Genomic DNA, 60,948 nt, shown 5'->3' on the forward strand with positions numbered 1-60,948 from the left:
ATTTTCGCCCATCTCCAGGAGCTTACAGGATTATTTACTGATTTTGTTTTGTATCAAATGAAGATATTAAAATTTGACCATAATCGATTACCATAATCCCAGGCCTGTTTGTTCGAGATTTGCTGCATGAATTGCTAAACCTGTAACAAATATTCCTCTATGAGTAAACAGCCTGTGACGTTTCTTTCGAAATATTATGTACATCTATGTGTACCAAACGGGGTATGAAATAATTGGTTGCTAGCGGGATAAACTCACAGCATTGGCTTCGCTAGAGCTATGGTTTTCTAAAATCTTTAAGAAATTCTCCCGATATGACCTGACTTACTCGTAAGCTGGGTAATTAATACATCACGATTTCAGGTTTAGGACATGCAAACAACTGAGTCTAACTGTTTCCCGAACTGTCAATGCAAGGCTAACCTCCTAGGATTTCTAAGCAATCAGAGAGCCATCACTGATAGATAGGCAATTTAGACTGTCCGGATGTCTGCAACCAATGAGCACATTTGGTCGCACCTGCTAACCCAGAGTCATTTCTAGTTTATTGACGGGAAGATTTGTTCAAATTGTTTACCTAGCGCTTTGAAAAGACTGGTGCCTTTCCTCAGCGATTTTGTGTGAGAGCTCTTCACGTCTATACTCCGGGCAATCCATCAAGCCTCTCGACGTGTGCTCGCTATGCCATACAGGGCAATAACAGTTTGCATATCACCGACGCTTCTCTATTATTCTTCCATGCGTTAACTTTACTAAATCGACAGCTGTCAAAGCAGTTGGGCCAAAAATCAACTCCCTAAATAATATTTATGCCAGCGATTCTTTATTACAGAGTAACATGCCAAGTGAATGAATGCTCGTACTTTGCCGTCTTAGCAAAGAAATGTTTGTAGCAGGTGTTACGTTTACGGGCTAACTTTCACCATTTCTCCCAGCTTCACACGCCCCAGGCCCATTTGCACCGAGCGGTTTTGCAGGACAAGCGCATACAGTGTAACGTTACGCTAATCGGTTTACACAACCATCTAAGGCGTGCTTTACCCGCTTGTGTCTAGTCATGTGTCCACACAAGGGGTAAGCAGATATCTTGTGTATTAACCGCATCCTCGGAAGCAATAGCATCCAACTAAATGGCTTCTTACTCTGATGTACTATTGCTAGTTGTCCGGGAAGCCAGGCACGAGTCATATATCAGCAACGGCTAATATCAGCAAGGTTACACAGACCACACTAACTTAGTATTTTGGTTATAGCAATCTCGGTGGAGGCGGTATTGACTGTATAAATGGCGGTCAGCATCACTGTTATAATATCACTTCACACAGAGCAGAGAAAAACCTTGATTGGGTGATTAACGGGCAGCAGTGCGTCTCCGGAGAGGCGTCCCTGCCTGAAAGTCGCCGTGCCAGAACGACCGTAAGACTGGCGGTAGATGGGGCAATCTTAATGCGTATCACGAGTAATGAACGCCACTCCGCCGAGACATACAGAGCGATTAGAATTCGGAGGCTCTTACAGGCTGAATAGATGAAGGCAGGCCGAACCTGCCGCCTTAAAAGCTCCGAATTGCATCTGCCAGAACAACCGGCATGAGACGCCATGTGACTTTGGATGTACGTGCTCACTACATGGTAGCCGGAGGTGGGCGGACTAGAAGCCAGAGCTAATGCAGTTAACGTTGCATAAAATCAACGGCGCTGCATGAGTGAAAAGCATAACGTAAAACCTTATGTCATCCTTTGACTCCGAAGGAGAAACACTCCGGCCGACTGTAGTCCTCTTGGGAAAACATCGCGCATGTGCTTACCGAGAAGGTGGCATACGGCAGCCGGACTAGAGCGCTTCTGGAGGATATAGAGGGGACGGTGAGAAGCCGAGACTGGACAATGTATGTGAACACTGGAGATTATCACACGTGTCATCACCTCAACTCGCTGTTACAAACCCTGCTGGCAAGGATGCTGCTGCCATAGTAATGGGAGAGTACACACACACCAGGCGGCCTGCTGCTTTTTCATTGTCCTCACCCGCGCAAAATGTTGACACTCAAGTTTCTCCTGGCTACGATAGTCGTCGCCGTCTTACCAATGAAGGCGAGTCAAGACACAGTCCCAGTCGGTAAGTCCTCTCCACCTTAGCTCTTTAAACCATTGCTACACTGTCTATCTCCATACATAATTTGATAGAAGGCCAAGGGATTTTCAGGCGCGGATGCGGGATATAATATTGTCCCTCTCCGCACGTTTTATCAACAAGACTACAGAGGTCAGATTCGCTTTCGAGGATGTCTACAATCTAAATAACGACTTTCGTGCCCTCCCATACTTGAGCTGCTCAAACGATTACTTGGTAATTATATTTTCTGTTTCATTAGACGAAATGAACAGAGTTACTTCTATATTCCAGCTACTTGTGTGAACTCCATCAGGTCGTCAAGAGTTTTGTCCTCAAATAGGACTACTCTATGTACATTAGATTTGTGTTGCTGGTTGGCAATTACCAGCCTTTTTTCCCAACATTAACGGTTGAGTAGTCTACTCTATCGGACGCCAGTTGTTTCAATCAGTTGATTTATTATTATACCTTTTGGTTTAAGGTAACTTGGCTGAAAGTGCAAGATATTTACTTGTAGGCTATTCCGTAGCAAGGGCATTTGTAAATACGTTCTGTCAAATCAATATCTACATTCTTGTGTGTCCTATTATTCATATTCGGGTATGCCTCGCTCTAGGGTGGTCATCCCAGACTCCATAATGCTCTGTTAGAGCACTACCTCATAATATATTCCCAAATAGACAATAACACGCCTGTGGCATAAAAATGAATGCAGAGAGCTCCGGTATAAAGACAAAAAAAGATAAATTAATATTCAAGAGTTTTGGGTTGTTTAGTGCCCCTTTGTTCAATCAATGCCGGAAGCGCTGCAAATTAGTCGAGCTCGTATCAAATCATTAGACTGGAGACGAAATTTCAAAGTAACTTCCTGCTAGATATACAACGCTTCGCCAAGAGTATAATGACACCCGTCGTTTGTAATGATTGATTGTCAGCATTTGGTGGCATATGAGCTTATTATCTCCAGTCCCGGGGGCACCACTTTCCACAATAAATATCCCTCGGATTTTAAAACGAGCCACCATGACGACTAGCCAGGAGTCACCACGTACAATGCCATCACATAATGGTCACTGGACAAGAAACTTCTTGGGTGTTTTTAATAGACAAGCTATAATACGGCTTGCTCGTCCCCAGGAGAAGAATCTGTGGTGTCGTATAAGGGTTTGATTGAGTTTACTGACCATGTTGTGTCCGGCAACAACGGATTATGATGAGCACCACGACCACAGTTAATTACGATACCATATATATGTATATGATGACCGTTAGAGCCACTCAGGTCTGGTCTCGAAAGGTGCCCAAACGTTCTTTGTCAGCCAGATTGGCAGCGCGATAGACAGCTGGGTTAGGCGGAGCGATGGTGTCTCTAGCACTCTTCTCTTGGACAATGACGTGGGACAATACTTCGCTACAGGAATCTGTATTATTTCGTTTCAATGGTCACCAGACGTGAATAAGCTTGGAGTAGACAGTTTGACATCTAGGTTGTGGTCATCGCGCCAACGGCATGGGAATAAGGCAAAATACAGAATGTGTTCTCGACCGATTCTGTTGTTGTTTCGGTTGTTGTTTATTGCAATCTTTTTTTTTGGACTTCTATGGCTCTTTTCCACAAGATCTCTCAACCCATATATTTTATACAATCTCGAAATATCAAAAATACAAAATTTCTTAATCTCAACTGATTCCTTTGTAGCTTCGGGCCAAAATTCGATCTTTTCTTTACCTTCTGTTAAGGCGTATAGATTCCTTCAATCCGTCCTATCAATTTTTGGCCATTTCTGTAACATTCTGTTAAATTTTAAGACCTTGTACTGCTAAGTATTAATAGTATCATTGGTGATAAGGCAGCATTAACATATATTATGTTTAATGTGGTCAAATTTCATACATAGACACAAAGAAAACGCACCTGAGATTTGAATTGATTACTCACTCTCTATAAATAACATGTATATTTTCAGATGTAAATTTTCAGATGCAATACCTAAACACATAAATATAGTATTATTGGCTAAATGAAATTAACCGGTCTGATAATTCATACTATTAACGTTGTAATCGGATAGTACCAGAACGAGTTATGTGTGGACAACTTCTGCTTTTAAGTAATTAGTTTAAGTACTGCTTATATATATTTTTTTCAAAACTGAGATTCAAATTACATTTAAATTTGAACAGGTCTGCTGGAGTTTATATTTGAAAACGTTGATAGTTCATATTCCCATTAATTTTTTTCCTAATATTAATAATTCTTGCCGTGTACGTGTCTGTCGTTCTTGAGAATTGTATGGACCAAGGCCAAAGAAACACTAATAAACTATGTCTTACTCTCAGCTTGGAAAAAGGATTGTTGTTAAGACGTATTTCCTAACTTTTTATTATGTACCGGTATCCCAAAATGTCTTGGCAGGCGGAAGACACACTTAAAACTGCGCAGGTCATCAACTGGTTGATTCCGAGGCATCCTTTGTCTTCAGAGAACCTGATGATTGATCCTTCACGTCGTTTAATGCAGTTTGCTGAACACATTTTTTTCTTCCCAGCATAAAAGCTGAGTTTGGATGAGGTGATTATCCAAAAGCCGTTAGGAACGTGCCTTAACCCTTCTCTTGTAAACTGCAGGCGTGATTCTCACTCCCAACTCATGGTTTCGTGGGCCATAGTTTGTTTGATGCCCTACAGAGAACACAGACAGAGACAGAACATCTATCATTTCAAATATCACGGTGATTACATACATGTGCAAAGTTATACTGGTTTAAAGATCTTTCGCCGCATACAACCTGATATCTATTTGTGAGATGATTTACCACTTAAACTATACAGTACAAAAAACAGAATTAAAAAAAGTTATTAAACATCAGTGCTAGAGATTTGAAAGAGAAAATCAGCAGATATAACTCATTAACCCCACATGCTAGTGCTAATACAAGCACATTGCCATAGATCTACCTTTCGACAAACAATTCTCGCAAAACACCAGAGCTTAACTGAACTAAATCGGACTTTTATGCAAATATGTGACACGACAACTACATTAGCGTTTCAACCCTCCTCACGCCAACGACTCCATGTTGAGTGGAGCTTTGAGACAATGGCTGCAAATTCCACGTGTTTTTATAATCATATTGCTATGGACTCGCCACGAATATCGCATGGCAAAATCAATGTGTGGGAAACATAATCGGGCTGCTGAAGGACGACTTTAACAATTCTGTCAAAGAGTCCACCGCAAACGTGCCACGTATTATTAGTCTCCCCACAAACGTTTATTTGCAACAGACAAATAGGAAAAGTGAACAGACATGTTTCTGCTTTTAGAAGGAAGCCAGTATAGCATTTTATTCATAATGTCACCTATCTGAAAGAGCGTTGAAAACTGCGTTTTCAGATGAAATCTGATATCAGTGGCTAGAAGCTATTTGATTCTAGTGTTAGTTCCCACTGACTGTGATTAAGTGGTTACAGAACAGTGATTAATTTGTTAGTACCCAGCGACTGTGTTGTTCAGTTGTTAGGTGGCAATTAATGTGATTAAGTTGTTAGTGGACAATAATTGCGTGATTAAGTTGTTTGTGGCCAGCCACTATGTTGTCCAGTTCTTAGTTCCCAATGAACGTGTTTAAGTTTTAGTGGCCAACAACTATGTTGTTCAGCTGTTAGTTTCTTGCAACTGTGTTGTGCAGTTGTTAGTTGCATATGAATGTGATTAAGCTGTTAGTTGTTCGTTGCCAATGGTTGTGATTAAGTGATCAGTTATTGTGTGATTCAATATTTGTAACCAATGACTGTGTTGTTCACTTGCTAGAGACCAACGATCCAGTGAATCAGTTGCTCAGTGGCCAATGAATCAAGCCGTGTTACACAACGTGATCGGAGACTATATTAACTGTAGCAGTCATAAGTACACATTTTAAAGATGTATGTTGTCATTGCAGTTAACAACAACTTTGTCTACGATCATTTTTACTGGGCACAGTTGTATAGAAAGTTGTATCATTCACATATGAGAGAAAAATGTCAAAAGCTATAATTGTTGGTCTGGCAGAAACCAAATTTGTCATTCAAAATAGTCATTTTGATTGACAGTCCATCATATTGTTTACGCGTCATTCCAGTAGACGAGGGTTTAGATGATCAGTTCCTGATCTGTCAGCTAGCAAGAAACTGTTTATCAGTTTGTCCTTCCTTCTTCCTGAATACTGGAGCCAGTTTGTTATATTATCTGTTTGTAAACCAGCTTGGAAATCAGATTGTCTATTCCCACCGTAGTGGGATATGTACATCAGTCAAGCAAAATACGAGTCATTTAGTGTCCGTTCAAAAATGGTCTATCAATCAATCAACTGACATGATATTCGTTTCAGTTATTTATTTTATTGATTTTAAACGCCATGCTCAAGATTTTGTCGTTTATATTACATCGGCCCGGCTTATAAGTGTAGGAAATCGGAAAAATTTTGATAGTAAAAAATACATTGTTACTGAGTTTGTCACACAGTGTTGCGCATGCACGCGAACTACTAGGCTTAGGACGTCCCCTGTTAAGATTGTAAGTAAGTTTGGACGGAGTGTCCGGAATGTATGGCACTGCTCCACAATTGTGTCAAATGCCGCGCTGCTACATGTATATTTATCGTGTTGAACAGTTGTGAACAGATGCAGTGAAGCTTGACCGAGATACATGTTTTGATTACCGACTAATTCTGCGCCAGCATGGTACAAGATTTGGATACTGATTTAAGTCATTCAACAAGAACATTCCTTGTGTTTTTTCCACTTGCATTATAATGCCTATTTTCGCATGAGTATGTAGTAATTTCTGGCAATTTCCTGCATACTTTCTTTATACTTCGGTGGTTTGTGTTAAACGTTGTTTAGGAATTTTGGTCTTGCGATGATTGGCTCAGTACGTAAAAATAGTTGACTGCTGGTGTACATGGAGTCACACATACTATGACCCAGTCATTCTCTCAATCATTCATTTATTTTTTTGCTCGTTGTTTAACGCCATACTCAAGATTTTTTTTACTTATATGATGGCTGTCACTTTTATGGCTAGCGGAAACCAGAGTCCCTTGTGTCTGCATCATTTATCACTATGACAACGCCGGTATCAGATTGTCTTTCATTTACCCGTACATGCACTCATACGGTTAATCAAGACAAAGATTCGCCCACACAAATTTCGTATATGACAGCTGTTCTCAGAAAAGGGATCGAACCTGTATAGCCCAGTTTTTTACGTAAATGTACGACAGGAAACCAAAAATAAACTTTGGTTTACACTATAAATAATAAATATATTACCTCAGATATGTTCACACTTACGAGTAGACCTTTACTAATTAAGTGTGTTTATGCTACAGATAAACATATTCAAATATGGTGTTCTCTGTGGTTTGACTGACATCGAAACACAAGCTGTAGGTTAGGATTCAGAAATAAGTTTCGTACTTAAATTTCTTGCTTAATAGCACAGTTGTATCTAAAAACTGTAACGTCAGCTTAAATAAACTAGGTAATACATTATTAACCATGCCTTATAGTAAAGTGGTGTTATGTACATGAATTGCAATACTGTCCAGGGAAACCTTAGAACTGGAGGAATATAGTCTATCGCTATGGCAACATTATGAGGCTTGTGGGTTTTGGGTATTCCGTGAATCATTTCTCCAAGGCTTATTTTTTTCCTAGACGAAGTGCCAGTATATTTATGACGTTTTTCTCGACTCTAGCATATATGTCATAAAAGCAGACAAATCCTTGGAACCACATCAATCAGATTAAAGGAGAAAATTATGACATTGTAATTCTCAAAGATTCTCGAATCTACTTATACATGTACATTCCATGCCATAAACAACCGATTAACCGACTTTATGTATATAGAAAGCAGAAAAGCGAAAACGTTAATTAAATGTCTTCATGCTATAATACCGGAAGAACAAATCGCGTGATGATATTTAGAGGAAGACATGGATACGTCTAGTTCCGGGTTGATCAGTGAAATCCTTGTAGTTAAATTATTCAACGGGGCCACAGCTGGATAAGTGACAGACAGGCATACTTAACATAAACTTTGGTTAGTAGAGGTGTACACTGACTGGAACAAGTTTTGTATGTAACATGTAGTTTAAAGCGCAAGTATAATATGCTCTCAATCAAAACATCGCCAGTTATATAAATGAAAGGATGGTTCTAAGAATGTAGGTAAGATGGAACGATTGAATGATTAACTGGATGATTGAATGAGTAAATGAAGTATATTTACATATATACATATTATTATAAGATAGAACCAGTCATTAGTTGGTAAAAATAATTCTCCTCAGCAAATATTGCCCGAGTTTTCAACTTCCATGCTTGTGTGTAATTGTTGCATTAGCAAAAACTTTTGACATCGATTCAGTCTTAAGCAGAGACTTATTACAGTCAAAACATGATCAATCATGCTTTTAGAAGCGTAGATAAAACTGTGAATATTACCTTGCAAATTTGATGTCACCCAACTGACGTGGTGCATAAGTATGTGGCGGAGATGACTTCCTGGTGGTCACTGAACTGTTCTTTTCTTCCTCAATATCCAAGACTCCCTGTGTGTTTCCCGTTATAAAAGCTTTTTGGAGGTAAACCAGCTGTAGGAGAGAAAATAATCCGTTAATGCCTTCTCTGAAGAATTCATTGCAGACTGAAAAAAAACACAGTGCTTTCACAGTGTTCAGAATTTCAGTCTTTTCGTACTGAAAGAATTTCACCTGAACAGAATTACATTTTCGTGGAAGCCTTTTGTGACAGAAGTCATTACATGGGTTAAAGGTTGTATTAAAATAGTCCATGGATGGTTTTGCGGGTTTACCTCAATCGCACAAACTGAGGATTTACATTTATTGCTTTCATGGCCGATAATCTCACTATATTCGTCTCTGGAAGGCATGGAGCGCGTGTATTCAGGGTGTTAATCGCTTACCATTTTAACAGCAATGAATGCCAGGGTTTTCCCATTTGACTTAATGTTCCCTTGCACGCAACAGTGAGTAGGGAACTTCCGCAAGCACTTCGTATATTTTTTTTTGCCCTAACATTTGTTTTTCTATAGTAATCTAAGGAATTTCGAGAGCAGTCTTGTGACGCCAATAAAGAACACAGCCACTGGCTCCAATCGAAACGGCGTATGATAAGGGGAAACACTGGTAAACCACAAACAGACCTGATATATGGTCCAAGCTAATAAGCAGAGTAATCATCGTCTTAGAAAAACACACCAAAATGGTTAGACCTGCAGGATACATACGCTGAACGTCGTTTTTATCAGTGAGCTTGTCAAAAGAGCACAGCATACTGTTTATAGGTAGAGTAACTTTATTTAAAGTCAAAATGTTGTTTTGTCGCTTGCAAAGCCATCTCCGATCACTCAAAATGCGTTTTCGAATATTTTGTTCAAATTTTTCTACAAAATATGTTTTCTTGGTACTGTTTTTTTTATGTTTATGCATTAGACAAGTTTTAGTGACATTTATGGGTATCGGAATATCAAACATTATTTTTCCAGGTAACAATATATGAGTGACATGTCCTTGTGCATTTTGCTTCGTGGAACTGTATTTAATACAAATACAATTGAAACTCCACATTTGTAACATTCTGTGCATCTTCGATACACCAGAAATAGCGAACTTAAAATACTTATTCTAAGGAGCCGTCGTTATTTTGGTGTAAAATAGTAACAAAAACCTTGTCTCTAGGTTCCCTGATGTGTTTTAGATGTAATCCGCGTCATAGGTTCACTATGTCTTATATTCCTCAATTGGCCCGATTCCCGAAGGGCTGTAGACGACAATATGGCCGTCTTGTCTTTCCCAATGGGGACAATTAAATCAGCTAGTGATGGCGATTGTGGCAATGCTGAGTGGGAAATGCTTACAATCTGGGCTAATTGGGGAGCCACAGGGAATGACTGGTGCCGGGCTGAATTGGGATAATTAGTCTTGCTAATCACGACACCTGCTACACATTCAGCATATAATCTGATAGTAGTGGGTTTAGGCAAGACAGAGATTTGTTATGGGTTGGTTGGATTTATTTCTCATCATATGGACAAATAAATGAATTCATTTATTTATATAACGCAGTGCTAAATCTGTTGCATTTCTTACTTCAACACTTCCATTTTTGTCAAAAGCCTGTGCTTGAAAAATATAACTATTTATAATTTCATAGTTTAGTATTTCCCAACTGCACGTTTTGGGGTAGGTGGAAGTGTTACATGTGTTTGATGAGGGGTTACATGCACATACGTGTCCGCATCTCTGTACACAACACAAAGTCCGATTCTCCATTTTTCGCCATTTTATGGCTGTAAATTTCCAGTTTGAATCACTGTGCACAACTTGCGCCTAATGCACATGTAAGTGTGGCAGAGGATGTAGTGGGGGGACGAGGGTTAGTTTAGAAACTTTTGACAAGCCTTTTGCCCATAGGATATTTAAGGCAGGAAAATGTGCTTAACTTTGACGGTATTGAGTTCACTAAGGGAACTTGATGACATCTTGTTGTCACCAAGTTCACTGAAATGCCACTGCGTTGTCCGATTTTGTGAAACGCAAGAATCCGTTGCCACCAAGGGATGGTTCAGATTGTACTTATTTTTCAGCGAAAGTCAAGAGCATTAGATTCTTGAGTTAGCTGAGACAGGGCGGCGTAAGTAATCCTTAAATGGACCAGAAAATCATAAAGTTCACGCAGCTTAACTTTGGAGCTCCTTTTTGCACAAATTGCAACAAGGAGTCTGAAGTCTTTCCTACCAAACTGATCGAAGGCAGACATTCCCTTTAACAATATCGGGGCTCCGTCTTTAAATAACACATCTATCATAGGCCACTAATAGGACTACACGTTAAGACAAATCTCTTATCGAGCTATCGACCGTTATTTACCTTGAGCATAGGCTACGGCTATGACGTTGCCGTTGGTAAACATGTTTAGTGTGGGGGATTTAGTGGGCATTGTAATGCTATTATTCTAGCTCACTCCCTTACTCGGACTATGACGTTGCTTCCAATATTAGTTTGCTCATGCCATATCTGTGTATGCTTGCAAAAAGCCTGTCCCACTACGGACATATAAATGGTGATGCCTCACTCTAACAAGTGACCTAACCCACCAGACATGACACTGTTTCCCAGCAGAATTTACTAATACCACGCCAACCAACCAGTAATTCATCTGTACTCTATATAACTTGAACGGCATTATCCAAACAGTAACAGTTCAACTCTTCTACATGGCATTACTTACGACTGGTTTGTGAATTCCACCCAGTAATTTTTGACATAAGTCAAAATTTAAAACGTCAGTTTATGGTGCCAGTAGTCCGTGTCTATGATCATAAATGTCTTGTTCAGTCTTCATAGTTTTATCTAATACGGTTAAGAAATGTGCGTTCAAATCACTTCTCAAATTTTTACTAATCAGGCGAGTCTGATACTGTTTTCCGCTTTATGAAAAGAAGCTCCATAATGTAAGATTGATTTTTCAGAAGCAGTGCCATTTCGATATCACTTAATCACGAATGTTATGTGTATTTGTGTTTACGATTCGGGTTTAAAGACGTACTTCATGATATTACACTCATATAAAAGAGGCCAAGTTTGTGGGTGAACGAACCTTCTGGTTACATGAAAAAATATCCCAAAATAAGTAATGGAAAGACCATTGCATACTACGTTCAAAACTGCGTGTATAAACCGTTTTCTGTTTTTACTTTAATTCAGCAAAATTAAGCCTAATACTATTTAATGTTGTAACAGCTCTTTTTTGTGAATTAAACTTGAAAACGTCATAAGGATTTCATTCAAAGGTAAAAGTACAACTAAGTATCGTACCATCGTAGTCCTTAAACCCATCATATGATTCAAGCATTTATTCAGTTCAAAAACCTTTGAACTGCTCTGGTTGTCTTTTTACAGATGACTACTTATTTTTTGAAATTCTTCCACTTTAAAGCCACAGCAGAATCACTGCAAGTTGGATGAGCTTTAAACAACACATTTATTGCCATTTTTTTGTCACGTTTTCGCCTTTAATTGTGAACATTTTATTTCTTAGTCAGCGTTTTGCCTACTTGTGATTCCATTTATGTATGACATACTACTGGTTTGGCTTTCAAGAGATGTAAGTTAACGCAGACGGTATGTAGAGCATTTGATGAAGTTTGGATTTTCACCGGTTTGGTGTTCATGTGATGTGAGCTTACGCGGATGGAAGGACTGTTAGTGTGTTTGTGTTTATGTGTTATCGGTTACGGTTTCGCGGATGGAAGAAATGTTACAGGTTTTGTATTTATGTCTTATTGGTGACGCGGATGTAATGATTGTTACTGGCTTTATGTTTATGTGTTGTTAGCTACGCGGATGAAATGACTATTATTGGTTTAATGTTTATGTGTTACTGGTTACGCGGATGGAAGATATGTTACTGGTTTTGTGTTTATGTGTTATTGGTGACGCGGATGAAGGAATGTTACTGGGGTTGTGTTCATGTGTTATGAATTATACAGATAAAGGAATGTTGCTGAGTTTGTATTCATGTGTTATGGGTTACGCGGATGAAGGAATGCTACTGGGTTTGCGTTTATGTGTTTTTGGTAACGCGGATGAAGGAAGGTTAGTGCGTTTGTAATAATGTGTTATGGGTTACGCGGATGAAGGAATGTTACTGTGCTTGTGTTCATGTGTTATGGGTTTTACAGATGAAGGGATGATACTGGATTTGTGTTCATGTGTCATTGGTGACGCCGATGAAGGAATGTTACTGGGTTTGTGTTTATGTGTTATTGGTGACGCGGATGAAGGAATGTTACTGGGTTTGTGTTCATGTATTATGGGTTATGGGTTATGCAGATGAAGGGATGTTACTGTGTTTGTGTTTATGTGTTTTTGGTGACACGGATGAAGGAAGGTTACTGGGTTTGTATTAATGCGTTATGGGTTACGCGGGTGAAGGAATGTTACTGGGTTTACTACAGGTTGCTAGCAGACCTTCAAACGTACGACCGAAGAAGTTATGCAGATGAAGGGATGTTTCTGGCTTTGTGTTATGGGTAACGCCGATGAAGGGATGATACTGGGTTTGTGTTCATGTGTTATGGGTAACGCCGATGAAGGGATGTTTCTGGGTTTGTGTTCATGTGTTATGGGTAACGCCGATGAAGGGATGATACTGGGTTTGTGTTCATGTGTTATGGGTAACGCCGATGAAGGGATGATACTGGGTTTGTGTTCATGTGTTATGGGTAACACCGATGAAGGGATGATACTGGCTTTGTCCATATGCTATGGATAACAAGGATGAAAGAATGGTTACTGGCTTTGTGTTCATGTTCATTTTTTTTTTGGATTGGTGTTTTACGCCGTACTCAAGAATATTTCACATATACGACGGCGGCCAGCATTATGGTGGGTGGAAACCGGGCACAGCCCGGGGGAAACCCACGACCATCCGCAGGTTGCTGGCAGACCTTCCCACTTTCGGCCGGAGAGGAAGCCAGGATGAGCTGGACTTGAACTCACAGCGACCGCATTGGTGAGAGGCTCCTGGGTCATTACGCTGCGCTAGCGCGCTAACCGACTGAGCCACGGAGGCCCCCAGATGAAGGGATGTTACTGGTTTTGCCTTGGGACAGTTTCACCTGCACGTTAGCTACCATGGCAATTTTATACCTTCAGTTCTGCTTCAAATAAAGATCCGAGTGTAGTACAACGAGACCGTCATCTGTGGTATGTAGGAGACAAAATACACGATAAATGCTCAAAAGAATTATTAACATACGTGTACATGGTGGAGCAAGTAATAGCTATAGAGCGGTCTGCTCACCATTAATAAATTATTCGATACTTGATCAATCTAGCAACAGATTGAACTACAGAGCACGCGACTAAAAAACATTTTAAAACAGCTTTCGTAAGTTTCGCCATCTACAAAACCATTTCCGTGTAACGTTACCAAAAAAAACCAATATTCGTTTACATGTAAATGGAGAGAAGTAAAAACGTCAGACAGTAATCAGTAAGTGCAGGTAGCAGGTAGCAGACGAGTAACACTTTGACGCCGTCTGTAATGGCATGTCTGTCCATTAACCGAAGGCACAACTTCTCTTAACATTTTGTCAGTTATTTATATTATTAGGTACAGCTGGTGTCGGCCTGGAAATTGCTTTGTCCGTCTTACTTGTATGACTTAAATATTTTAAGTTAAGGGGTTATGCACCAGTGAGTCAAAAGCCAAATTGTAACTGAAAAGTATTGTCAGACGTACCGGCAGTGGACGTTTTTATAGGCATCCAGACCTCGCACAGAAGCTATATTTATATGCTGGTCAGACTAAATTACATTTAGAACATGTCTGGCACATTTTGCAGCAAGAAATACCCAGCTAAGTTAAGGGCTATGCACCCCCAGTTTATCTGGGTCTTTTTCAAACGGAGGCTTAAGCATTTGCCCTTTATGTTTTATTCAAATGACATTAGCTTTTTCCCCTCTTCATTTCATACGTTTAGCGATGATCATAATTCTTCTCAGTGACAAATGAGATCAAATTGAGACCCGGCGAAAAAAGTCAGTTCTGGAATTTAAAAGCGTCAGGAACATGGGACTAGTAGGTTTTTTTGCATCCATTATTCATTGGAACACACCATAATTTATCAAAGGGGTTTAAACACATATTATAGCTCTGAGTCTGTATTATGGTTCGGACGGTTCGGCCAAATCGCCTATACTCCTAGTTACGTGACTGGATTGTCTCTGGCTTGGAGTACGCTCATGTCGGTGAACGTTCTGATATCTGGCTGCACATTACGGTGATCTCTGTGACTGATAGGGGAACATACTGTAACCGAGCTATTTACCCACTCCATATAAGAATTTACGGGGTGCGATAACTTTTGTTAACCCCGGACCTGTTTTTTTACCGTGTGAACACTGGCTGGCTTTAAATAAATAAGCCGCCATTAGCTCATATTGGATTTTTCCTGAGGCCTTCAATCTGCACCCCTTTATTGGGCTCATATATCCCAACACTTTGGTCTACATTGCTTGAGTTAAAGTTTGTTTTTATCCGTATAAAGGCATCAGTGGTAAAGGGTTGTAATATATAACGACTGATAGTGAGAACGCATCTGTCGTTGAGGGAAGCATCGGAACTCCATCTGTAAGTACAAAATCAATATGACCCTCAACAACGTGGCAGAGCACTTTCCGATTAACTCTATCTGCCCTCTGTTGATGTATATCAATGTTTTTCTGTCTGACATTGTGCTTTTAAACTGGGCTATTTTGGGGGTCTATATGTGCACCACACTTCATATAAGCACCAAGATAAAAATCACACAGCTTGCGAGCTCTATACCTTTTTCTTTCACTCGACCTGTCGTACCCTGAAAACACGACTTTTTATATATAGCATCCGTTCATAACATACATTTCCTTCCACATTTAAACCATAGTTTCCTTGGATCGAGTTCCAACTGTCCCTTCAACCAATCTTAATATTAGGGAGCCTATATGCACATATAATGATTCTCAATGCTGCAGGTACTTTTGTTCCACTCGTTTTCCTGGGTCGTCTTAGCTGTCCGCACACCTATGATAGATTATCCCCAAATCTTTAACTTAAACTTGACCTAAACATTCCTTGTCCAGGTAATCTGTCCTTCGGGGGGTTTCTATCCTCAGTCAAACAATAAAATTCTACAATAAAAACAAGCATTGTTCCCCCAAAGTCTTATCGTGGCAATTTTACCTCCACCCACCACCCCTCCACCCCTCTTTACTGCTTTACTGATCCCACAAAATGGCGAATATTTCATACCTGACGTAAGCTGTTTTAATGGGAAACATGGCCCGCCTAAAACAAGTAAGTTCAAAAGGTGTCATTTTTGTGCTTTTCAATAAGGTCACTGTTTCTGTACAGTTGTTCTCGTGACTCAAAAAGGTAGACCTAAGCATTGCAGAATTAGAGCAGAGAATGATGTGTTGTCACCTGGCTTAGAAACAAGAGGCACAAGGCGGGAAATTGGACACATATCAGATAGTGTATCCCGCAAACCGAAACTTTTTCTTTTAATGCTTGAAATCTTGCTGGATTATAATCTTTTTGATTGCATTTTGATGCACAATTTAATGGCGCTAAGCTCTACACCACACCCTTCTCACACTACACTGAAAGTGAAACATGTTGTTATGTAATCCGGAAGTGTTCATTTGAACAAATATGGCGTTTAACTCTATACCTCACCCTGGTCAAAATATACACTCCGTGATAATACAGAAAGATTATTCTATGTTCAGTCTTGACGCCTGCATTTTAACAAAACGTAGATGCCGCTAATGTGTACACCCTTGTAAGTCTTATAGTAGCCTATATACAGGAATCATTATTATAATTCCCGAGTGGCGCAAAAACCTGGCTCCTTCCTCTACTTTCCCTGCATATAGTCAGCGTTAATCTCCAGTTCTCACTATTTACATGACTCCAGAGTATTTCCTACCCTACCCAAGCTTGTCCAGAAGATCCGTGTTCCGTGTACAAACAGTTTCCACACCAGCAGCGTCCACTCAGGCGTACCTTACGTGACAATTCATTTACATATTTCATGCGAGGCTACGAACAGGTCAGTTAGGGTTGACAGGTCCAGAGGCCAGGCATTTTTCAGACGTGTTGATGGCTTCATTCACGCAATCCGAGATGGACAGAGAGGTTTAGCTGCTGAGTCGAGTTCATCACACCACTTTGGATAGAGACTTAATCCATGCAGAATTGGAAGAAGCTTATCCTTGCTTGATTCAGCCCTTGCATGCAGACCTTATCCAAATAGCTGAGATTTATAGCTACGGTTAAAGCGTTCCTCTCCGAAGACTGTGAGACGGATACGTAAACATAAAAACTAAACATTTTGGCGTAACGTATTTACATCCCATAGATTGCTCATTATTTCGAAATCTGCATTCCACAAAATGTGAAGCATTATTCGCGCTACTTGTTTAATATTGAGCTAACATCAGTTTATTCCTGATATCATACTGCGAATGCCTTATGACGCGTAGTGTAGATTTATTAGTATCGAGTTGCGCCTAATCGCGGATTTCTGGTTTTTCTTGTCATTTGGAAATTTTAAGGTACTTATTTCGACTCGTTTGAAAACGCGACATGTGGTAGTAGGTTTTTGTGATTATAATTTCACTCTGTCATGAAATTGATCGTTATTCAAAACAAAATAAATCGATACTGAGTGTACTTGTCTTGACTCAAGTCCAGTGTGAGCCGAAGGTTAAATTCTTTACCCGTTACATCATCCGCCACAAACAGTCATTTCTAAAGCAATTGAACAGAATTTATAGTTTCAGCATTTCATCTCTTTAAATTGGACACTTACACTTTTTGTAACATAATACATACAATGTACATGTATTCCTTCTGAAAACACCACTTGACAGATTCATTATAGTCTTTCTGTTTGAATGACTATAGACCTGTAAAGGACCCAGTTCCCAGTGACATTTCCTTGTCTGTGACATCTTATCGGCGTATTTCAACTGTTACCAGAAGGCCGCCATTGTTCTTAAACAGTTTATCATCAACAAGATACATGTTATACATGTATTATTCGCTCCGGCTACACTAGATTTGTTCTGTCCCTTTTCGATAATTTGTCCAAGACTGGTTATATTGCCGATTTTAACCTGTTGGACTGTCCATGAAGACTACTTGGGCACTTTTAGATTTTACCCTGTTAGTATTATCTCTTAAGCGCACTTTGTTTATATTGACCCGTTATTCTAGACATTAGCACCGCTAATGTTGACCCGTTTTATCATAGTTAATGTTAACTCATTCTTTCAGACTTCACTACAGTTAAAATTGACCCAATCTTTCAGATTTTTACCACTGTTAATGTAGACCCATTCTTTTAGACTTTACCATAGTTAACATTGATTTATTCTTCTAGACTTTACCAACTCTAATATTGACCCATTCTGTTAGACATTATCACTGTTATCAATGACCCATTCTTCTTGACTTTACCAAAGCTAATGTTGACAATTCTTCTAGACCTTATCACTGTTAACATTGACCCATTCTTTTAGCCTTTACCACCGCTAATGTTGACCAATTCTTCTAGACTTTCTCACTGTTAATGTTGATTCATTCTGCTGGACTCTTGTTAATGTTAATCCATATACATGTACCTGACCATCCTGTCCACTTTTCTGCGAGTTTGTCCTAAATGGAATCATTTCTTTAGAATGTTATGGACGCTAAGAACGAAAGACGTGCCATGGCGTATGTCATATGGCAAACCGTAAAACTTCCCAAAAAGTGATAAGACTTGCATTAAAGTTCTGGTATTTGTCACTGTATATGCTTTACGTTCTAAATTGATACGGTATATGTCCATTACCTAAAGTCACTTCAAGTGCGTCATACATATTGGTGTAGAGCACAGCAGAGCTATACACATCCATCATAGTGAAGTGTACCCGACGTTTCTCAAACGTAAACCAGAAGGTGGTCGTGTCCGGATCAATATGCTAAGTGTGGTAAGGTGACAGCTATTCATGCAAATATAGCAAGAGCTGATGTAGATTGTGTCTCGCCAGATCTCAAAAAGATAAGCCGTGAAAAGTAACCATGTTTGGCGCGTTGCCTGAGACCTTTTTATGAGCGCAAAGTAGATGAATAGCGCTCAAGATCTATCCAGAAGGCGTGAAGAGATGAAATAGCCAGACAGTTAATGTAGACACCAAGACTGGCCAACTGGTTTTCATTTCACCTGTTCGTGATTCAGTGGAAGAGTAGAATAAATGTATTGTTGTGTGAATGCAAAAGACGATGATTTCATCGACATTCTTCCTTTTTTATATTCCCCAGGTGCAATTTTTGACAGAGATTCTGTGGAGATCCATACGGCGTTTCGGTTTAAAATCCAAGATGTGAACATCAACGGGCAGTTGAGGGCGAAGCTAAACTTCACGGTAGCATTAATTGACGTGAAAGACAGCTACACCCTGAGTGAGAGAAGTAAGTCTTAGACAGTTAATCCCACACCACCCTGTCGGCCTTTCTCACCTCTTCCGGGATAGCCCAGTCCCTCAGACGCACTCCCATTAGTCTATCAATTTGTGGACGGATCACTGAGTACTAAGTCTCTTGATGATGCACAAATCGTAAATGCTTTATCCAGGTCAAATTGGCATTCTAGAAAGCAAACCATACTCTCTTATGACTGTTTTCATGGCCAACATGGGGCACTACTATAGCTAAAGCTGCAGTCAGGATGAAAAAAAAAATAGATTATTTGTGAAATTTTTCTGGGAATAGCACGCAACGACGATCAAACCCCAGGGGTGATCGGCAACAATTTGCCACTTTCATCGATTTCAGGGGCCCTGCTAATGTGACAGTGCTGTGCTAACTTAATAACGAAATAAAATTGCCATTAAAGCTATGTAAATTAGCTCTTTATTCGGCAAAAGTACCGTGAAAAAAACGAGAGTTATTTGTGATACCCGGCCGTTAATAGGCGTAATTACGATTGAACTAGGAATCTCCTGCTGTAAACCTTATTCAGTAAGAAGCGGAAAAAATAGATTACCATGAAATTTGCCTGCTGTTTCTCTTAGTTATTGATAGATTGTCTGACTGAATGATATTCAGTGCGTTGTTGCTGTCGTTAATGCAGGAACGGTTAAATAAGAAAACCCATTATTCGTTGATACAAATATGCATCTGATCACTTGCAATATTATGTCCTGTAAAATTCCTTTAGTATACACTACTTGGGCTAAGCGTCAAATGTAAAAGCCTGTATACACTCTTCACAGTTATATATTCAGACAAAGAATCTGTTTGCAAGTCTGCAGCATAGAAAAAATATTAGGTGAAGTATGCTCGTATATTGCAGATAAAGCCTGCTATTTTTTTTTTACAAAATGTCAGCAGTCTTAAAGCATTTGGTCGTGAAGCCTTCACTTAAAAGTTTCTGCAAGAACATTTTATGACCACGATTGAAATCGTACATGTTCTAACGAGATCTAGTGTAAGCGAGATATGTAAATATTACACGCAAAGATCACCGGGATATTGCTATCTATGCGTGGATAGTTGCCAATATTTTAGCTGAAGTTATCTCTCTTGTACAATCCACATGAGGGTAAGCTCTGGATGTCGTGACAGCAAAAAGCATACATCCAGATAAGATGTGCCATTTTGGAGAATCTTTGGGAACGGTTTCCCTTCAGTTCTGCTGAACTCTGCTATTTCATATACTGCCTTTCCTGTTTGGATTTTTGTTCAGAAATGTTTTGTTATTGATGCGTTGTGCTACGTAATTTCAAAACTGTAGTATCTGTCAGAAAGTTATGAAAGTTCTGTAAACCACGAAGCACCCAAAGAATTGTGAACACGTCGTAGAACTAAATCTACCCTTAAAACAGAGACAAGTATGGAGAGATTGACTCTCGAGATAATTAACCCGACGTGATCATTCTTTCGAAGCTTGGACTAAGTCTGGATTAGTAATAATAGCATTCATAAGGCTCTGAAAAAACACTGTGAATGCATCTCAAACCTCTTAAACAGTGGAACTGCTTGGATTTTTCGGTACCAGTATTCCCAAAGGCTTCACATCGGGATACAATAACTGTGTCAGATAATTGCCACTGGCTTTATTACTACCTCTTTCGATCGTGTTCCATGGTAAAGAGTTAGAAGAGTGGTGGACAACAGAAGGCTTCTGTTTAACTCGTCCAGCTAAACTTTTTACAAATAGTTTTACAGTGCAAATCATATTGTTTTGTTTTCTCAGCTGTGGCGATTAAATGTTTTTGTTTGATTTGTGTAAATACACCATACACAGCTTTTTTCTCAAGATACGCTTGAATTGGGATGAAAACATGTTTTTCTTTTAAGTGGACAATGAATTTCGATTACCAGATCTATGATGTCATCTAAACCAATGATTTTCTCTTACCACTGCTACGAAGTCATTTATGCTAATTATCATATTATTATTATCCCTTTGTAACAATTCTGAGTTAACAAAGCAGAAAAATATTCACATTAAAACTAATCAAAAATTCATGCTTTTGAAATTGAAAATCATAGTAACAAATAATAGAATCTAGAAACAGCAGGCTACTCTCTCGTGTGTGTTTAACAAGAGCTTGCTAAAGATTACTTTCGTAATATAATTCGCAGTATTGACACCGTTTCTTAACCTAAGGCCACCAAGCTCTGAAAGATATCAATGTGTAATTACTAACCGATGAATATTTATGATTGTTCCAGCAGACATCTGAAAAAATTATATTCATTTGTGAACATGAATAACGTATAGCAGTGGTTGAGTTCAAAAGTACACCAGCCACGTACACAATCACTATAAGATCTGTTTCTGACAGTCGAATGGCGGAATACGTTTATTTCTCGCATATTGCTCAACATAATGCTTTAAAATTTGGCACACATGTAGCTGAATACTTAACCTTAAAACAAATTCCCTCATATTTTTCAAATCTTTTTTTTTAATTAAAAGCATATTTAAATTTTTGAAACTTTTAGCTCATATGGTCAATTTTTAATTTAATTTGTTACCTGTAATAGCGTGGAATAATGATGACCAGAGAATACATCTTTCTTGAAATTTTATATTGAAACACTGCAATGTCTTATCTATCTCCAGGTGTGTGGCAAAAGAGATTCTTTGATTTTAGGTCGTATACATACATAGATAACAATGTATCGATGGATCTTTCACATCGAATTTACATTTTTATATATATCACACCTAGTAGCCTTTGTAAGATCATGAAAGTAATGCGAGGACGTCAGTGTAGGACACAAGCGTTTGTTACAAAAGATGTTTTGTCAATGGTTCCATCATTTTATACCTTTTGTAAATTTACAACTGGGTTATTGGTAGATGGTGCCTATAAACTTCATGCCTGTATCACCGTCTTTGTTTTCACTTTCACATGATAACTATTCAGATCGCTGGGGCCAGTGTATTAAAGTTAATCCAGGCTTAAATCTTAATACCAGTTTCATCTTAGTACAAATTAAATGGCAACATAGTCTAGACTAACGTTAATACCGGGCTTAAGTTCTAACACACTTTTGAACAACTGGACCCTGAACTTTAATTGTTGACATGTCTGATATATCTTTTTTGTATTAGCCTTAAGAAACAGTTTTAGGACATCCAGTTGGAAATTTGATACGGATATTGTGCCTAAAACATCGACAAATTTTGTCCTTGCATCATTGAAAACTGACGACTGCCACTATGTTGGCATGTCGCCAGCCATATTTCATTGGTATGTCCGCGTGTGAGTTAGCGTTTATATTGTTTGTATTGGATATGGTGGACATAACTCAAGATCATAACTTTTAAAAACAAATCAGGAAATCAGAGCGTGGTAATGTAAATATCTGGATAAACATTAATGTCCTAAACAGTTAAGTCCTGTTTTTTTACCTGCTATCACTGGTCAATTTCATAGGCCACAAATTCTCAATGGAAGTTTTTCTTTGCTTATTGGGCTCTGGGGAGCAGTAGCTGTTAGATTTAGGATGCCTCCATCATAAATGAATCAGAAGTTCAAACATATCTCTACCTTTTGTACACATTGTTTATTCATATTGCTTCGCCCGGTGGATTTGCAAGATATCGCTCTGAATCCTGAAATGGTTCAGAAAACAATAGGTTCTCAAGAGCAATTACACCATCGTGCCTTTTCTGACTTTAAGAGTATCCTGTCTGGAATATGAATAACATCATCAAATACCTCTTCTCCGGCCTTTGTCGCTTAAAGGGCTACTATTTCTGCCAATAGCTGAAAATGTCAATTTCACTCCACAAACAAAGCAATTCTGATGTGAACAGCAAAGTCAACAGCTCCATTTTCATCCTGAAATTGACTTTTCCAGATAGGGTTCCTGTAAATACAATTGAAATTGTCCATGGATATGAGACGGTCCAGGTGGGGAACAAAACCCATTAAACCGATACGGGGACCCCAGAATCACAGCTTCCCTTCGACGTGTTCTAAAGCGGATATCAAAGCTCTTCAGAAAGCAAATTTGCTCATATAATTATACCACGAATTGTAAAAAAAATGTAATAAACATTATGGTAGGCCATTGTGAAAGCTTCTCGTTCAGTGGTGGAGATTCATACAAGCTTTCATGGAAATGCATCAGTCCATTAGATAACGTTATATTTAGAATGGCGTGTGTGGACCTGAATATGTTGAAACCCAGAATACTTCAACTGATTTGATTGTCTAGTAATAAACCTACCAGCCACAAGTATGAAATTGGGACTAACGCAGCTGGGACGGGTTTCAAAATCCTCCATCTTACCTTGGTCAAAGATTAAATCCGGTTCATTGGTACCGACGCTTTACGTCATGTCTGACACTTTTTTAATTAACTGTTCGCCTAGGATCAGCTGGTTGCTTACAGCCTGAGCTTTTATCGTTATAATCACACCGTACACATCACAAAATCCAGACCATTCTGCTGGGCTTATGTAGTGCATTTCCGCAACTCGACTTAAAAGATTTCGGTTTGCCTTACTCAATAACTCTTGGATATAGCGTGAGACTTTTAGGTATAAAAAAAGCCACCTTGTAGGTTGTCAACGGCTCGATTGCTGCTGATTAAAATCCAAATGAACTGACATTTTCACAACTTGACAGGTTGATCCTCGTCAATCTCTGTCAACAAACCTTCATTTACTTCCGCGGCGGGAAATGCACAACTCATGTGTCTTTTTCCAGTACATTCAAACTGTGGCGTTAAAGCCATGGTATGTATCCCCTGCTGGGGTTGGCTGAGACTAATTTTCTCCCCAGAAATTATGGTCATCATTGCATCCTTCATCAGCCTAGAAGCACCTCAACAACTTTGTTCTGGTAGAGACGTGTATGATGGAGCAGCGTCTGGAGATACACTGTAAAAGCCAGATAAATCATTCACCTTCATCCTCCCCGTGACATATTTTAACGTTGTTGCTCAGTCTTTAATGTAACAAATGTACATCAGAGTAGCGACACATTGATTATTAACAAGACGTCGGTTATAGACCCTCCAGCCACTCTTCCATTGATGTCTTCATTTTAGCGAATCGCATGCCTTCATATTCTACCATTAACCAAGTCGAAATTACATGTAGTCTAAACTTTTCATCAAGTTAACCGCAACGTTTCCATGATGACTCACGTTGCAGTTACTGTTAATCAAACTGTTTATGGAAGGTAACATACCAGCAGCGCACGGTATAAGTTTGGTGGAAAAGTTATATTTTGTTACATTTTAGCTGCATATTCTTGCACTGCTGTGCTTTCATTTCTTTAGCCTTTGTTGTGATATGCCTTTACACATGCAGCAATTCAACCCATGACCAAAACTAGTTTTATACTAGAAATCTTTTATCCGTAGACTCATTACACCCTTGTAATTGTACCCCAGCTTATTTTGTTATCTGAATTGTCTTATATGAATCTTTTTACTTTGGAGGTCCAAACAGTAGTAGCTCCCATGAAGTGCGCATTATTACTGTCAGCCTGTAATATACGTGTGGATATTTTGCAATGTGTGTTCTCTTCACTGAAGCAATGAACAAGACTATTAAAATGTTAAACCATAAGCATGTCCTTGGACTAATATTTTTAGGTCACTTTGCACACAATGTTTGACTGCATAAAAGAATCATGACACAAAGTCAAGAAGCATTGTGGAGTTTTGAAGCTGAACATGTCAAATTGATTATGATTGTTTCGCCAATGGGTTGCCTAGTAACTAACTTGTCGGCTCTCTTGGGGGACTTGTACTTTCCTAATGGCTCCAGCCTACTTCGAGCTGTAATAGAAATTCAAGTATTGTTAATTACAGCCCTGCCGTCACTAAACATACATTTACGTGTAAAATCATTGTTAGGTTAAAAGCGCCTCAGTAGTGGGGAGTTGGTCAACATCATAGCCATTACACCGGAAGCACACCGAAGACCAAGAGAGGCACTGTAAAAACACTTATCGGAAATTGAAAGTGGACCACGGACTGCTGCCACGCCAATATTCTTATACATAATGTAACAAGCGACGGCCGCATTTGAGGTAAATATGCTTTTCACATGCACCTTGTGGGAGTCCGGAAAGCCGTAACTGCGTGCAATTTAGATGTCAAGTGTAATAAATAACCGACTTTGGCTGGCATCTTTACAAGGCTTAAGTACACATCTTCCGCTCCTCCTCTTGCCTGGCTCGTTTTGGACGCACACCTAATGTTTTCTTTATGTTAGCCATATTCCCTGGAATAGATTCGCCGTTCCTTAAATGCTAATGTAGTACAGATCGCAGCAGTAGCACCATTAGATTAGCCGGGTGGTATTTTCTCCCTAAGTGATTTCCATAGTTGGATACTTTTTTTTTCCTTAAAAGGTGATGACGGCTTAGCTGATTGTGTTAAACAAATCCCAGGCTAGCTCATCATTCCTCTGGCAACCTGATTATTCAAAATTTTGTTTTATTTGATACCCATAGTAGTGCGCACGTTTTTCATTTCAGCCCTGCGGTATACTGAGAATCAATGTTAATATCCGGCTGATATCTGGTACGGCCCTTGCCGAAAACCCATTGTCCCGGAAGCTAGACGGTGCCACATTCAACAGCAAACAACTTGGGGCCAGTCCATTGAATTACACACACGCACAGATTCCGCAGAGATACAAATGTTCTGGGTACAGGCTTAATCATTGTCCTTTTTTATGTAGCCTACGCTCTTGATAGTGAAATCGGCTTAGTTTCCTGTAACACAGACTGTATTATCCACCTTAGATAACAAAACAAAAAGTAATCCAAAACTACGACCGTCATATGGACGATACATAATGCGCCATATTGTCTGGGATTCGTATTTCACAATCTTGATACAGCTTTGTACATAGGGCAAATATACCACAATTCACTCCATGCTACATTGGTCATATTATCCACCGTAGATAACAAAACAATAAGTAATCTAATACAGTTACAATCGAGTAGGCGATACACGGAATGTGCTTTAGAATGTAGGATCACCATAGCGTTTTACCCCTGTTGCAAATATAGTACTTTTTCCTCGTGGTATCAGTAAGTCTAAAAACGTGCCTATTGGAGCACCCCACCACCCAACCACCCCATCCCCACCCACCCCCCCCCCCCCACCCCCACCCCCAACACCCACCTCTTGTGGATGTTTTACGTATCTATGCAAGGGCTGAGGCCACTGACACTTCCACAGTTTCAACAGAGCCAACACAAATGGTTTAATCAGGTTATCAAATGGCACGAGCTGATCCGGGTGTGTATTAGGTGATATATAAGTGAAGCGGACGTAGTGGTGTGGGCAGGGATGATAGTTGGGGGGGGGGGGGGGGGGGGGGTGTGTAACCGCAATATAGGGATAAGCACCAAACCAGGGCAAATTTTGTCCTTGCGGTAGCGAGCGTGTGGGGGGTTGATCGTATAATGGACGATTTGCCCATATATAAAACCGCGTATACTTAACCCTAGGATCAGCAGACAGTCTCCGCAGGGGGGACGAGTCTAAACGCGGATGGGGGACGCGCGATGTTGGCTTATTAAATCAGGACTCTCACTTTCAAGAAATAGACAGGATTCAGCATCCATTAGGTGAATGGCGCAGTGCCCCCCGTTAACGCGTAATGACAGCTGGGTGGAGGCACTAATTCCTGCCCCCGAAATCGCTTTCAGGTTTACTAATCTGTACCTCACATTTGGATCAGCTAATGGCGGGCTGTCATCCGAAGGTGTTGTATGGAGAGCAGCTACCGCCTGATTTTACCGTTAGGCCGCTCTTTGCTTTGGCAGCCGATATTGAGGGTAACTGATTCCGCTACTGATTCTGCCACTGACTTTAGGTATCCTGATGTGACAGGTGCCTTAAGAGCCATATAATATTTCAGAGTACCCCTGTTATGTTTGGTGATATAAAACCAAAGCTAAACGCTTTTCCACTACGACCAAGGTCACATCTGGAAATGATACCTCGTATCTAATCCTAGTCTAACCTTTTGAAGTAGAATATGAAAGCCCTTGTTCTTAAAGTATGAAATTAATCGTATTCATCTCTATGCTTGGCACAAAGGCATATCTTATGGCTGCGTAATCCTCTGTAATATCATTGCAGGAAACTTTGTTATCCCCAGAGTGTTGCCTAACACCGAATATCCCCTCAAAGTACCCTAACCATTAACGGAGCACGCAGTTTTAAAACCGGGTCTGATGTCAAAAGCGAAAACTAATTTTGGTAATAGCATCGTGAAAGTTAGCTGATTCTAACCAGCATAAACGGAATGGTTCTGGCTCAGACTTGTTCGGTGAAATAAAATGGCGTAAGTTTTACATCCTTATCCACACATTGCCTCGGTAAAACTTACACAAAGCGCCCATCTCAGTTGATCGTTATAAAGTCCTTACTTCCACTGGTGAACGCGTAATGACGATGCGAAAATAATAAGATACGGACAAAAGAGTGTCGTATTGATCAGCAACTAATTGAAAAATTATTTCCAATTAATCGAGAGTGTATCTTTTATCAGAAATCCCCAATTTTCTCATGTTTGGGCGTGCCAAATCTTTATTTTCTTTCACGCTTGGTGCCCGTCGTCTTTGGGGTAGTTGCCGGCTGTCACAGTAATATCACGCAATCAGCTAGTTCAGCCACGTGATTGATGAAAACCACGAGAACAAATGTCAAAGGTTGCTTCAAAGGCGCCCCCCTTGGTTTGACCGTTGCCGTGGAGGCGCGTGCTCCAAGAGTCCGTAGCATCGAGATAGCCAGTAAAGTGAGTCGCCGGGTGCGAGCATCTAGAAACCTTCTACCCTAATCGCCATGTCGAAAATTTCAGGTGGCTGTTCTCTGCTTCCGAATTGAATTAGCATCCAATTTCTCCCAAGTCATTTTCACCAGCGGTTGTGTATAACATTAGCATCGATTTTCCATTAGACAATAGTTTACTGTGTCCAGGCTGGATATAATCAGATTTGGAGGTAGGGAAAATACGATGACCCACCCGTCACCTAATTGGTTTCCATTCGGAATTGACCTTACATCATGGGGAACAGCATTATCAGTCTCGAAGCCTATATGCACGTATTAGGAAATCTTACATCATTCTGTTCTTAGTGCCCAAATTGATGTCATTTATCATAACGAAAGTAGGAATGGTGGATGTAGGACTGGTTGGATAAGCTCAGCAGAGACATCAGTATCGACCATTGCAGTGGGAAAATTTTAACAGTTGAACCAAATGGCTGATTACCAAACTATAGCAGATAAAATATGATATTTAGTTTGGCTGTCTTAAATTATTAATTTTTATTAATATGATTTTGGGGTACGTCTTGCAGATATTACCTCTACTACCATCACAGCTGACCACACTGTATACACGATTTCAGCATACAAAATGAGTTCTATAGGCTATTATTCAGCTTAAGCGTGAGGGGCACAACGGTGGATACCGATCACGTTCTGAGTTCAGACGCCCACGTGCTCAAGGCTGAACTGTTACTATGTTCGTAGTGACATCAGATGGTCGTGTTATCATATCTTTCATATGTTAGAACGTTCGCAATATTAAAATAAATTTAGCAAACGTTATTTTCAGATACAAACAAACTAATAACGACACAAAATACTCACAACCTTGCATGTTGCATATTCTATTAAGTGAGCAATGTAGGAGATAAGAGTACAGAACCACAGACTTGAATTACAAACTTGACCTAACATTTTCCGGACTTCTGATTTTCAAGCAGACGTGTAGGTTTAAAGAATATCATTCACCGAAATGAAATAAATATCTTTGAAATTCAAAGAAAAAGGAGTAATCTTTCTTCAATAAATAAGAAATGAATTTAGAACGAAAATAAAGAATACGTAAGGATTTCATGACCGTCACGACGACCGGACTTCCTTAGAGTCGTAATATGATATGCTGAAAAGGGCTCTCAGTGATAGATTCCTATTATATTAATATATATTCCTGTGGAATATATATTTTACGTGCTTATTTCTTCATTTATTTGATTGGTGTTTCACACCGCACTCAAAACCTATTTCTCTTATACGACAGCAGCCAGCCTTATAATTGGAGGAAATCTGGCAGAGCAAGCGGAATTTTTTTGTGATCTCATATTATGACACTGTGATAAAAAAAAAATGCTCTAGGATCAGTTTACTTTAGATTTGTTCAAATGATTTTGTGAATTAAGTCGATGATTAAACAAGCAGAAGTTTGAGTTGATCAATAATTGGCTTTCAGGTCATATCGTAAAATCTCTACATAATGATAAATCCATCCTATAATCTGGCGTCTTATGAATACGGGTTTAGCTTTCCTCTCGAAGTTTTATTTGAACTTTATCCTGGAAATATCGACCTATGTACAAGCAAAGCCATCGACCTTTCCCAACAATAGGGAATTTTCGAACATAATGAGAACAGAGTGACGTCCCTTTGTGGCCTATTGTCAATATGTCAGTATGAATACATTTATATTCTCATCATGTAACAGCCTAACCATTTAAATACATAATTCATAATGCTTGTTTATCATTTTTAGTACACACACCTCCATGTTAAACCAAACTGAGTTCCCGCTCTCATGCTGCAAAGGGACACCACCAAGTCGCAAGGGACAGCACTTTGCACTCTCAATTCTCTAACGCAGAAAGCATGGTATCTCAAGCACGAATGCCATTCTATTATCACCATACATATTCAACTTTGAAACTTGGGAATTTTATAAGCTATTGTGTGCACAACACTTACACATTGCACAGTTGAGACTGTTGTTTGCTTTCAACTTGTTTCAACATCTTCGTGCAGGCACCAATATATCTGGCAAGTCTATCAGCAGTTGTAACGTTAAACGTGGTGGGTAGGGATTGCGTGTTGTCCAATTTTTGCATCGAGGTCTCTTGCTTTTTTGTTTAACCTAAGTGTTTTGGATTTTAAAACTTTATAATTACTAGCTAATGGTGTGATTCAGCAGAGCGCTGGGAGTTACCGGCAAGGCAAAAGCCACTTGGGAACACTCTCTCTGGGGTAAAGGCATCAACAATCGAGGCGTAATTGAAAGCTTTAGTCAAGTGTCATTAGCTTCGGAGTGCTCCCGGTGGATCTAATATTGCCTGCAAATGCAGCAAGCCAAGCGACCATTTCCCCTACATCACACAAGCCTGTACTGGCCAGATCACAGGGACAGATTCTCAGGCCAGCTGAACAATATTAACCGTTATCATGTCACGTACGCGACCTGCTCTTAAACCAGCCAATTGGACAATAAAACAGACATTTTCAGAGGGTTCGCGGCACCGGTCTCAGTCGGTCTTCTTAGTTTGTCCAGTCATGTCCTCTATAGAATCTTACCCCAATGTCAACACTGGCAAACAACAATTTGTTTGAGTATTTTCGCAGTTATTTAGCTGTGAGCTTACACTATGCAATCTCACAGCAGCACATGGAAACGATCGCAACCTTATTTGATCTTTTCCTTTTGATGTACAATTCAACGAATAAATTAGATGAACAGTCGAAACCATGTCAAATATCTAACAACACTCTGCTAATGTTTGCGCATTGTTCAAACGCGCCTTACTGCTTTGATGATTAACTGTGTTCTGCTAGAAGTTTCACTGATTGACCGTGCCAAAGTAGTATGTGACCCATCAACACTGATAACGGAGATATTTCAACATTTGTATCCGGTATAAAAATTGCGCAACGGAAAGCACATGGAAACATTTCCACACACCCGGATAAGAACACAAGACCCTTAGTGGTTGTGTAGGTTTGCTTTTTAACCCTTTACATGAACAGTTAGTATAAAACCCTGAATGAGGTAAGTTGTCTCGGTAAAATGTTACCATTTGTCAGCTATCACACCGTCGTCGCTTCTCTGGTTTTACTCAACTTGCGTGTGTAGTGTTATGTCATGACAAGGTAAATGCGCTGATCTCATTTTCATGTTAAAACATTAAATTTCGATGACAACTTCTGGATAGTGTCCTCCAAAACTGACTACTGTCTAGTCCAGGTCAAATGACCCAGGAGAACGGTGATAATCTTTAAAATAATAACAAAAAACTTCAGAGCTACAGTCACAACAATTGACATCCAAAGGCTTCAAAATAACAGAGTTGAAGCCTGATTCTCAAAGACCTCAGAACAACCTGAATCATAGCATCACCAAGGCTTCAAGACAACATTCGCAAGGACTGATAACCAAAGGCTTCAGGACAAAATTCGCAAGGACTGATTACCGAAGGCTAACAACATTGTCAAGGATTGATAATCAAAAACTTCAGAGCATCCACAAAGACTGAAAAGAACTCAGAAATAAATTTTCTGATTCCAAAGACTTCGAAACAACAATCATCAAGACAGTCTGCCGAAGGCCTCAGAACAACATTCGTAAGGACTGATAACCAAAAGCTTCAGATCAAGCATTGTTTTCTTCTTCTTACAAATTCATTACCTTTTATATCATTGCATATTCAATAATTCAATACCATACAATATTCTTTTTGGTGCTGACCTAATAGTTAAGAGAAATGTATTCATGCATTAGATCAATCTATTAAAACAAAAACTTACTTTGTGGAATTCGCATATTTTTGACAAAATAATCAGCTAGCTAGTAATATTTAGCTTACACACGAAATGGTTGGTTTCGGAAGGCTAAGGTGTGTCAATATTACCCTTTAACCTTACAAAAAAGTGTTGTATAATGACAGTTGTTTTATGTTATTACCTTGAATATCTTCCAAAACTGCTTTTTGGAGTTGACTTTCATGGCCGGGGCATATGGCTAAATATTAATGTTATTCTTATCAATTTTAAGCAGTCCACAATTCAACAGTCAGTCTAGGAGAAAGATCACTGCTTTTTTGAAAAAATTTCCATAGTTTTACGTGAGCAAGTTTCTCATGAGAACATAAATTGAGACTGCCATGATCTTAAAATGCCAACGATTTTGACCATTTTAACTGGCTATTGGCATCCATCACGGTGGCTCCTTTCAAGGGGAAGCGCAAAGCAATAGTTTGACGAGAATCAATACATCATACCTAACAAAAACCGCTTCAGTGTCTCTACATACCGGCGCTGTTATCTGCGAATATTTGACTTGCCTATACTTTTGTGAGCGTGGCCTGTTTCCACAAGTGCCTATGACAGATTTGGTGTGAAAAAAGAAGCTCTACAAAGGGAGAACACTTATAGAGGAGCGCAATTTTGATCCTTCATTTAGTTTATACGTTCTTCTCACACAAATGGCAGTGGACATGTGGAGAATTTTATAGTCAACATCAACTCATGATTTCATCAGTTGGCCGAATCGCCTCGTGGTCCAACAACAAGAGTTCCATTTAATGTCCGTCTGAGACAAACATACCTAACCATTCTTGTTACAGCCTTCAGCAAATTAACATTAAAGATCATCCATATTTATAATAACTGAACTTATCATTCAAATCAACTGTATCACAACTCCCTGATTTTACATTTATTTACCATTTCACCATGAATTTATTAAAAATAGATGCTTATATACATTGCAGAAAGATGGATAATGGCGTTGTTTAAGTCACTAAAACTTGTTCTTGTATTTGTTATGCTTTTATTAGGTAAACATATCTGAATGTGAAAAATTGTTATAAGTACATCTTCTTGATAAAAATACAATGTCAAAAAGACCTATTCCTTGCCATAGGCATCTCGCATGGCTCTTATCTGTGGGCGCCGCGCATCGGTAATGTTTTCAACAGGTCTTCTGGGTAATCCTTAAACCCTACAGGTCGGTCAACTAAGACCAGCGAGTAGTTTTGGTGCGGCAATAAAACAAAGACATAAACGAGGAAGGATTGGCTTCATGTGTCCATTCGGGTGGCTATCTGTCTTCATTGACGGCGGCGAGAATCACATTGGACTTTAAAACAAATAGTCCTAATTTAAATTTCAGGAGAAGTGTTCACATCCTAGCAGAACGTAATGCTTTTATCCACTCCCCACCGTGGCAGCTCGGAATACATTTGAGTGATTAAGCTAAGGTCGGCGTCGATTCACGCTCGCACTGTGGCAACCCGGGCTGATCTTGTACATGGACAAACCCGGTTCAGACTGAGAACTGAAAACGCAGTTTCCACAAAACCCAAGGATTGATCTCATTCTGTGCCTTGGCCATCCACAGATTTGTTCTCTAGTCAGAGGTTAATTGGCTTGCAACGCTCAAGAATAGTTATAGCGTCATTACCTCCCGGATTGCTTTGTCCTAAATGACACGTTGTTTACCAAAACATTCATCAAAGACTAAGACCTGATTTATCTGCATCATGCCATGGATATGTGTACATTTGTCTGCATTATGCCACGGATATGCGTACATTTATCTGTATTAAGTCTTTGAAATAAAATTGGTAGCAACGAACTACGCTTGACTGAGAAAATTAGCATTTAACAACCGGGCGTGTACATCGGTTAATTTCATCTGAGACATATTAAGCCTACCCAAGAACACAGAAAATAAATTGCGGACGAAAGCAAACAAAAGTTTCAAAGCTGTAAATAGGTCCAACAAGGCGTTAAATAATAGGAAATAACTAGATATTTGATTCATGTATCTAAATGAACTGTACATTTTTATATCAGGCCTTCCATGACAATTTACGCCTTGATTCATGTTTTAGATGCATTTTTCTATGAAAGAAAAAGAAAAAGAAAATTTGTCATTTATACATGACTTCATTTCGAGCTAATGCACACATCTACCTTGATGAACACGTGTATTTGTGATGAAAAACGATAACCTTGAGGGCGCCTGGTCGATTTGTCCAATTTTAACCGGTGCGTAATATTCTAATATTAAGCATTTGAAATAGATCTGATGACGTGTAGGGCTGCATAACCTCAACCAGACTTTTTGCTGGAACTTTTGTTTGTTCAAATATAATTGTGCTAAAAGTTCAGTTTCTGCTACATTGACAGCGCCACTTGATTAAAATAAATACAGTCAACCATATTCCAGGAAATCGCCATAAACCTCTTCCTGACTGTCAAATGGCAATCATTCGCGTATGTCTTTGTTGCTCATGCATGTTTTTCTGTTTTTTGCCCAACTTATGTTTTTCCATTCCTATGTTTTTTCTATATACCACTTATTCAAGCCTAAATATGGCTGTTAGCTCTAATTTGTCCGATTGCTGGTTGTAAATGAGTTACGTCAGTGTTCGCTCTGAGCGTGGTATTCCAAAGTAGCTTTATTGCTGTATGGCATCCATTTTTTACATGTAATATTAGGTTGATTTACTATCAGATTTACAAAATCCATATGTTTCTGATCATTGTAAAATGTTGCATCGTTTTGTTACAGATTAGATATAATCATAACAGCATGAGCATCAGGCTACATAAACCTATATGAAAATTGCTATATCTGGCGATTTCAGTTAAAGTCAGACTGCAGGGAGAAGCCAACTACGATTTGTTTAGTTTCATATTTATTAGCTGCTTTTTATTTTCTGTCTCCTTAATAGGTATTAAAATTCTAATGTGCATTTCGTTCAGATACTAAATACAAGACTTGGTTCACCCATAATCATCCAATTGTTCAATGATGTAGTTAAACATTTCAAATTTTTAATACATTCATAGTGATGTTGTAGTAGCATTGTAACATATCTGATGAAACCACGTCTGATGGTTTGCTCTGATAGATATCCAGTTGTAATGACGTGAAACAATTCCTGACGAGTTTCTCCGCATAATAGATATACCGTGATGCTGTTGTAATAAGGCGAAACCATGCCTGACAGTTTGCTCTGATGGACATAGAGAAGTGTTGTAATAAGGTGAAACCATGCCTGACGGTTTGCTCTAATTGACATAGTGGTATTGTAATATGGTGAAACCATGCCAGATAGTTTGTTCAGATGCACATGGGGAAGTGCTGTAATAAGGTAAAACCATGCCTGGTGGTTTGCTCTGATGGACATAGAGAAGTGTTGTAATAAGGTGAAACTATGCCTGCTGGTTTGCTCTGATGAACATAGAAAAGTGTTGTAAAATGGTGAAACCATACCTCATGGTTTGCTCTGATGGACATAGAGAAGTGTTGTAATAAGCTGAAACAATGTCTGACGGTTTACTTTGATGAACATAGAGAAGTGTTGTAAAACGGTGAAACCATGCCTGATGGTTTGCTCTGATGGATATAGAGAAGTGTTTTAAAACGGTGAAACCACGCCTGATGGTTTGCTTTGATGGACATAGAGAAGTGTTGTAATAAGGTGAAACCATGCCCAATGGCTCCCAGTGGTATTGTAATAACTTCATATCATGCCTGATGATTTCCAGTCACGTTGTAATAACTTCATATCATGTCTGATGGTTTCTATTGATCTTGTAATTACTTCATATCATGTCTGATGGTTTCTAGTGGTCTTGTAATAACTTCATATCATGTCTGATGGTTTCTAGTGGTCTTGTAATAACTTCATATCATGTCTGATGGTTTTTTGTGGTCTTGTAATTACTTTATATCATGTCTGATGGTTTCTAGTGGTCTTGTAATAACGCCAAGCTGTGTCTTATGCAACCCTCTGACACTTATGCCTGTGGTGTTCTAGCTGATGGTGTGCTCCTATAACTATCTGGCGTCGTTGCGAAGATGTCTGATGGTGTTCTTCTGTAGCTAGCAGCAGTGTACAATAAAATAGAACCATATCAATCTCTCTGAACCTGAATCAAATGTTGTTTTTGGCAAACGCAGCTTAACCTAGCGTTGTGTATTCGGGTTATTTAGTGCCACTGTTTGTCTGCCATTTCTTTTAAGATATTTTTGCCACAGGCTGCGCTATATGAAACGGCGCCTTAATAAATTCTGTCCTACTTTATCTGCTTTGTAAGTAATCACAAACTTGAACATTATATTTCGCCTTTCTGTTTTCTTTCCTTACAGTGTGCTCGTTGATGTCGCACGGTGTATTCAGCCTGTTTGGCGTGACTAAGTCCGGTTCGGTTAATGCAGCTCAGTCTATCAGCCAGGCCCTGCACATGCCCTTCATCACTCCCAGCCTGGCACGAGGCACTGCGGATGACCTGTACCAGTATGAGATCAATATGTACCCGTCCTACATAGAGGCCATTGTAGACATTATCAATTATTATAAGTGGGGAAAAGTTTACTACGTGTATGACTCGGATGATGGTGAGTCCTTGTGCATTTATGAGTAAATGTTGATTCTTTGTTGTTCCCCAGCAGTTTTGCCATCAACCAAGAGACGCCGTTGACACTGGCGAGACCCATTTTCGAAGTATCCACTAACACCAAAACTAAAAGAAAACGTGTAACACAAATAATACGGATCTGTTTTTGAAATACACAATCACTTCCAAACCCAAATAAACATGTAGTACGAATAAAGGGCATAAATTTAGCATAAAAACTCCTATAAGAGAAACTTTTAATGACAACAGTGAAATTTTTATTTCATCAACGAACTCCAAAGTAAAACGAACATAGCATACTTTTAAAAAGACATATATATCAACAATTCGTTTGCAAGCGGTACTTTTCTTTAAGTTCTTTTAAGTTTCTTTATGAACATCAAGAATAACTATAATTTGTTAATGGAGTTATATCTAATGTCCCAGATATATCACTTATATGTCTGCGGGTCGTGTTTATACGTGATGGAAACCGCAAGGATTTGACAATTACTTCACAAGCCTCCTAATTACTGGGGCCTCAGTGGCTCAGTTGGTTAGCGCGCTAGCGCAGCCTAATGACCCAGGAGTCTCTCATCAATGCGGTCGCTGTGATTTTAAGTCCAGCTCATGCTGGCTTCCTCTCCGGCCGTACGTGGGAAGGTATGCAGCAACCTGCGGATGGTCGTGGGTTTCCCCCGGCTGTGCCCGGTTTCCACCCACCATAATGCTGGCCGCAGTCGTATATGTGAAGTATTCTTGAGTACGGCGTAAAACAACTATCAAATAAATAAATCCTAATTACTAATAAACCGTAGCTGAATCGGTTGTTGTATGAACAAGGTTTTTGTATGAATAAGGATTTAGCTGACTGAACCACACAGGGCCCCTAGATTATCTATAAAAGATACATACTAATGAATTTGGTAGGTGACCCTCAAAATCCCGCACACCTGTTCTGTAAGTTGTTTTCTTCTGTTCAATCCGTGGAGTACGCAATACCTAATAGAAATATCCATACTAAAACAGACAAGGAGTGAGGTGCGGGTACGTGGCCTGGTGTTTAGTGTACTAGTGCAGCACAGTGATCCAGGAGCTTCTCACCAATGCGATCCAGGTCTTGACAGCTTCTTCTCCGGTCGACTTGTGAGGGTCTTCCAGCAACATGTTGATGGCAGTCGCTCTATCCCGGTGTGGTCACACCATAATGCTGGCCTACGTCGTAAAAGCGGAATATTCTTGAGAACGGCTTAAAACGTCAGTCAAATAAATGAATAAAGATTCACACCAGCCCACACAAGAAATATGTGAGAAATAAATTTGCACTGTATATGCTAAATATATGGCAGCTGTCAGATTCCAATTATTACGGAGGTCAAATACAAATACCCAAGAGGTTCAGCCCCTCTTTGTTCGTTCCACTTGACTTCGACCAGCGTTTCCTGACTCCACGGCCCATAGGGATATATCACGATGCCCTGTGGTCTCTGTTCAGTTACCTTGACCCATAAATCTGACTGAAGTGAAAAATCATTCAAAAAAAAAATGCTTTGATTCGACATTTGTCCTATTTATTACAGATGGTGGTCCTGTATTTCTAGGGTGCTTGTTAGTTTTTCATGCGTTGCATATGCCGTTGCCTGTGCGCCGACATTTTAAATCTATCACTTTATCTGGGTTGTTGACTCACAATATTGACGAGAACAAGTTAGTTCTGGCTCTTGCTTTTTGTCAGACTGTGCTTAGGCTCCAGTTATTCACTGATGGATTGGATTATTGGTAAAGTGAGATTTCTGAACTTTGGAGAGCGCATGAATTCATTGATTTTATAGAAGGGATTTTTTTTCCTCCAAAAGAATGTTTTGGACCACGCGTATTAGGACGTTTTATACACCATGTGACGTGTACGTGTGCTACAATTGTGTATACAAGAAATGATGCGTGTCTACATCAATCTTCTATATTAAATATCAAAGTAGCTTTACTACAATACTACAACAAAATATGATTTTGTATACAAAATGTGATATAGTATAATGATGGATACAAGATATCACATGCAATATATCACAATCTTGTATGCGATGTGATGTCTGTTTACGATGATCCGGTATAAGAAATGTCATGTAAATAGTCTACCACAGCCTTGTACATGAAATGTGATGTACGTTTGCCACAATCTTGAATACAAATAGCCAATAGTATGAGATATATAGGCGTGGCCTACTACGGTACTGTGTACAAGATGTGATGTAGGTTTACTATAATATTGTATGCAATATGCGATTTATATGTAATCTTATACAGTCGTATATACAGGATGTAAGATGCATAGCACATTTTTGCACCCAGTATGTTACTTCTGATAGGTTTTTACGCATCTATCACTTAGTAGAGCAGCCTGGAGAACATGTGTAGTAGAAACACTGGTATGTAAACTTAGCTTACAGGGCATACTTTCTCTATCCTCTGAAATTAACTGTTTACATGCAATGTTGTCGTTACAGAGCCCAATTTTAGTTACGTGTGTACGCTTTGTCCTTTTCTTTACAGGTCTGGCGCGGCTGATCAAACTTTACGAGTTTTTTAACGAGGAACATCACGAGTTGAGTGTGGACATGAGAAGAGTGGACGATGTTAGCGACGCTTACGAGATGTTGAGGAAGCTGGACCGGAGTGCCCTGCCCGACGAGATCGGCGTGATGAGGATTGTTCTGGATCTCTCCTCGATGGAAGCTTACAGAGCCATTCTTCGTCAGGTATTTGTAAAGCTAACTTACAAATCTTTTTATCGAATTTCCGGCCGGGCGATTCATCTCTCCAGTGTACAGGCGGCTGATTACAGCCTGGTGATATTGGACCCGCTGGAACGTCGGTCGGCCAGCGAGAGATCCCTTCACGTTGCTCTATTATAGGCAACGACTTCTCCCAGACCAATATATGGAAAAAGGTTGGTCGTTATGTCAACTGGCGTCAAAAGGGGCAATGGTGCCGGCAATCCAAAAGAAAGCCAAGAAGATTGGTTAGTAGTGGGAAGGCTCAATGGTAAATAACAAGGTCCTTAGCAGCTCTGAGGGGTGGGCCTCAGACCCATCTAAAATCTCCGCTATGGACCCGCTAGGAATCAAAATCGCAATTACTGGTAAACACTTTAAGGACTTCTAGTCATCAACAGAGATTATGCGGGCAATGAAGCTGCATGATTTTGCCCCTTCTCTTCAATTCCCTGTTGTAATTACCCTCGGTTGCAAGAGTAATACAGAAACACACATCCGATGGGCCATGCTGACTTTGGTACCACGAAGCCCTGGCATGAGTCTTCTAATCCCTGCTTCTTGTGATGGGCATCAAGGCACTAAATGACTTAATGAAACACCTTGTAACACCAACAGCCAGAGGATCAATCTGGTGTACCATTTTACGATATAAAAAATATTCAACATTGAACCACTTCGCAGTAAGCAATGTTGCATGCCAGTATCTGATTATTACGTCTTTACAACCTTTCTTAATCTCTTTTACAAAAATCAGCTTTTGTAGAACCATCTACTCATAAATTATTTTCTGTTGCGGATGTGTACGTCAGTGAGATCTGTTAACAAATTTTGCTCCATGTTTTCTCCAGTTTACAAATGCTCTGTGCTTTTGAAACAAAACTCTAGGCCACATGTATATATTTATAAAGTATCCCCCTTAAAGTTTAAATAGGTTTTTTGTGATATTGCATAAGCCAGTTAAATGTAAGCTGAAATGCACTCGTTGACAAAAACTGAATGTGTCCCGATGTTGTTAGCTTTAATCAATGAGAGGTGAGTTAATTCTGTAACCCGAGAATGCAGCTGTTTCCGCTGACGTCACTGAACTCTGTTTTGCCATATGACCGTGGGGTACAAGTGACGCGACGTGGTACTTCCGGTGAGAATTCCAAGTTGAAAATTGATTCATGTAGTTACCAAGTATGTGAGAAATAATTTCAGTGGCCGTTTAGGCATACTTCTACACCTCTTCCGAAATAGCTAAGATTGTATTACTTCTTTGCTTATTTCTCATTTACCTTGACTTATTTCTAACATTAATAGGTTGGATTTTTTCTCTTCCAGATAATAGACGTGGGCATGAACAGGGAGAATTATCACTATTTACTAGGTGGTGTGGTAAGTCATTATTGTTTTCATATTATTGACCAGTACTAATATAGTTGGGGGAAAGTTGTTTACCTTTGATTTAGAGTTTAAAAAGTTTTATTGTTTGAAAATGGTAATACAAAGTCCTGATGAGCTCTATCGTTAATGTATTCTCAGTTTCACTGCAATCGATTTTATGTTCGTGGATTAAGGGGTTTGAGATGTGCGTATCCAGGAGGAATATACTCTGGGTCACTCAAGATAATTACAATAAGCCTGAGGTCGTCCAGCAGACGGATAACTTCCGCTAGGTTTGAGAGGATTTTGTGAAAAAACTCTTCCTCTTTTCTTAATTAATTTCTCGACCTGACACACCAACATGGTGACAATAGAGGCGAATCAGTGATACCATGGAGAACTCAATCGCATGTCTCGCGCCGCATTACCAAGAGTTAAGTACAGCAGGACATCTGCTGGTCAGATCAGGTGCCTGAAATTGGAAGAAATGAAATCAAGCATAATCATCGAACCCCCTTATTCACGGGCTGTTGCTTTCCTGTATACGCTCACAAACCTTTATACACATGATCACTTACATTGATAATAAAGTTACTTTCATCGGTGAAACAAATTGAGACTGATAGCAAAATGCAATGCTACTCGACCCAGGATAAACTTTCCAATCTCTCCTCCTTGAAACAACCTTTCGCATTGTCACTAACTTGTCATTGATGTTCAATAATTCCTGGTGGCGAGAAAATCTTTTGTCATATTCATACCAAGCTTTAATTGCTTTACACCGATCAGCCTCAGACCTGTTTTTCAGCTATTCTAGATGTTTAAAAACCTTGATTTAGCAGACGTCCACATCTGAACCTAGGCCTGAGAAATGTTTCACTTTTCCTAGACAGGTCTGCCAGAAACCTGCGGATGGTCGTGGATTTCCACCTGGCGCTGCCCGGTTTCCTCCCACCATAATGCTGGCCTCCGTTGTATAGGTGGAATATTCTTGAGTACGGTGTAAAACACCAATCAAATAAGTAAATAAATAAATATTCACAGATAAGCTTTCAGATCTAACTAAGACCTTCTGACCTGTGTGCTCCTCTGTAATAGTTAACGTTCAGGTAAATAATTATGAACAACTATTGAAGAAATGTGGGCTTGTGTTTGGAAGAGGCACCACGTCAAGCTTACTAATGTAGTCAGATTATTCGAAATCGTGGTGATCTGAGCTGGCATGCTGTGCTAGTAAATGTGCCAGTTCTGATAACAAGTCGTTCTAGGAATTCCTCCATGCTCCTGTATGTTTTGTCTGGTGGAAGCAGTACTTTTTCTGAAACTACGCAAAAGACCATGCAGATTGATTGTCTAGGTATATTAAGTGAACGAAATTAGACATGTGTAACCATTGTGATTTCTGTTCTGTAGGGTATGGATGAATTGGATTTGACCATATTTACATATGGCGGAGTGAACATTACTGGTTTTCGGCTGTTGAACTACAGCTCCCCGACCCTGAAGGGTTTTTTACGCACATGGAGCAGTTTGAGTAACGAATCTTGGCCCCGGCCCCTGAGAGGTCGAATTGGGGTAAGACAAAGCTCCACTCATTTTTAACGCTTAGGAAATGATTTTTGACATTATTAATTTCAAAATCAAGTTATTTTATATCTTTCCTGAGAAAGATTTTCAGGTGTCAACATAAGGACCATTTGGCTGGGCTTGGATATTTGGATTTGCTTAAATAAACCTGAATACCCTCATCATACGAAAAAAAGAGAGAACGCAATAGATTAAGTTTGAATCAGTGGTATCATTTAATTTGATATCATTCAAGTCGGTCATGCTTTCACGACAAGTGCTTTCACTGGTAGGCTATACTAGTAAATCTCAATGTGTCGTATACATATATATCAAGTTTCCTTCCTTTGTTTCCTTTTGTCAGTTTTTCTCTTCTACCAGTGAATTGCAGGTCATATATCGCTACGTTGGGTATATGAACAGTTGCAAAAAAGGCGCACCTGAGACACATGTTTTGATTATCGACAAGTTATAAGCTAACAATGTACATGCACACCATTGGAATACTGATCTAAAGCATTTGCCTAGAACACTACAGTAACGTGTGTCTTTTAGTCATCATTCAAAACTGCTGACGGCTTATCTTTGCAAGTTACGCTCTCTTAGTCATGTGGTAATTTGTGTTGAATGCTATTTTGGGAATTTGCCCGACGATTATTAACCCGGGACGTCAATCTTGGTTAACAACTGGTATAGGATTTCTGATTTGGTGCATTTTACAATTACAACTTCGGTCGTTCTTATGTAGGCAGTTTCAAAACCATTAGAGATTAATATATTATTCAGAGTGAAAGTTTTAGGAAACAGCCCCGAACTACAAAATATCTAGTGAAATTCTTTAAACGTACAAAAGAAAATAGTTCATCGTTTCTTGGGGAATTTGGGGATCGACGGTCAGTTTTACAATAAGGAAGTATGTACTGAGTGGAAAACTGATAAAAACACTTCAGTTTGAAAATTCATTGTCTGCGTGTATGTCGCTTTTACTTTATGGCTGTTTTTAATAACTGTTATAAGCATGTAAATTGGTCTGACTATTCCTTGCTGAAGGAACCTCGCCATTATCAACGACCGGCGCTGTCTTAAACTGATCAACTCCGCCCCTCAGAGCTTTGTTAAACCAGCCTGAAAATCCCGTGATAGTCGACTTTACCTCAGAATGCAATGCAATTAGAAAACAAATTCAGCCGAGGTAATAGCTCTGAGCCACAGGCAACACTTGCCTCATCTATTCTAATGCTCGCGGAAGTTCTGAAAGATTTCCATTAGCAACGTTATGTAACGGAGTGTAAAAAAAAATATGTCGTTCAAGACAGATTCCCGCATATCTGCGATTTATCTCCCTGAATATTTGATACATTTAATATGTAAAGGCGCTCAGCTCTGTGGATACCCCTGAGGACCGATGCCACAGTACAGTCCTAGATTGCCGCCAAGCCAGTTGCCAAATATCCGCAAAGTCATACACCCCTATAGCTATTAATTTGCACGTTCCTTCTCTTCTTTTTCCTTCATTCTTTTTTGAAATCGTCATTGCCCTTGGGACACCGTGGTACGGTGTTGAAAACAACCATCTCAAGTGAAAAAGTTGGAATGTGTCAGATCTTTCCATTAAAGCGAGGTATAAATTTTGCAGTTACTTTGCCAGTTGTTTGCCGTCGTGGTAATGCTGATTTTTTCCCCTGGTCTTTCAGCACGAGGCAGCGCTGATGGTGGATGCCGTAGCCGCCTTTTCTAAAGCTATGGGCAGTATGAACCATAGCGTAAGTCAGGGCGTGTTCCGCCGAGGGGAGCTCTATAACAATAATACCCCGGGCATACCCTGCAGCCGTCCAGGCGTCCGAAGACCCAGTCCGTGGACTCTAGGGCCTAATATACTTAGCGCTATCAAACAGGTAAACGAATAATTTTAAGGGAATTGAAAGTACCCCAATACTCAAAGGACCTGGTACGGTAAGGCGGAGAATCGGCCCCAGAGAGGTACTACGAGAAAGAGCAAATTTCAAAATCCCAGCTGAATTCTGTAAATTTCCAGATGGGAAGTATAAAACTTGGTTATAGTTATATGACCATAAAAAGAGATGGTTGCCTAGTAATAATTCGCCAATAATACACTCTCGATCAAAAGCGCCATTTTTTTGTTCAAACGAGGCAGTGTGTCTTTAATTTACAAAATGAAGATAACTTTAACCAGAAAAATGTCTTTACTGAAACTTTCATGTATTTCTACGTTCTGTTAAAGTTTCGCTTTACTTAACGTTTGTCTTCATATGTAAAAACTAAACTTTATAATGTGACATATTTTGTCATATTTTGGCAAGTTTTAAATATTTATTTCTAAGCTTATCAGGCATCCTTCATAGTTAAGTGAACTAACGAAATCACTGTTTTACTATGATGACGAGTTACTATGATGACGAGTTCGAAACGAGTTCGGTGTCTTTTTTTCTTGTGTGTGGGTCTTGTGTTAAATCAGTGTTACCATGAACTAGAGTGAATAATTGTTAAGCCATGATATTACGTAATGTGTGGCAACTATAGCGAAATCGTACGTGAATCTTGTTTGAGAGCACATGTGGTCCTCTAACTATCATTAACATGTTATGCGTAGCGGAAGTATATGGCTGAATATATGTATTTAATTAATTGGTGCATAACTGCGTAACTGCTCATGAATTTTTCAGAAAGTTACATTTGTTGTGCAGTGATTTTCCCCACTCAACAGTGTCTTATGCAAAATTCTTGCCATATAACAGGAAAAGAAACTGAAGAAATAGCCTTATGAGAGTGTCAGCAGCTGTTAATCACAGCTATAGTTAGTTTCGCTTCTTAGGTGCACAGTTTCTTGCACTGGGGCCGATTGCCCGACTTACCATACCATCTCCTATCTTTTTATGCATTTTGAAGTATTTAAATGATTTAAGCTGCAAAACATTTGATTGTAAATCCCACTAACAGATTGGCTTTCCCTACACAAACTGGGTTAAGTGTCTAAAGTTGAAAATTAAATAACATCACTACTATCAGTTGAAATTATTTTTATGCTGTCATTCGGTTACCCGACTCTTACTCCGTCTGTAGCATTCTTTGCACTATTTCTAATCTCAAATAAAACTGATTTCCTGACATTCAACCTTACCATACAACATTTCTGACAGGGATACTTAAATACTTTATATTTTTCGTTATTATTGTATATTAATAATGGGAAAACAAATACCTCATCTAGCCTGTAAATGCGGTTTACAAATCATATTTTACTACAAGTCTTCAGCCATATAATACGACCATGATGTGAAAAACAAAACTGTCCCTTTCTACAGACAGAATTCACTGGAATAACGGGAAAAGTAGCGTTTGATGAGCACGGTTTCAGAAAAGACTACACACTTGATATTTTGGAGTTGTCATACAGACGATTACCTACCAAGGTAAGTGATGGATAACTTTTCCTGCATAAAGCAACTCTGGTCCAAGCTCTGCAATCTACTGTAGCCTTTGCCATGACAATTTATAAGAAAGCTAGTAACGTTTTTCTCGTGTATGGCAAGAGAACAATGGTTAAACTGGCCTAGGCCTGTGTAACCTTCGCGCTGGAAGAGGCACCACATATATTTCGTATGATTTCTAGTTTCATCTCAACTCACGTCTATGTGATGTGAAAGTAACATTTTTCGTGTGCCTGCATGTTGCAGATACGAAGAGTTGCGAATTACAAAGACCCGTGTTTTTGTCATGTTATTATGCATGGATGTGATGGCAACACAGCATGTTGAGTAATTCTATACGACTGACGTATAATCAACTAGCATCACTACATTCCAGTTTTACCTAATTCTCCATCAACTATGGTGCTATTGAGTGTGTAATTTGCTGTTATTTAAGCATTTGCATGAACAGTTAGAATAAAACCCTTACTAAGGTAAATTGGCGACAGGCTGTTTTTTTCAGGGGTTACGTGTGACCATTTGACAACTATCACACTGAGGTCGCAGCTCTGGATATGCTCTGGCCACAATCTCAGTTAGGGTTTTATTTAAACTGTTCAAGTATATGCTGAAACGTAGTAACATATACACACCATGGGTTAAGCAGAATTAGGTGATAATGTGGTGATGGTAGGTGCAAATTATTAGACGTTACTTTTGTAAAATTTCTCAGAATGCTCCAATATCATCACATTTAAATGAAAATCAAATTAAAACCAAAGACAATGCATCTTTTATATTTTTGTCAACACATGTACGGCTGTTCCAGCAGATGTCACGTGGTTTATTCTTCTTGCCAAGGACTGTTTTTTTACCACATAAATACCCTGAAGAATAGTGTCATCTTCCTGTGAAATACATTCTATGTTCTGTCGTCAGATTGGGACTTGGAACCAGAGGGACAGATACTTGACGGACAGGCCTCGACCGCACGACATGTACAGAATTGAAGACTTTTCAAACACAACATATATCGTGACGTCTATAAAGGTAAGGTGGTATTTCCGCCTAAAGCCGTCCTCCAGCGACATATAACCCTGCCTGCTATAGGTGCGATTCTTCTGAACTCAGTGTTATCTTCCCAAGCAGTGCCAACGGAGTGATTCCAACAGCTTATTTTGCAGCCGACAAACTAGAATTAAATCCGCTTGGAGTAAAGTCTAAAGTTAGTTTTACATTCGTCTTGAGACTCAGTGGTGGAAATTATTGCATTGTTTATCGGCGTTTACGATGTGTCTCGGCGAAAAACAGCCGGGATTTTGAAAGCTCCTACGGCTATCAGTAACTATTATCTATCGTGTAAAACTAGGGCTGTTATTTGAATCGCAAATGTTTTATGACATGTAACTGTCATGAACCGCAGTGATCCGATCGGGTTTCACGCCTGCTTAAAAAGTTTGCCTAATCCCTAGTGTAATTGTGTACTCTACATATCCTTGTTCCAGAGCGAACCATTTATGATTGAGAGAGCTCAACCAGAGGACGGTCATCCTTTAGTAGGCAACGATAGGTATGAAGGCTACTGTATGGAACTCACCGAAAAGCTCTCCGTAGTTTTGGGCTTTGATTACTTGGTAGAGCTGGTCAAAGATGGCCAGTACGGCAGCAGACGTCAGAACGGCACCTGGAACGGCATGGTCGGAACTTTAATTCGTGGAGTATGTGGTTTTAGTTTCATAAAGCCAGTTTTCATGAAAGAAAATAAAGGCTTCACAATATCCAAGACCCATAAATTTGCCTTAAGAATTAACAAAGTTGTCTAAGATTTAAGTTTAAGTCATAACTTTTTGTATTACTCTTGAACTTGAATTTGAAGTTTTGGATGGAAGACTGATCTTGTTAATAAAATAATTATTTCTATTAAAGGTAAACTGTTTTGTTCAAACTGAGACTAAGCCTCACTTAACTCTATTACAGCTTTATGACCTCGGCAAAATCATTAAGCAATTAAGACAGATTTCAATAAGCTAGCACATATGAGATGCAGGTTCAAACCCGCCCTTGGACTTTGAATTTGTAGATTCGACCACTCTGACAGATTTGCAGAGTTGCCCTAATGACACTAATGAGGTCGACGACGCTCGTGTTGCTGTTTGCTTAATCTTACGTTCGTTGAAAACCACCTGTCTTCCACCAATATGCTGTGCATATCAGCACCTTACATGTAGGAAAGCTCGTCAGTAATTTGCCAGTGACCGATGGTTTACCACACTGATTTTCTCTTCCCATAAAACTAAACCTCTTCGTATGACTGAATAAATCTTAAGCAATGCATTAGGCAATAATCAAATACATATAACTGGTAAGATTTCGGGGCGATTCTTAGCGCCAAATTCTAGTCTACAAACTGTAGATACCTGGTTATGTCTGAGTCATACATGCATTGCTTTTTGTTCTCTTTCAGGAAGCCCACATGGCGGTGGCTCCACTCACAATAACAGAGGACAGAGAGAGGGTCATAGACTTTACAAAACCCTTTATGAAAACAGGAATCAGTATTATGATTAAGGAACCCGTAAAACAGAAAGCAGGGGTCTTTTCCTTTATGAACCCTCTGTCGAAGCGGGTCTGGGCTTGTATAATCTTGGGTTATTTTGGCGTTAGTTTGATACTGTACATTGTAGGCCGGTTCAGCCCGTATGAATGGCATGAGGCCAACGGTAAAGCGGACAACGGTGAAACAGTGGACAAGGTTCCATCGGAGCTGACCAATGAGTTCACGTTTCAAAACACTTTGTGGTTCTCACTGGGTGCCTTAATGCAGCAGGGTTCTGATATATCCCCAAGGTTTGTAACCACACTCTACCCAGCAAATGTACTCCTGAAATGGAACGTGCTAACTACAACATTAGTCATTTCCAATTCAGGAATTAACAGGGTTCTTATGTCATCTTTGTTTTAACTGCTTTATATTAATATAGATTTGTATCAATGTTTTGGAGGTTTCATTGCATAGTTTGTGATAGGAATGTAACGCATGCTCTTTTTAATGAATGTGTTGTATGTGATCTGAAAAATTATCAGTTTCTCAGAGCTTTTGTCGTTCTTATCTAGCATGCGACTGAAACAACAATAACGAATGAGTCAAGCATGATATGCACCTTGTTCAGCAAAAATAAGACACTGACGCCTTTCAGCCTTGCTTGCCAACAGTTATGTCTTCCATTTACCCAAACCAACCACGACTAATTTCATTAAATGGTGGTAGATTGCACAAGAAATATTTCAGGAATACAGTAGCATTTCATAAGTAGATCACTTTACAGCATGGCATAATATAGGCGCTGCACGTTTTAATTCACTGTGTATTCAACTAAGTACCATTGTTAGTTACGGAGACAGCAGTTCAATAGAAACTTTGGGGACATATCAGGTTCTGGCGCATTGCGTTTGTTCTCTAAATGTTTGCTGATTCTAATTTGTCTACATATATTCCCTTTCAAGGTCTGTACATACATTGACCCTCATCTTTATATCTTTGCCTATGCAGACTCCCATGTCTCAACGCAATGACTATCATCTCAAAACCTAAATCGACTCTTATGCTTGTACCTTCAATTTGCCAGGACAATAGTGCAGCTTTGCATAGAAGAAAACGAATGGCCTGATCACTACATAGGCATGATGGATATAGCCTGTTGATATTATTACAGCTAAGGTTGTTTTTCAGGTCAATATCGGGGAGGATTGTGGGAAGTTGCTGGTGGTTTTTCACGCTGATCATCATTTCCTCCTACACAGCAAACTTGGCGGCCTTCCTGACAATAGAAAACATGTTAACACCAATAGATTCGGCAGACGATCTAGTCAAACAAACAAAAATCCAATACGGCATCCAGGAAGGGGGATCGTCAGAGCAGTTTTTCAAGGTGAGGAGCCTCTTGTCGTCTTCTGTAGGATAACCAATCACCCTTTACCTTGTGATGGAAACTGAGTGATCGTCCACTGGATAAATCAAATCTTCTAAAAGTAGATTTCTGGCTTAAACTCTGTCTTGTTACTATTGTGAGGTTCAATTCTGAGAGAAAATTATTACGTTCAATGCACTTATACTCCATTGCCGAAAAATATCACGATTTTCATGGTTCATTTAATTCTTTGGTGAGTTTACCCAGTGTGTACTACCGAGAAAATTGTGGCCTAATTTATTTGTTTTCTTTTTTGTTTTAAAGAACACCAAAGTATCAGTTTATAAGAAAATGTGGGACTATATGTCCAATGCGCAACCGCGGGTATTTGAGCCAGATACACTGTCCGGGGTAAACCGAGTGCGCAAGTCAAAGGGGAGGTATGCCTTCTTGCTGGAGTCGCCCTGGAATGAGTATTATAACCAGCAGCTTCCATGTGATACAATGAAGGTCGGTCCAAACCTTGACTCCAAGGGATACGGAGTGGGTACTCCTGACAGATTCCCTCTGAAGTGAGTCTATTTTCTTTAGCATTATTACGCTAGTGTCAAAAATAAGAAAGTGTGTTGTTTAAGTGATCTGGAATGCATGCTGTTATAGTGGCAGTTTATTCTGTTAGGTATAGCACGCACATTCTATTAACTCAGCATAAAGATTTGTACAAGATTAACAGGACATTATTCTGAACAATACTCAGTGTTATATTACAACAATATTCTGAGATGACTCAAACCATCCATTTTCTGATAGAGTTGAGTGTACCTGCACTCATGAATGTGTCATGAACAGATGTTTGACGTTCGATGCTATATGCACACTCGCCATTGCGCTTCAGCTTCTTCTATGTGGTTTAAATTGTCTGCCGTAGAATATCAGCCACTATTTACATGGGGAACAAATTTGGAATCATCACGAAATGACCATTAAGGTGATGCACACTACATGTAAACGGGATCTGTTCCTTCAGAACGTCCATCTTACTACAAGCTGAGGTCATGTGCAGCACAATGACCCAGTAGGCTCTCAGCGATGCGGTACTAGTGAGTTTAAGTTCAGCTCATGATGGGTTCCGGTCGTGCGTGGGAAGGTCTACCAGCAACTTGTGGATAGTCGTGGATCTTCGAAGAGCTCTTTCCGGTCTCTTTCCACCATACTGCCGGCAGGCATCGTTTAAGTTAAATATTCTTAAATACAGCGTAAAATTCAAATCGAATCAGTGCGGTCACAATTTACAGTCCACACAGCTATAGATGATCCCAATTCCGCTTTACGTTAGGAGGTTGGTCAGGTGCATAGCTAATTGCAGTTGTATATCATATGAATTGGCAGACGTCGCATAACCGAATACTTCTTGAGAATGACGTTAAAAACTAATATAAGGCGGATAATAGTGTGTCTAAAATGTCCCAAGAAATGAAATGCTTAGACGTTGAATAACTGAAAACAGTTCTGCTGATTTGCGCGGTTTTATTAAGAAACATAAAGTGTCCTGACTGAGATAGTATACGTTTTTTTGATTTTTCGTGAGTGGTTAGGTGTTGGACCTGCCATTGTCTTATTATTGTATATTGGAAATGTTTACTATAATGACAGGGCTGAACTTAATCGTGAAGTTTTAAAACTGAGAGAGTCAGGCGAGTTATGGCGGCTTCAGCAGAAATGGTGGTACGATAGAGGGAAATGTGGCTCTGTCGATGGCAAGGTAAGTTGTTTGTTCAACAACACAAGGGCTAACACTTTCTGCAACATACTGTGTTAGCTTTTAAAAAAAACACCTGAAAAGACTCAATTGCGTCATTTTAGACCCAGTACGTCATTTTAGACTCTAATACGTCATAAAGTATTACCTTTGGTTCTCTCAGAAAAAAGCAAAATTAGCGACTTAGTCATGGTCAAAATTCTTTGTCAAATGTCATACACCTTTGGATGAATTCAGGTGAGAAGACACAGGGTATGAAATACTAAATATTTTTTTAATTAATGAGTAAATTAATATATACCATGGATTGCTATGATGATACACAAACCATGAATTAATTGGCAAGCACACCATAGCTATAATGACTGATGAAAATTATTACGTATAGCAGATATTTTGCCATATAACAGTATACTGTGTAAAAATAATAACTGTTTTAAGCAGAAGATTGTTGGTTTCTGCAAGTAAATGTACAGCCTTGGGTAATTTCACATTAGTTTGTTTACTTAAAGGGAGATAATAATTATAGGTTCGCTTAGAAATACACTGCCTGTTGATAAGGAAGTTTCCTGGGACATTTTATTATTAAGAGTTAAGGCTTTATTCTACATGGTATTATCACAGTCTTTTCACAGAGAGATCCAGTGTGCTGAATGGGTGGGTGTGAAGTTTTAAACCTAATTCACGCATATATAGTTACTACCCCTGCTTTTTACCCTACAAAAACTATTTGATATATTTCATAACTAACACACCATATGATATACAAAAGCGCAAATTTGGTGTAGCTGAAAAACATTTGGGGAGATTTATTTCCCTAAATTCCCTAAAGAATATTCTTTGATCAGAAAAACTGGGGTAATATAAGTAAAAGTCATTTTGTTTTCTATATAAATTTATAGGACAATACATGAAGTGATAGGACGAAATGATATCTCTCCAAGAATCACGCGCTCTTTCCATGATATACGAGACACAGTCAGTCTAGCTTGTAAAACATTGTCTTAATATGACATGTAGATATATGGAATGAAGTCACATAAAATTGATAACTAGAAAAGAAATATTTATCAGCGAAGTTGGGGAATGCGTACACATCACAACATGAGCGCCTGTGAGCATCGTCCAAATCGACAAAGGATAGAGAGCCAAAAACGAATTAGAATGTGTTAGGTGAATTAGAGGGCGATTGATGAAAGTCGAGCGAATGTCATTGTGCAATGCCAGTCTAGAATGTGGTTTTTGTAGACGGTAATATTCGACATCCGAGACGAAATCTGATTAGCTGGAAGGTTTATAGTCTGACACATAGCTTGATGAATCCACCTGCGAAGTGATCTTGTCATTCGATACTCCGTAGTAACAAACGGATAACAAGGCTGGAATGGCAGACAGCGGCCATCCGAACCTTTATTAAGGCGCCATTTTTCCCTGCACACGATCTCAGCCGACATAAAAATCTTATTGTTTCTTCAGAACAACCATTGAGAAAACGAACAACAACGAAAAAAACAAGGAAGAGAAAAAAAATTGCGGTTATACGGTTTAAATGATTTTCAGGCCCAGCCGTTCTCAATTCCGCAAATGCTCCACCACTGGCCAGTAATGTGCTAGAGTTCATTACATGTAGGCCTCCTGATCGGAAGGCAGTTGTAATCTACGGAGAATCCCCAAGCTCTGCGGACGCCACATGCCCCAGCCTGTTCAAATTAAAGCTTGAGGAAGAATGCGTCTGAATCATCTCCAGCGAGTGTCTCTGGAGATTTAGACTCAGCAATAACTGTCCGGTAATGTCGGCACACGCGGACTTCTCTCTGCTCGCCATCAGTTTTATGTATAGCCCGCAAAACTGCGCTCGGAAGAAAAGATTCCTGTCTGAGAAAGTCTAACAACTGAATTGCTCTGTCTCAGCTGTATCGTTGCTCCATCAATACAGCCATTTCTTCATTTCTAAGTAGCATCTCCTTTCAACCAGGAAGACCCTTCAAACAAGATAAGAACTAATGAAAATACCCATACCCTATCAATCTTGACCTGCAATAAAAATAAAGGTTTTCCGTCTCCAACGGCCAGTTCATCCCGAGAGACAGTCTATAATGGGAATCATCTATTTAAATTGGACAGTCTTTTACGCGCCAACACCTTTCTGTACACACTTTGAATATTCCGTGCAAAACAAGTTTGTTGTTTACCTTTCTTTTTTTCTTCTTTTATTTCTGTTATTGATCTCAACGCGATTCAAAGCAATGCCTTAAATTTCTATTTTCGTGTTTTTTAGGAATCTAAAAAACAAGATGCTTTAACGCTGAGTAATGTTTCGGGCGTTTTTCACATCTTGATTGGCGGGTTGGGTCTTGCCATGATGACAGCGTTAGTAGAATATCTCTTCCAAGCCAAGCTGCGTCCTAAAAAGACAAAGGTGAAGAATGGAGACTTATTCCAGCATGCATGCCACACCCCAGATGTATCATAATTAAATTGTATTTAAATCGCGTATTTACGGCTTAACCGCAGGTGCCTGGCCTAACGTTAACTAAATTTTCTTTAGAACACAATAAATCTCTTTTGAAAAAAATATTTAAATAAAATTTTAATTTTTTTTGTAATACCGATTCTTGTCACACTCACTGATTTGTGAGCTAGGACTTTTTGCATCGCACCTTCGAAAATTAACTGCATTATTTAATGATGAGTTTAATGAAAAGGACACGAATGTGTTAATGGACACATGTCCTAATACTTAATTTACTGTGCTAATCTCATTTTTGGTTGTGATTATTCCCCAGGCATCAGTAGAAATAAACAGCTCTAGGGATTGCCGGAAAAGGGCACGAATGTCGCAACTGTACGCGCCCACCTACGGAGAAAGGGAAAATGGCGGGGTAGCTACAGTGTGTTCTCTTTTTTCTCTCTTATTCTTCATCTCTTCTCTTTACGTGATACAAATGGTGTCTTCATCTTACTGCTGCAATGGGTGGGTCCCTGGTGCCCAAGAGAGCAAGTGCCATAATCTAATAAGAAATATACAAATCTGCATAATAATCTCTTACTTATTGATTCATTACTTTGGTCATAGAGCTGGTTTTTCCTACTTTCGAAATTAAAATATGAGCCGAAGATAAGCCGGAAAAGCTTAAATACTTTGAATAATTAGTAGTCTTAGCGACAACCTTTTTGTGTGTATTGTATTTATTTCGACTCACCCTTACACAACCCGCGTTACTTCTCACTCTTCCCTTTTCCGTTATTGTCTTGCTTCATTTTTTTTTGCGCTAATTCCCGTGTTTTTTGCAGTATTCCTTCACACCCCCGGGCCAGTTAGTGACATTTGAAGGTGTTGCTGAGGGTAATACTCAAACACAAGTGTGACCCGAAAGTCATTTGCGGAATCTTCAGCAGAACTAACGCTCAAAGCGTCAGTCGTCTACATCCGGGCTTTCGATGAACTGTGACAGTGGGATCAACTCTCTCATCATTGCCATGAAGAAACACTCCTCGTTGATTTCGTTTACTTGGGACACTGACCATTGTGTCAGTTTTGCGATGTAATTATTTAACTTTTTGCTTTCTTTGGAAAAACTCCAGTACCTCGTGGAAACATCCAGATATCATGATAACGATTTCATTAAATTTTACGTTGCTTCTTAATATAGGTAATACTGGCATACCTGGAAAACGGAACACAGTTTTATGCAAACCATCGGGAATGGGATGAAATGAAACTCCCATGTACAGCGTACGTCTCATCAAACTCCCTGTATAAAGCCATGTAAAGTTTGTACATAACAAATCTCCTGCAGAACAATATATATAAATATATATTCATGCTATGTAAATTCTCTCGGTAGAGATGCTATCATTTTATAAGTCCTTGTGTCAACAAAGTTAATTATTCGAAACATGGGCACTCTGTAAATCTAACCAAGAGCAGACAGATGTGTTGAATGGGGAAGACTTTTGTCGCTTATCGATTGACTATTTTCCATAGCTGTTGGTATTCGATTTAATAGTGCTTGATTTAAGAAAACCCGCTGTACGTTTCACTCGATCAAGTTTCTGGGTATAGGTGTACATGTTTTCCGTGTGTTGGCCAGGATATTCTGCGTAGCTGTAGATATCTGATTTCACAGCGTTTAATTTATAGGTGAACAGGTTCCACCAACCTGTACATATTTTTCATATGGTGAGCGATCTTTATTTACCTTCCCTTATTGATTCTCATAATTACATTCCATAAAGTTAACTATTCATTGTATGATAAACATGCACTGTGACTAACCACTGGTTGTAATCTATCGTTGTGACCACATACGATTTCACATCACTGTCATTTCATCATGCCTAATAAAAATAAATTCTCCAAATCCTTTGATAGTTGTGTGTCTACTTCCATTTATAAAATAATGTATTGATTTGTAGGTTGGTTAGTTGATTGGTTGATTGGCATTTTGATCCCTGGTCAAGTGTTAATTACATTAAATTCATTCTTCATATAAGTTGAATAACCAAGAAATTAATAACGATTGGTAGATTGATTGCCGGATTGAGTGATTTTTTCTAGTAAACAATTTGGACGACCCATTTGGCATTTTGATTCTACATCTACTTTAATGTTAACTGCATTAAATTTGTTTTCTATATATTCAAGATTTGAGCTAAGTGCCAAAAAAACAGATTGATTATTGATACATTGATCGAACGATTGGTCAATTTACGAAAAACAATTTATTTCCCGCTTGTTTTGATTCATTAATCCGAATGTAATCGATTACATTAACCGAGACATTGTAGACTACTAAGGATTGCGAATGAAATAGCTATAACTTGATTTGAGTTTATATGAATGATGATCCTAAAGCCGTAGTCTTGTTGATCATGTTTATAGGTAGACGATATCGGAGGGCCAAAAATAAACCACCCCCTTCGATAACTACCTCACAAGCTTTCTTATTTAAAGCCAGGGTCAAACTTGCGAAAGGTTGATTTCATTTTGTGATCTCACTTGTCAGGAGACAATCAACCAATAACGACGCTTTATGGGGAAAAATCAGCGAGGCCACACGCCACCTGGTGTGAAAAAGACGTATGAGCAAGTGTAGATAACTGATGTGATTCGCTGGCCATCGTGTCTGAACACTCGATAATAGACAGACAGACAAACGGACATACGAAAATACCGTAACAAGATCCAACCTACAACAAAGCATCAATACCTCCCCACCAATGAGCAATAAATTCTCTACTCCATATTCTTTCCCTAGCGAAATTAATGGTTTCTTGGACGATGTTTGATTAGATCTTCATTACATTTCTAATTTCCCACGAGAATTGTCTCACCCTATTATGTCACACGTTTGTACCCGATTTCCAGCCTCCAGTTTTCTGCGCAATCAATAGCTGATCTCGGTTAGGGTCATATAGAGCAGCCATTCTGACAGCCCTTATCACATCAATCGAAAGAGAATCAAGCGCTCAAGAAAATAATCCGAAATACAAGACTCTTTTACAAAGAAACATTTGCAGATTATTTCGTTAACGTTGTAATGGTAGACATGCAGTGAATGCTAATCAGATTGAAACTAAAGTCAAGTAGTCTTACATAATTTATTCTGTTTAATTTATTTTTTATTTTTTAGTCGTTAAGATCACCATCTGGCACTAGGCAATATCATTGGTAGGCATTTTCCGAAAATCTGCTAATTTATATTGATCAACTTTGTAATAATAGATATTTATTTATTTATTTATTTGATTGGCGTTTTACGCCGTACTCAAGAATATTTCACTTATACGACAGCGGCCAGCATTATGGTGGGAGGAAACTGGGCAGACCCGGGGGAAACCCAGCGACCATCCGCAGGTTGCTGAGACCTTCACACGTACGGCCGGAGTAATAATAGATATTCAACGAATATTAAACAGATGAGCGATAAACTTCGTTTTTAGATATTAGAGTCAGGCTCAGACAGCAAAGATTTTAAAATACAAGAATATTATGAACAGAAATACTTTGTTATCTATACAGGCGTGTTAGCGCCTATCCAATAATTAAGAAAGTTGACGGTGGCGCAGAAAGGGACATAACTCGTGATTTATCAATGATATTCATGCACACGCATATCAGTGATCTAATGCACATAGGGAGAACAACGGGTCTATAACCACGGTCTCTTTAAAGTATCTCCACGTGGCGCAGAGGTAAGGAGATTTCACAAACAACTAGCGCATAAAACTAGTGACTAAACAAGATCAAATTAATGCGCGTTTTAAATTCACTCGAAACATTAATGGGCGGATTTTTTTGTTTTTTTTTGTTGTTTTTTTGTTTTTGTTTTTCGTTGTCACAATCGCTTAAAATGCAAATGCTGCGTACAAAGGAAAAGTTTATAGAGCGTATTAAGGAATAGGTGAAACGTTGATTGTTAAATCACGAAGTACGTGTTGATTCCTGCTCGGCATTGATTACTGCACAACATCATTTTACAGTGTTTGCGATTGAATTACAAAAGTTGGAGAAAGCTAACAATTTGGTGGGGGGACATATTTTGTTTTTTAGATACCCGAACCTTACGTTTAATGCAAATTAACTTTATCGCTGAATGGTAGAGCCGGGAGGGCTCACAGCTTGAGCGGGAAAGGGGAAGTAATTCGTGTATTGCCAAGCCAACTTTCGACCTGCGAGATATGTATCACTGAAATGGGTGCATTAAACCTATGTTCTACACGGAGAATGTAATAGTAACATTAGAATAGAAATCGGCTATTATCTTAACACAGGGTGATATGTGTATTACACGGAAACCAGCTTGCAAAAGGAAGATCGCCCATTGTCTCCATAGAGGCGGTCGACACCAGTTTCTTTTAGTTTTGATTTCCCTAGAGAGTCGCTCCTGTAAGCCCGACTTGCTGAAGTGCCCCGGATGATGGACAGCCTATAGACTGGGCTACACGAGGGCGGTGAACAAGTGTAAATGGACTACATTCTCAAGCTAATGAGCTTAGGTTGATAACGCCGGCTCCAAAGAGTGAACAAAGCTACACATTTGCAAACAGATGTCCGATATTTATCAGCAGTTACACGGACAATATACTAGACACTCGAACAACTCCTGAATCACTGATATATAATCGAAAACCAACGCTCATAAACAAAAGCCACTCATTAAATTATTTACAAAGGACTCTGCATAGGAAATCAAGGCCTTCATTAAAGAGAACTAATATCGATTACAACACTCTCAATAGCCATTTCAAAGTCTGAGGTGTTATCAATTAGATTATTGTTATCTGATTTGCTTGCCCTTTAACTCACTATTAATTTATCACCCATAACGTTTCTCATTGGAGCTTTTGGAGAGAAATGAACAGAAATGAAATAGTGAAAATACATTAATAGTTACATGTCTATACCTTGTATTATAATGTATGATTTATGAATAAAAAACAACGTAATACAAAAAGTCCAGGTTTGCTATTGCGGGAAAAAACATTGCTTCATTGGTATGAGGTGCAAAATGTTCTAATATCTTAGCCCAAACTCTTTGGACTGAAGTATCCTGGAACCCTTAAGCACCGATAAACAATCAATCTTTGGAGATACATTACCGAAGATTGCCAAATCTAAAAAACCAGTACCCGATATTTCAAATGTGTGCAGATAATTTGAAAATGTAAAATCTAATCTAAGACCAATTTGTTACTCACTTTAACGGTTACTCAACCAAGTTCATTACTATTTTCTCAATTTTCTCAGGGAAAAAGAACAAATGTGAAATAGTATTTTTGACAACAAAAATAGACTTTCAAAAGAATTTAAAAACAATAAATAGACTATCATTTTGTTTCTTGTTTTTGTTTTTTCTCTTTTTTTTCATTTATTAGAGAGTCTTTATTGGCAAGACAGCAAAATGAAATTTATAAGAAACAGAGGAGTTCTATGTTCAAAATTCCATTAAAATTAAATCTAAAGTAATGGATTTTTTGGGTTGGTTTTGGAGAAAAAGTTTATTTACAGCCAACGCAAGTTGTTGAGATATCGATTCTCTCTATTTGCTGAGACACACTGATAAAGAAGGAAAGTGTTTGATGAAATATTTGTGTGGAAACGAATCTTATCGCATGTACAGAAAATCGTTCGTGTGATCAAGGAAGGCAGAAGTAAACGGTCTCTGGCTGTAATAGCGAACTGAACCAGTCAAGTATTCTAACCTAAGGGAAGCCAACAGACAAAGATAAGACGGTCTAATGGCGTCTAATTAGGGTTAACAATCGTTCTTCTCTAACAGTTAATATTTTGTCAACAGGAAGACGGCGAGAGCGACAAAAAGTAAACAGAGTAAAGGTTCTCGAAAGCACTTCACACAGCGGCAATCGATTTGCCGATGCCCTCCGGTAAAACGGCTTTTGATAGCGGAATGATCCAGTGAGCGGCATCCCGCCTTGGCTGCGCAATCTGCCCGTTCCAGAATGCCATCAGGCCGGCAGTTTATCGGGGTCTCTTGACCGATTCCTAAAGCTGGCTTTAACCACTTTCATCCACGACTGACTGGCTTTTGGCTTCCAACGTTTAACAAGAAAATATGTTTTGTAACAGGGCCGGTGATAAATCACTTCGTCCTTTGCTACTTATCGATTTTATTTCTGCCCATTGTTATTCAGAAGGCAATTTTCTTTTAATACTTCACGGGAATAACGATACGGTTTTTGTGGCTAGAATCGACCATTACAGCAACGAGTGGTGTGTGTTTTGAAATTGAGATGTTCAGAAGGATATTCCTCAAAATGGCTTGACTGTTGTTTAAGCAGTCCAAGGGAATATTCAGTTGATCGCCTTGCACGCTACGGCCAAATTCAACGACTTGATCTCAGTATGTAAACAAGCCGCATTTCGCCAGGATAACTATTATTAATACTTAAGATCGCCTGTATCAATATTACTATGTATTCGGTAAATTTGTATACTGCTTATTTTATACGTTACACAATTCATACACAGTAGAGATCCTCTTGCCAAGGTTACAAACGACACACGTACACAGAAATAAAATGAGCCAGGTCATCGATTTTGATGCATTTAACCAGTGTACTTACAAATTACCGTTCAATTCCCGCATATAAATTCTCGCAAACTCCAAGTTATCCCAATAAATTATATGTTTCTTTTTAGGCAAATATATACAATATTACTGTGCATTCAATCACTATGAAATGTCGGTCACAATGTGGATATTTTTTAAGGAGATCTTCACAGGAATCTGAGAGCGTTGTTATGAAATGTAACAGTGGTCTACTATGATTTGTAAGTGTGCTTTGATATCTTCTGACCTACTGAAAGCCGGCTCGGCTCCTGTCTGTTCTGGGGGAAAGTGGTTATGTTTTGTAAGTGTGCTTTGATATATTCTGACCTACTGAAAGCCGGCTCGGCTCATGTCTGTTCTGGGGGAAAGTGGTTATGTTTTGTAAGTGTGCTTTGATATATTCTGACCTACTGAAAGCCGGCTCGGCTCCTGTCTGTTCTGGGGGAAGTGGTTTATAACCCTACTGAATATTTTTACGTTGTTTGATGAACAAAAAATCAAGAAAATAAATCTTTGTTCTTTCAACCAAGATGAGCCTTCAACCGCCGCGCACCGTGACATTCATGAATGAAATAAATGTTTTAGAGTTGTGCACAGTTACGAAGTTAGAGAGAC

The 60,948-nt window shown here is 39.2% G+C and overlaps 1 protein-coding gene across 3 annotated transcripts; it reads left to right on the forward strand.

Moving 5' to 3' along the window:
* Positions 1 to 1,695: 1,695 nt before the first annotated feature.
* On the forward strand, positions 1,696 to 55,614 carry LOC135474114 (glutamate receptor-like). 3 transcript variants are annotated; one of them, XM_064754127.1, is made up of 17 exons: positions 1,696 to 2,118; positions 19,048 to 19,197; positions 36,206 to 36,454; positions 39,007 to 39,212; positions 40,554 to 40,607; positions 42,009 to 42,170; positions 43,856 to 44,056; positions 45,485 to 45,592; positions 46,529 to 46,639; positions 47,095 to 47,307; positions 48,054 to 48,436; positions 49,320 to 49,518; positions 49,822 to 50,069; positions 51,151 to 51,259; positions 53,535 to 53,675; positions 54,043 to 54,147; positions 54,551 to 55,614. In XM_064754127.1, exons 1-17 carry the CDS (start codon positions 2,037 to 2,039, stop codon positions 54,623 to 54,625), a joined length of 2,796 nt encoding a protein of 931 aa, XP_064610197.1. In that variant the 5' UTR covers positions 1,696 to 2,036; the 3' UTR covers positions 54,626 to 55,614. The 3 variants fall into 3 exon arrangements, with proteins under 3 accessions (XP_064610197.1, XP_064610198.1, XP_064610199.1); XM_064754128.1 differs by having other exon boundaries at positions 54,043 to 54,138; XM_064754129.1 differs by lacking the exon at positions 19,048 to 19,197 and having other exon boundaries at positions 2,113 to 2,118.
* The last annotated feature ends 5,334 nt before the right edge of the window (positions 55,615 to 60,948 follow it).

The sequence above is a fragment of the Liolophura sinensis genome, chromosome 8 (assembly GCF_032854445.1).
Source record: "Liolophura sinensis isolate JHLJ2023 chromosome 8, CUHK_Ljap_v2, whole genome shotgun sequence".
NCBI lineage: Eukaryota > Metazoa > Mollusca > Polyplacophora > Chitonida > Chitonidae > Liolophura > Liolophura sinensis.

Excerpts from the sequence above, each read along its gene's own strand:
- LOC135474114 (XM_064754127.1), top strand. The coding sequence starts at position 2,037 with ATGTTGACACTCAAGTTTCTCCTGGCTACGATAGTCGTCGCCGTCTTA. Across the intron at positions 19,198-36,205 it reads CTACACCCTGAGTGAGAGAA|TGTGCTCGTTGATGTCGCAC; the intron begins GTAAGTCTTAGA and ends CTTTCCTTACAG. Across the intron at positions 48,437-49,319 it reads GGTTCTGATATATCCCCAAG|GTCAATATCGGGGAGGATTG; the intron begins GTTTGTAACCAC and ends GTTGTTTTTCAG.